This window comes from Eleutherodactylus coqui, chromosome 9, assembly GCF_035609145.1.
Source record: "Eleutherodactylus coqui strain aEleCoq1 chromosome 9, aEleCoq1.hap1, whole genome shotgun sequence".
Classification (NCBI taxonomy): domain Eukaryota; kingdom Metazoa; phylum Chordata; class Amphibia; order Anura; family Eleutherodactylidae; genus Eleutherodactylus; species Eleutherodactylus coqui.
In genome coordinates this window covers 36,183,478-36,255,566 of record NC_089845.1, presented here as the reverse complement: position 1 = coordinate 36,255,566, position 72,089 = coordinate 36,183,478, and the positions used below count along the sequence as shown (strand labels likewise).

Sequence of the window (72,089 nt, the reverse complement as noted above, 5' to 3'; positions counted from 1 at the left end):
CTGTATATGGTATTATATAGAACCCGCCCTGTATATGGTATTGTAGAGCACCTGCCCTGTATATAGTATAATAGAGCACCTGCCCTGTATATAGTATTATATAGCACCTGCCCTGTATATAGTTTTGTAGAGCACCTGCCCTGTATATGGTATTGTAGAGCACCTGCCCTGTATATAGTATTGTAGAGCACCTGCCCTGTATATAGTATTGTAGAGCACCTGCCCTGTATATGGTATTGTAGAGCACCTGCCCTGTATATGGTATTGTAGAGCACCTGCCCTGTATATAGTATTATATAGCACCTGCCCTGTATATAGTATTGTAGAGCACCTGCCCTGTATATAGTATTATATAGCACCTGCCCTGTATATGGTATTATATGGCACCCGCCCTGTATATGGTGTTGTAGAGCACTTGCCCTGTATATGGTATTGTAGAGCACCTGCTCTGTATATGGTATTATATAGCACCTGCTTTGTATACAGTATTATATAGCACCTGCCCTGTATATAGTATTGTAGAGCACCTGCCCTGTATATGGTATTGTAGAGCACCTGCCCTGTATATAGTATTGTATAGCACCCGCCCTGTATATGGTATTAAATAGCACCCGCCCTGTATATGGTGTTGTAGAGCACTTGCCCTGTATATAGTATTGTAGAGCACCTGCCCTGTATATGGTATTGTAGAGCACCTGCCCTGTATATAGTATTATATAGCACCTGCCCTGTATATAGTATTGTAGAGCACCTGCCCTGTATATAGTATTATATAGCACCTGCCCTGTATATGGTATTATATGGCACCCGCCCTGTATATGGTATTGTAGAGCACCTGCCCTGTATATAGTATTATATAGCACCTGCCCTGTATATAGTATTGTAGAGCACCTGCCCTGTATATAGTATTGTAGAGCACCTGCCCAGTATATGGTATTGTAGAGCACCTGCCCTGTCTATAGTATTGTAGAGCACCTGCCCTGTATATGGTATTGTAGAGCACCTGCCCTGTATATGGTATTGTAGAGCACCTGCCCTGTATATGGTATTGTAGAGCACCTGCCCTGTATATAGTATTATATAGCACCTGCCCTGTATATAGTATTGTAGAGCACCTGCCCTGTATATAGTATTGTAGAGCACCTGCCCAGTATATGGTATTGTAGAGCACCTGCCCTGTCTATAGTATTGTAGAGCACCTGCCCTGTATATGGTATTGTAGAGCACCTGCCCTGTATATGGTATTGTATAGCACCTGCCCTGTATATAGTATTGTAGAGCACCTGCCCTGTATATAGTATTGTAGAGCACCTGCCCTGTATATGGTATTGTAGAGCACTTGCCCTGTATATAGTATTGTATAGCACCTGCCCTGTATATAGTATTATATAGCACCTGCCCTGTATATAGTATTGTAGAGCACCTGCCCTGTATATAGCATTATATAGCACCTGCCCTGTATATGGTATTATATGGCACCCGCCCTGTATATGGTATTGTAGAGCACCTGCCCTGTATATAGTATTGTAGAGCACCTCCCCTGTATATGGTATTGTAGAGCACCTGCCATGTATATAGTTTTGTAGAGCACCTGCCCTGTATATGGTATTGTAGAGCACCTGCCCTGTATATAGTATTGTAGAGCACCTGCCCTGTATATAGTATTGTAGAGCACCTGCCCTGTATATAGTATTATATAGCACCCGCCCTGTATATGGTATTATATGGCACCCGCCCATTATATAGTATTGTAGAGCACCTGCCCTGTTTATAGTATTGTAGAGCACCTGCCCTGTATATGGTATTGTAGAGCACCTGCCCTGTATATAGTATTGTAGAGCACCTGCTCTGTATATAGTATTGTAGAGCACCTGCCCTGTATATGGTATTATATAGCACCTGCCCTGTATATAGTATTGTAGAGCACCTGCCCTGTATATAGTATTGTAGAGCACCTGCCATGTATATAGTATTATATAGCACCTGCCCTGTATATGGTATTATATGGCACCCGCCCTGTATATGGTATTGTAGAGCACCTGCCCTGTATATGGTATTGTAGAGCACCTGCCCTGTATATAGTATTGTAGAGCACCTGCCCTGTATATAGTATTGTAGAGCACCTGCCCTGTATATGGTATTGTAGAGCACCTGCCCTGTATATAGTATTGTAGAGCACCTGCCCTGTATATAGTATTGTAGAGCACCTGCCCTGTATATGGTATTGTAGAGCACCTGCCGGGTATATGGTATTGTAGAGCACCTGCCCTGTTTATGGTATTATATAGCTCCTGCCCTGTATACAGTATTGTAGAGCACCTGCCCTGTATATAGTATTATATAGTACCCGCCCTGCATATAGTATTGTAGAGTACCTGTCCTGTATATAGTATTGTAGAGCACCTGCCCTGTATATAGTATTGTAGAGCTCCTGCCCTGTATACAGTATTGTAGAGCACCTGCCCTGTATATGGTATTATATAGCACCCGCCCTGTATATGGTATTATATAGAACCCGCCCTGTATATGGTATTGTAGAGCACCTGCCCTGTATATAGTATAATAGAGCACCTGCCCTGTATATAGTATTATATAGCACCTGCCCTGTATATAGTTTTGTAGAGCACCTGCCCTGTATATGGTATTGTAGAGCACCTGCCCTGTATATAGTATTGTAGAGCACCTGCCCTGTATATAGTATTGTAGAGCACCTGCCCTGTATATGGTATTGTAGAGCACCTGCCCTGTATATGGTATTGTAGAGCACCTGCCCTGTATATAGTATTATATAGCACCTGCCCTGTATATAGTATTGTAGAGCACCTGCCCTGTATATAGTATTATATTGCACCTGCCCTGTATATGGTATTATATGGCACCCGCCCTGTATATGGTATTGTAGAGCACCTGCCCTGTCTATAGTATTGTAGAGCACCTGCCCTGTATATGGTATTGTAGAGCACCTGCCCTGTATATGGTATTGTAGAGCACCTGCCCTGTATATGGTATTGTATAGCACCTGCCCTGTATATAGTATTGTAGAGCACCTGCCCTGTATATAGTATTGTAGAGCACCTGCCCTGTATATGGTATTGTAGAGCACCTGCCCGGTATATGGTATTGTAGAGCACCTGCCCTGTTTATGGTATTATATAGCTCCTGCCCTGTATACAGTATTGTAGAGCACCTGCCCTGTATATAGTATTATATAGTACCCGCCCTGCATATAGTATTGTAGAGTACCTGTCCTGTATATAGTATTATATAGCACCTGCCCTGTATATAGTATTGTAGAGCACCTGCCCTGTATATAGCATTATATAGCACCTACCCTGCATATGGTATTATATGGCACCCGCCCTGTATATGGTATTGTAGAGCACCTGCCCTGTATATAGTATTGTAGAGCACCTCCCCTGTATATGGTATTATATAGCACCTGCCATGTATATAGTATTGTAGAGCAGGGGTCCCCAACTCCAGTCCTCAGGGACCACCAACAGGTCATGTTTTCAGGCTCTCCTATAGTAAGAACACCTGTGGCAATGTCTGAGGCACCGACAATAATTACATCACCTGTGCAATACTGAGGAAAACCTGAAAACATGACCTGTTGGCGGTCCCTGAGGACTGGAGTTGGGGAACACTGTTGTAGAGCACCTGCCCTGTATATGGTATTGTAGAGCACCTGCCCTGTATATAGTATTGTAGAGCACCTGCCCTGTATATAGTGTTGTAGAGCACCTGCCCTGTATATAGTATTATATAGCACCCGCCCTGTATATGGTATTATATGGCACCCGCCCATTATAAAGTATTGTAGAGCACCTGCCCTGTATATAGTATTGTAGAGCACCTGCCCTGTATAGGGTATTGTAGAGCACCTGCCCTGTATATAGTATTGTAGAGCACCTGCTCTGTATATAGTATTGTAGAGCACCTGCCCTGTATATGGTATTATATAGCACCTGCCCTGTATATAGTATTGTAGAGCACCTGCCCTGTATATAGTATTGTAGAGCACCTGCCCTGTATATAGTATTATATAGCACCTGCCCTGTATATGGTATTATATGGCACCCGCCCTGTATATGGTATTGTAGAGCACCTGCCCTGTATATGGTATTGTAGAGCACCTGCCCTGTATATAGTATTGTAGAGCACCTGCCCTGTATATAGTATTGTAGAGCACCTGCCCTGTATATAGTATTATATAGCACCTGCCCTGTATATGGTATTATATAGCACCCGCCCTGTATATGGTATTGTATAGCACCTGCCCTGTATATGGTATTGTAGAGCACCCGCCCTGTATATGGTATTGTAGAGCACCTGCCCGGTATATGGTATTGTAGAGCACCTGCCCTGTTTATGGTATTATATAGCTCCTGCCCTGTATACAGTATTGTAGAGCACCTGCCCTGTATATAGTATTATATAGTACCCGCCCTGCATATAGTATTGTAGAGTACCTGTCCTGTATATAGTATTGTAGAGCACCTGCCCTGTATATAGTATTGTAGAGCTCCTGCCCTGTATATAGTATTGTAGAGCACCTGCCCTGTATATAGTATTATATAGCACCTGCCCTGTATATAGTATTGTAGAGCACCTGCCCTGTATATGGTATTGTAGAGCACCTGCCTTGTATATAGTATTATATAGCACCTGCCCTGTATATAGTATTATATAGCACCTGCCCTGTATATAGTATTGTAGAGCACCTGCCCTGTATATGGTATTATATAGCACCTGCCCTGTTTATAGTATTGTAGAGCACCTGCCCAGTATATAGTATTATATAGCACCTGCCCTGTATATAGTATTATATAGCACCTGCCCTTTATATAGTATTGTAGAGCACCTGCCCTGAATATAGTATTGTAGAGCACCTGCCCTGTATATAGTATTGTAGAGCACCTGCCCTGTATATGGTATTGTAGAGCACCTGCCCTGTATATGGTATTGTAGAGCACCTGCCCTGTATATGGTATTATATAGCACCTGCCGTGTATATAGTATTATATAGTACCTGCCCTGTATATAGTATTATATAGTACCTGCCCTGTAAATAGTATTGTAGAGCACCTGCCCTGTATATAGTATTATATAGTACCCGCCCTGCATATAGTATTGTAGAGCACCTGCCCTGTATATAGTATTGTAGAGCACCTGCCCTGTATATAGTATTATATAGCACCTGCCCTGTATATAGTATTGTAGAGCACCTGCCCTGTATATAGTATTATATAGCACCTGCCCTGTATATGGTATTATATGGCACCCGCCCTGTATATAGTATTGTAGAGCACCTGCCCTGTATATAGTATTATATAGCACCTGCCCTGTATATGGTATTATATAGCACCTGCCCTGTATATAGTATTATATAGTACCTGCCCTGTGTATAGTATTGTAGAGCACCTGCCCTGTATATGGTATTGTAGAGCACCTGCCCTGTATATAGTATTGTAGAGCACCTGCCCTGTATATAGTATTGTAGAGCACCTGCCCTGTATATAGTATTGTAGAGCACCTGCCCTGTATATAGTATTATATAGCACCTGCCCTGTATATGGTATTGTAGAGCACCTGCCCTGTATATAGTATAATAGAGCACCTGCCCTGTATATAGTATTGTAGAGCACCTGCCCTGTATATAGTATTATATAGCACCTGCCCTGTATATGGTATTGTAGAGCACCTGCCCTGTATATAGTATTATATAGCACCTGCCCTGTATATAGTATTGTATAGCACCTGCCTTGTATATAGTATTATATAGCACCTGCCCAGTATATAGTATTGTATAGCACCTGCCCTGTATATAGTATTATATAGCACCTGCCCTGTATATAGTATTGTATAGCACCTGCCCTGTATATAGTATTATATAGCACCTGCCCTGTATATGGTATTGTAGAGCACCTGCCCTGTATATAGTATTGTAGAGCACCTGCCCTGTATATAGTATTATATAGCACCTGCCTTGTATATAGTTTTGTAGAGCACCTGCCCTGTATATAGTATTATATAGCACCTGCCCTGTATATAGTATTGTAGAGCACCTGCCCTGTATATGGTATTATATAGCACCTGCCCTGTATATGGTATTGTAGATCATCTGCCCTGTATATAGTATTGTAGAGCACCTGCCCTGTATATAGTATTGTATAGCACCTGCCCTGTATATGGTATTATATAGCACCTGCCCTGTATATAGTATTGTAGAGCACCTGCCCTGTATATGGTATTGTAGATCACCGGCCCTGTATATAGTATTGTAGAGCACCTGCCCTGTATATGGTATTGTATAGCACCTGCCTTGTATATAGTATTATATAGCACCTGCCCTGTATATAGTATTGTATAGCACCTGCCCTGTATATGGTATTATATAGCACCTGCCCTGTATATAGTATTGTAGAGCACCTGCCCTGTATATGGTATTATATAGCACCTGCCCTGTATATAGTATTGTAGAGCACCTGCCCTGTATATAGTGTTGTAGAGCACCTGCCCTGTATATAGTATTATATAGCACCTGCCCTGTATATGGTATTATATGGCACCCGCCCTGTATATGGTATTGTAGAGCACCTGCCCTGTATATGGTATTGTAGAGCACCTGCCCTGTATATAGTATTGTAGAGCACCTGCCCTGTATATAGTATTGTAGAGCACCTGCCCTGTATATAGTATTATATAGCACCTGCCCTGTATATGGTATTATATGGCACCCGCCCTGTATATGGTATTGTAGAGCACCTGCCCTGTATATGGTATTGTAGAGCACCTGCCCTGTATATAGTATTGTAGAGCACCTGCCCTGTATATAGTATTGTAGAGCACCTGCCCTGTATATGGTATTGTAGAGCACCTGCCCTGTATTTAGTATTGTAGAGCACCTGCCCTGTATATAGTATTGTAGAGCACCTGCCCTGTATATGGTATTGTAGAGCACCTGCCCTGTATATGGTATTGTAGAGCACCTGCCCTGTATATGGTATTATATAGCTCCTGCCCTGTATACAGTATTGTAGAGCACCTGCCCTGTATATAGTATTGTAGAGTACCTGTCCTGTATATAGTATTGTAGAGCACCTGCCCTGTATATAGTATTGTAGAGCTTCTGCCCTGTATATAGTATTGTAGAGCACCTGCCCTGTATATAGTATTATATAGCACCTGACCTGTATTTAGTATTGTAGAGCACCTGCCCTGTATATGGTATTGTAGAGCACCTGCCCTGTATATAGTATTATATAGCACCTGCCCTGTATATAGTATTATATAGCACCTGCCCTGTATATAGTATTGTAGAGCACCTGCCCTGTATATGGTATTATATAGCACCTGCCCTGTATATAGTATTGTAGAGCACCTGCCCTGTATATAGTATTATATAGCATCTGCCCTGTATATAGTATTATATAGCACCTGCCCTGTATATAGTATTGTAGAGCACCTGCCCTGTATATGGTATTATATAGCACCTGCCCTGTATATAGTATTGTAGAGCACCTGCCCTGTATATAGTATTATATAGCACCTGCCCTGTATATAGTATTATATAGCACCTGCCCTGTATATAGTATTGTAGAGCACCTGCCCTGTATATAGTATTATATAGTACCCGCCCTGCATATAGTATTGTAGAGCACCTGCCCTGTATATGGTATTATATAGCACCTGCCCTGTATATAGTATTATATAGTACCTGCCCTGTATATAGTATTATATAGTACCTGCCCTGTATATAGTATTATATAGTACCCGCCCTGCATATAGTATTGTAGAGCACCTGCCCTGTATATAGTATTATATAGCACCTGCCCTGTATATAGTACTGTAGAGCACCTGCCCTGTATATAGTATTATATAGCACCTGCCCTGTATATAGTATTCGATAGCACCTGCCCTGTATATGGTATTATATGGCACCCGCCCTGTATATAGTATTATATAGCACCTGCCCTGTATATGGTATTATATGGCACCCGCCCTGTATATAGTATTGTAGAGCACCTGCCCTGTATATAGTATTATATAGCACCTGCACTGTATATGGTATTATATAGCACCTGCCCTGTATATAGTATTATATAGTACCTGCCCTGTGTATAGTATTGTAGAGCACCTGCCCTGTATATAGTATTGTAGAGCACCTGCCCTGTATATGGTATTGTAGAGCACCTGCCCTGTATATAGTATTGTAGAGCACCTGCCCTGTATATAGTATTGTAGAGCACCTGCCCTATATATAGTATTATATAGCACCTGCCCTGTATATAGTATTGTAGAGCACCTGCCCTGTATATGGTATTATATAGCACCTGCCCTGTATATAGTATTGTAGAGCACCTGCCCTGTATATAGTATTATATAGCACCTGCCCTGTATATAGTATTATATAGCACCTGCCCTGTATATAGTATTGTAGAGCACCTGCCCTGTATATAGTATTATATAGGACCCGCCCTGCATATAGTATTGTAGAGCACCTGCCCTGTATATGGTATTATATAGCACCTGCCCTGTATATAGTATTATATAGTACCTGCCCTGTATATAGTATTATATAGTACCTGCCCTGTATATAGTATTATATAGTACCCGCCCTGCATATAGTATTGTAGAGCACCTGCCCTGTATATAGTATTGTAGAGCACCTGCCCTGTATATAGTATTATATAGCACCTGCCCTGTATATAGTACTGTAGAGCACCTGCCCTGTATATAGTATTATATAGCACCTGCCCTGTATATGGTATTATATAGCACCTGCCCTGTATATGGTATTATATGGCACCCGCCCTGTATATAGTATTATATAGCACCTGCCCTGTATATGGTATTATATGGCACCCGCCCTGTATATAGTATTGTAGAGCACCTGCCCTGTATATAGTATTATATAGCACCTGCCCTGTATATGGTATTATATAGCACCTGCCCTGTATATAGTATTATATAGTACCTGCCCTGTGTATAGTATTGTAGAGCACCTGCCATGTATATAGTATTGTAGAGCACCTGCCCTGTATATGGTATTGTAGAGCACCTGCCCTGTATATAGTATTGTAGAGCACCTGCCCTGTATATAGTATTGTAGAGCACCTGCCCTGTATATAGTATTGTAGAGCACCTGCCCTGTATATAGTATTATATAGCACCTGCCCTGTATATGGTATTGTAGTGCACCTGCCCTGTATATAGTATTATATAGCACCTGCCCTGTATATGGTATTGTAGAGCACCTGCCCTGTATATAGTAGAATAGAGCACCTGCCCTGTATATAGTATTGTAGAGCACCTGCCCTGTATATAGTATTATATAGCACCTGCCCTGTATATGGTATTGTAGAGCACCTGCCCTCTATATAGTATTATATAGCACCTGCCCTGTATATAGTATTGTATAGCACCTGCCTTGTATATAGTATTGTAGAGCACCTGCCCTGTATATAGTATTGTTGAGCACCTGCCCTGTATATAGTATTGTAGAGCACCTGCCCTGTATATAGTATTGTATAGCACCTGCACTGTATATAGTATTATATAGCACCTGCCCTGTATATAGTATTGTATAGCACCTGCCCTGTATATAGTATTATATAGCACCTGCCCTGTATATGGTATTGTAGAGCACCTGCCCTGTATATAGTATTGTAGAGCACCTGCCCTGTATATAGTATTGTAGAGCACCTGCCCTGTATATAGTATTATATAGCACCTGCCTTGTATATAGTTTTGTAGAGCACCTGCCCTGTATATAGTATTATATAGCACCTGCCCTGTATATAGTATTGTAGAGCACCTGCCCTGTATATGGTATTATATAGCACCTGCCCTGTATATGGTATTGTAGATCACCTGCCCTGTATATAGTATTGTAGAGCACCTGCCCTGTATATGGTATTGTATAGCACCTGCCTTGTATATAGTATTATATAGCACCTGCCCTGTATATAGTATTGTATAGTACCTGCCCTGTATATGGTATTATATAGCACCTGCCCTGTATATAGTATTGTAGAGCACCTGCCCTGTATATGGTATTGTAGATCACCTGCCCTGTATATAGTATTGTAGAGCACCTGCCTTGTATATAGTATTATATAGCACCTGCCCTGTATATAGTATTGTATAGCACCTACCCTGTATATGGTATTATATAGCACCTGCCCTGTATATAGTATTGTAGAGCACCTGCCCTGTATATGGTATTGTAGAGCACCTGCCCTGTATATGGTATTATATAGCACCTGCCCTGTATATAGTATTGTAGAGCACCTGCCCTGTATATGGTATTATATAGCACCTGCCCTGTATATAGTATTGTAGAGCACCTGCCCTGTATATGGTATTGTAGAGCACCTGCCCTGTATATAGTATTGTAGAGCACCTGCCCTGTATATAGTATTGTATAGCTCCTGCCATGTATATAGTATTGTAGAGCACCTGCCCTGTATATAGTATTGTAGAGCACCTGCCCTGTATATAGTATTGTAGAGCACCTGCCCTGTATATGGTATTGTATAGCACCTGCCTTGTATATAGTATTATATAGCACCTGCCCTGTATATAGTGTTGTATAGCACCTGCCCTGTATATGGTATTATATAGCACCTGCCCTGTATATAGTATTGTAGAGCACCTGCCTTGTATATGGTATTGTAGAGCACCTGCCCTGTATATAGTATTGTATAGCACCTGCCCTTTATATAGTATTGTAGAGCACCTGCCCTGTATATAGTATTGTAGAGCACCTGCCCTGTATATAGTATTATATAGCACCTGCCCTGTATATGGTATTATATGGCACCCGCCCTGTATATGGTATTGTAGAGCACCTATCCTGTATATGGTATTGTAGAGCACCTGCCCTGTATATAGTATTGTAGAGCACCTGCCCTGTATATAGTATTGTATCGCACCTGCCCTGTATATAGTATTATATAGCACCTGCCCTGTATATGGTATTATATGGCACCCGCCCTGTATATGGTATTGTAGAGCACCTGCCCTGTATATGGTATTGTAGAGCACCTGCCCTGTATATAGTATTGTAGAGCACCTGCCCTGTATATAGTATTGTAGAGCACCTGCCCTGTATATGGTATTGTAGAGCACCTGCCCTGTATATAGTATTGTAGAGCACCTGCCCTGTATATAGTATTGTAGAGCACCTGCCCTGTATATGGTATTGTAGAGCACCTGCCCTGTATATGGTGTTGTAGAGCACCTGCCCTGTATATGGTATTATATAGCTCCTGCCCTGTGTACAGTATTGTAGAGTACCTGTCCTGTATATAGTATTGTAGAGCACCTGCCCTGTATATAGTATTGTAGAGTACCTGTCCTGTATATAGTAATGTAGAGCACCTGCCCTGTATATAGTATTGTAGAGCTCCTGCCCTGTATATAGTATTGTAGAGCACCTGCCCTGTATATAGTATTATATAGCACCTGCCCTGTATATAGTATTGTAGAGCACCTGCCCTGTATATGGTATTGTAGAGCACCTGCCCTGTATATAGTATTATATAGCACCTGCCCTGTATATAGTATTATATAGCACCTGCCCTGTATATAGTATTGTAGAGCACCTGCCCTGTATATGGTATTATATAGCACCTGCCCTGTATATAGTATTGTAGAGCACCTGCCCTGTATATAGTATTATATAGCACCTGCCCTGTATATAGTATTATATAGCACCTGCCCTGTATATAGTATTGTAGAGCACGTGCCCTGTATATGGTATTATATAGCACCTGCCCTGTATATAGTATTGTAGAGCACCTGCCCTGTATATAGTATTATATAGCACCTGCCCTGTATATAGTATTATATAGCACCTGCCCTGTATATAGTATTGCAGAGCACCTGCCCTGTATATAGTATTATATAGTACCCGCCCTGCATATAGTATTGTAGAGCACCTGCCCTGTATATGGTATTATATAGCACCTGCCCTGTATATAGTATTATATAGTACCTGCCCTGTATATAGTATTATATAGTACCTGCCCTGTATATAGTATTGTAGAGCACCTGCCCTGTATATAGTATTATATAGTACCCGCCCTGCATATAGTATTGTAGAACACCTGCCCTGTATATAGTATTGTAGAGCACCTGCCCTGTATATAGTATTATATAGCACCTGCCCTGTATATAGTATTATATAGCACCTGCCCTGTATATGGTATTATATGGCACCCGCCCTGTATATAGTATTATATAGCACCTGCCCTGTATATGGTATTATATGGCACCCGCCCTGTATATAGTATTATATAGCACCTGCCCTGTATATGGTATTATATAGCACCTGCCCTGTATATGGTATTATATAGCACATGCCCTGTATATGGTATTATATAGTACCTGCCCTGTGTATAGTATTGTAGAGCACCTGCCCTGTATATGGTATTGTAGAGCACCTGCCCTGTATATAGTATTGTAGAGCACCTGCCCTGTATATAGTATTGTAGAGCACCTGCCCTGTATATAGTATTATATAGCACCTGCCCTGTATATGGTATTGTAGAGCACCTGCCCTGTATATAGTATTATTTAGCACCTGCCCTGTATATGGTATTGTAGAGCACCTGCCCTGTATATAGTAGAGTAGAGCACCTGCCCTGTATATAGTATTGTAGAGCACCTGCCCTGTATATAGTATTATATAGCATCTGCCCTGTATATGGTATTGTAGAGCACCTGCCCTGTATATAGTATTATATAGCACCTGCCCTGTATATAGTATTGTATAGCACCTGCCTTGTATATAGTATTGTAGAGCACCTGCCCTGTATATAGTATTGTAGAGCACCTGCCCTGTATATAGTATTGTATAGCACCTGCCCTGTATATAGTATTATATAGCACCTGCCCTGTATATGGTATTGTAGAGCACCTGCCCTGTATATGGTATTGTAGAGCACCTGCCCTGTATATGGTATTATATAGCACCTGCCCTGTATATAGTATTGTAGAGCACCTGCCCTGTATATGGTATTATATAGCACCTGCCCTGTATATAGTATTGTAGAGCACCTGCCCTGTATATAGTATTGTAGAGCACCTGCTCTGTATATGGTATTGTAGAGCACCTGCCCTGTATATAGTATTGTAGAGCACCTGCCCTGTATATAGTATTGTAGAGCACCTGCCCTGTATATGGTATTGTAGAGCACCTGCCCTGTATATAGTATTGTATAGCTCCTGCCATGTATATAGTATTGTATAGCACCTGCCCTGTATATAGTATTATATAGCACCTGCCCTGTATATAGTATTGTAGAGCACCTGCCCTGTATATAGTATTGTATAGCTCCTGCCATGTATATAGTATTGTAGAGCACCTGCCCTGTATATAGTATTGTAGAGCACCTGCCCTGTATATGGTATTGTAGAGCACCTGCCCTGTATATGGTATTATATAGCACCTGCCCTGTATATAGTATTATATAGCACCTGCCCTGTATATAGTATTGTATAGCACCTGCCCTGTATATGGTATTATATAGCACCTGCCCTGTATATAGTATTGTAGAGCACCTGCCCTGTATATAGTATTGTAGAGCACCTGCCCTGTATATAGTATTGTGGAGCACCTGCCCTGTATATGGTATTGTAGAGCACCTGCCCTGTATATGGTATTATATAGCACCTGCCCTGTATATAGTATTGTAGAGCACCTGCCCTGTATATGGTATTATATAGCACCTGCCCTGTATATAGTATTATATAGCACCTGCCCTGTATATAGTATTGTAGAGCACCTGCCCTGTATATGGTATTGTAGAGCACCTGCCCTGTATATGGTATTGTAGAGCACCTGCCCTGTATATGGTATTATATAGCACCTGCCCTGTATATAGTATTGTAGAGCACCTGCCCTGTATATGGTATTATATAGCACCTGCCCTGTATATAGTATTGTAGAGCACCTGCCCTGTATATAGTATTGTAGAGCACCTGCTCTGTATATGGTATTGTAGAGCACCTGCCCTGTATATAGTATTGTAGAGCACCTGCCCTGTATATAGTATTGTAGAGCACCTGCCCTGTATATGGTATTGTAGAGCACCTGCCCTGTATATAGTATTGTATAGCTCCTGCCATGTATATAGTATTGTATAGCACCTGCCCTGTATATAGTATTATATAGCACCTGCCCTGTATATAGTATTGTAGAGCACCTGCCCTGTATATAGTATTGTATAGCTCCTGCCATGTATATAGTATTGTAGAGCACCTGCCCTGTATATAGTATTGTAGAGCACCTGCCCTGTATATGGTATTGTAGAGCACCTGCCCTGTATATGGTATTATATAGCACCTGCCCTGTATATAGTATTATATAGCACCTGCCCTGTATATAGTATTGTATAGCACCTGCCCTGTATATGGTATTATATAGCACCTGCCCTGTATATAGTATTGTAGAGCACCTGCCCTGTATATAGCATTGTGGAGCACCTGCCCTGTATATGGTATTGTAGAGCACCTGCCCTGTATATGGTATTATATAGCACCTGCCCTGTATATAGTATTGTAGAGCACCTGCCCTGTATATGGTATTATATAGCACCTGCCCTGTATATAGTATTATATAGCACCTGCCCTGTATATAGTATTGTAGAGCACCTGCCCTGTATATAGTATTGTGGAGCACCTGCCCTGTATATAGTATTGTAGAGCACCTGCCCTGTATATAGTATTATATAGCCGTGATTTCCGCAGCGATCATCAGCATTGGGTCTCACGTAGACAGAAATTACGCGCGGATACGCTGAGTGACCGCACTGGTGTGAATGAGGCCTCAGCAGTCTCTCCTCTGCAGGGAGCCGAGAACATCAGAGCCGACAGCCGGGGAGCCGAGCAGTAACTCTACCATGGCCATACATTCAGCGCTCCTCATTGCGCATGCCCACCTCCTCTGTCAGCGCGCTTTACGGCCCTACAGTCCGGCATGAAGCGCTGCCTTGTCTAGCTGCTGTGAGCGGTGGGTCCGGCGGTCGGTCTGTGCTGACGGTAGGTGGGTCCTTGACAGACTGTCCGTGGGTCTGTGGAGGGTGTGACCCCCGTGCCGGCTGCTCTCCTGCCGAGTTGTGGGGCTTCCTGGAGGCCCCGGACATAAGAGGGTTAATGGGTGGCAACCCGGAGCACTTGCCACAAAGTCGTTGGATGATGCGAGTCTGAGCGATAACCGCTCAGTGTAACCATGGCAACAGTCGTCCGCCGGGCGAGAGCGTGCTCACCGCTCTCCATCTTACCCAGACGTAGGAATAATCGTTACTAGTGAACCGCGTTCGTTTAGTCGGGCGCACAGGAGCGAACACAACCGTAAACGGTTCATCTGCCTGTGAAGTGCGGGCGAACAAGTGACCCACCGCCGTCCGCTCGTGCGAATGATTTATCGCTCCATGCAGAGAATAATGTGCGATCTCTGCCTCCACCGCCGCCGTCCGCCAGTGATCTCCGCCTCCACCGCCGCCGTCCGCCAGTGATCTCCACCGCCGCCGTCCGCCAGTGATCTCCGCCTCCACCGCCGCCGCCGTGCGCCAGTGATCTCCGCCTCCTCCGCCGTCCGCCAGTGATCTCCGCCTCCACCGCCGCCGTCCGCCAGTGATCTCCGCCTCCACCGCCGCCGTCCGCCAGTGATCTCCACCGCCGCCGTCCGCCAGTGATCTCCACCGCCGCCGTCCGCCAGTGATCTCCACCGCCGCCGTCCGCCAGTGATCTCCACCGCCGCCGCCGTCCGCCAGTGATCTCCGCCTCCACCGCCGCCGCCGTCCGCCAGTGATCTCCACCGCCGCCGCCGTCCGCCAGTGATCTCCGCCTCCACCGCCGCCGTCCGCCAGTGATCTCCGCCTCCACCGCCGCCGCCGTCCGCCAGTGATCTCCGCCTCCACCGCCGCCGCCGTCCGCCAGTGATCTCCGCCTCCACCGCCGCCGCCGTCCGCCAGTGATCTCCGCCTCCACCGCCGCCGCCGTCCGCCAGTGATCTCCGCCGCCGCCGTCCGCCAGTGATCTCCGCCTCCGCCGCCGCCGTCCGCCAGTGATCTCCGCCGCCGCCGTCCGCCAGTGATCTCCGCCTCCACCGCCGCTGTCCGCCAGTGATCTCCGCCTCCACCGCCGCCGTCCGCCAGTGATCTCCGCCTCCACCATGACGCTGCGCCCCTGGGATTCTCCTCGGTGGTCCGCAGGAGGGTCGGCGCCCTCAGCAGCTGTTTTGCGCGGCTTAGCACTACGAATGAGGCAGTTTTGTGTGTGGGTTCGCCATATGGCGGGGCGTGCTCACTTCCATGCAGCAGACGAGCACGCCATAATTTAATGTCCATCTAGCCCAATGAGTTCCCGCAGCGATGCCGCCGCCGTAGAGTCCTGTTGGGGGCGTTGCTGCACAGTCATCTCTTAGGCCGCCTGCACACGGGATTTCCGCCACTGAAAGCCTGCATAGGAGTGCATTACAATACGCACTCCTATGCAGACGGTCGCGGTTTGGCCGCGCGGCAAACAAACCGCGGCATGTCCTATTTTTGTGTGTGGCTCACAGAGCCTCGCACAGAAACGTCACTCACCCGGCAGCCGGCTCCGGTCTGCGCATGCGTCGGCTGATCGGCAACCGACACATGAAAAAGCCAGGGCCGCCGGGCGCGGGTGAGTACGCGCTCGTCCCTGCAGGCACTGGGGCCGGGTCCCGCGGCGAGAATTCTTGCCGCCGGATCCTACCCGCCCGTCTGCAGGCGGCCTTACACGGGGCGAACTCGCCGGCACGGGCGGGTAACGTCACCACTGGTTGTTGGCGCTCGTGCGGAGCGTTTAGACCGGTGATCACCGCTGAGTATCGCTCACTTCCCGCTCAGCGCTTCGCATTCTACGTACGCGGGGAGCGTTTACACGCGTCCGGAAGTCGCCAAACGAGGATTATTAGGCTGGTTGAAAGTGAGCGACAAGATGGCGTTCGGGTGTAACGATTATTGCGCATTTTCATCTGCTTGAGCAAATTTGGAGTGGCAATCGTTACGTGTAACTGGGCCATAAGACGGCGCCATTTGTGCTCTCACTTAGGGCTCCTGGACACCGGCGAGGGTGAGCGATCACCCCGGGCGCGAGGCGTTGTCACATGGGAACAGCCTGGCATCCCTGCGGGGTCCCTTCATCCCCGCCATGGCTGCCGCAGCCGGGGATCACCATGTTCTACCACTGTTTACAATAGATCGGCGCTGCTGCCGCCGCCGACCCCTCTGAGAACAATGAGCGACAGCGCAAAAAGAAAGGAGATGCTGCCTGCCATCTTTTTTTTTCCTCGCAGACGTGGAAACATCACAAAGGAAACCATTGAAAATCATTGGTTTCGTAATTCCTGCGCTTCCTCTCCCTCTCGCAGTGCGCCGGTTTCTCGCCGGTGTGAAGGAGCCCTTCGAGAACAGACATGTGACCGCGTGCGCGGACTGTTGTCAGACCTTGTGGATCCATAACGCTCGTCCTCTTCTCTCCACAGGAAAGGATGAGCCACTCAGAAGAGCAGCCGTGCGACGCACAAGGGAAGAGCGGCCCCAAGGTATTCAGAGCCCCTGCAGCTACTGTGAAGCTCTGTTAGCCCTGCCGTCACACCGCTGCCATACGCATCCTCGCTAACTCACTGACCTCTAGCGGGGCGTCAGATCTGGCTGCTGTTGACAAGAATACTAGACGGATCGCCGGCGACCATTGTGTAGTAGCAAGAGTTTAGAGAAGAAACTGCAGGGTTTGGGTTGTGGAGGGAGACGGCCTCGGGGCTCATCCCCACCAGCGTGACGTCACTGCGTCATACAGTGAATGGAGGCCCTGAGAGCACACGGATTATCATTAGTGCAGCATAGAACAACCCAGCATGTTCTGTCTCAGCCCTATCCTACATGGGTTGTATATTCAGCACCGCACATACACAACGCCGCTATGAGACACAGCGGGGAATGAAAAAGAGAAAGTAGTCAGACTACGCATGGCAGCGTGCGTGATATACGCTGTCATGCGCCAATTACGGTCAAACACAGAAGAGGAGCATGCGTCCTGTGTGACTAACACCATAATATAGCATCCAATGGGAACAGCCTACCAGTCAAACAGGAAGTACCTCTTCATATCTGCATGTAAGATACAGTATAATAGGCCCCGTAGACCGGTCACTGGTGGTGACGCATCGTGGCAAAGGTTATACCGAGCCGTAGTGCAGCCACGGGCCGGGACCCCTTTTGAGTGAATCTGAGAGCTATTTTACTGTATACACTAAATCGCCGATGTCCATGGAGTTTGCTACAAGTGGGGGTGCAGGTACTTGAAAAAAAATAATAAGCCATATGCTTAAGGCCTCTTTCACACGGGCAAGAAAATCGCAGCTGTGTTCTGCGTGATATCGCAATCTTGTGTTGCTACAAAGTTCTGCATCTTTTGCCGGGATTTTCGGGGTGGGGGGGGGGGGAGGAGGCTTGAAGTATATAATAATAATCTTTATTTGTATATTGCCAACTTATTCCGCAGTGCAATATAAGCCCTATCCCGAAAATAAACCCTAGCTGCTTAAGAAAAAACACAATACGTCACCTAACAGGCGCTCTCTGCTCCACCGCACTTCTATTCCTGAAGCTCCGGCATTTGTCTGTAGTCTTCAGCCAGCGCTTCCTGTTTTGGAAGTTCAAAATCTCTGCCTCCAGGAAGCGCTGGCTCTGATTGGTTCTCAAGCACTGCTGCTCAGCCAATCACTGCAGCGCTCAATGAACCAATCACAGCCATCGCATTTAATGCAGACGGGTTATTTTAGGGAAAACAGTAGGATTTCCTACTGTAAAAGTTGCACTACACCGTACGAAAACCGCATTTTCAAGTCATGCAACACAAAGGAAGGCTCCATAGGGAAACGTGGGCTGCAAAAGCTGTATAGAGCACGCCGCAATGTTTTTCTCGCAATGCGGCATCCTACAAAACATCGCTCAGGTGAAGGAACCCATAGGAAAGCATGGGCTTCACATACATGCAATCTGTAGCGCTGTCGCATCGCAAGAAAATCCCACGATTTGTGCCCCCCGTGTGAAAGCAGCCTTATTGTTTGTGTCCTTTTCCTGCGGCGGTAGGTTTTCCACTCCGTATACCCGCATACACTTGCAAGTACATTTGTTATTTTGGATCTCATGCATACTGCAATTTAAAGGGGTGGTCTGAGTTAAGGAAAACCCCTGTTAACGGGTCCCCCATGCCTTAAAATAACAAATCAGCAGTTGCTCCTCACCTCCCTGTCTGCCGGCGGCTTTGGTCTCCCTTAGATGTCACTTGGCAGCCTGAGCCCACCTACAAACAAGCTGCAGCCGCCAATGACAGCGCTGAGTGATCATGGTTGAACGCTGTCATTGGCTGCTACCAGCTGCCTGTAAACAGACTGCAGCAGCGAGAAGTAACTGCTGCCCAAGGCTGCCTGTCCGCGGGCGTTTTCGCATTGCGTTCCCTGCGGCGGGGAACGCAGTGCAGGCTTTCCATTGCATTGGTATGGAAAGTGCAACCGCCCTGCTGCGATTTACCGTGATTCTCCGTGGTTAACCTATCTGTCGGATAGGCTCATTGCGGAGATCCGTCTGCCGGCTCCTGCTCCCCGTCGCGGGATATCACCATGCCCGTGGACAGGCAGCCTTATTTGAATGCACAAGGGCCCCCTAATGGGTTTTCCTAAACTCAAGCAGCCCCTTTAAGATTTACCTGTTTGTTATTTAGGTTTTTCTACTCCGCGCTGCCCCTTCTGCAGGCCTGACATGTAGCAGGTGCACCTTTATACACTGCCGGGCTGCCTGCGTTTCTTCCGTTATGTTCATATCTGTCTTTCTCTTTCGATCTGTTTTGTACTAATGAAGGTGATATTGTTGTTCAGTTTCACGTACGGATGGCGACTAACGGTTTTGCTTTTTTTTTTCTCTCTGCATGTTCGAATTTTTTTGGGGAATCGTGCAGAAAAGACCCAACAGTAAGTATATAATGCGTAGAATCGTGTGTTTTGTCATATTCATTACTGATCATCCCATTGTATTGAATAATATACAAGTAAATGTGTTACAATCAGATCCACGCTGCGCAAATCAGGAGAGAAGGTTTCTTCCAACAATAGCGGAGCTCGGGGCTCATTCACACGCCCGTGTGCGTAAACGCAGTGTTTTATCGGCCTGTGAGTCGGCGGTGAGCCAGCTATCGCCACTGCGCATGACAACAAATCTCACGCACGCGATCACATGCAGTATGACTTGTTTAGATTTTTTTTTAATTCCCCCCTCTCATAGCGGCGTTGCGTATGCATCATTGCCAAAACGCAATTTATAGCGTACGGCCAGTGCTGCATACGCTGCCCATACAAAATGATAGGGCCTGTCCCTGCGTGATGCGCGGTGAAATAGAGCATGTTGCGATCTTCTTCACGTGCGTATCGACTTACAGTGCTTACAAGATTCCGTGAAATCACTATTGTGTGAATGTTCCCTCAAACAACCGTAGTTCGTGGCGGACTCACTAGAGGCATGCGCATGGAACAGAAATGACTCCTGAGAATAAACACATTGAAAGCCTCCTTTTTTACGTGCGATATCTAACCATATCACAGTCGGTCATAACATATCACGCATGAAAGCCGCCCGTGCGAATGCATCCTTGACCTGAGATGTACAGGTGGGATTCCAGCCAATCGGCAAAGAGATCTCAGAGAAGACATCTAGGATTTCCACTTTTTAAGAGTTAGCATGCAGAAGAGTCTTGGCTGGTAGGAAGTGTGAATACCGTGAACCCCAGGCAAACACAACACGGGTAGTCGGAGGCTCAGCTACCGGCACGCAGAACTCTGAGGTATTGGTAGAAATCGCATCAGGACTCCGGTATTCATATTCGCCTAGAATCTAGGCCTACTTTCAAAGTTTATGAATTTATCCTGTAACTCTTTCTGATATTTCCCACAATGCAGTTCTGGTAGTACCAGTAGGCCTCATACACACAAGCATGTGCATTGTGGCCTGTAAGTTCAGATGTGGCAGAGTTTCCTGATGACATGGCCTGAGATTGTGAAATCGTAAGAGTAGGTCGCATGCACACGTCCGGATTTGCATTGTGGAATCCGGAGCGGGCATCCGCCTCCGAATTCCGCAGCAAATACCTGCCATAGCGTGCTATAGAAGAACAGCTTTTCCTGCCAACGAGCGCAAATCAACTGCCATATTTATTTTCTGCATGCAGTCGCCTTCCCTGGTAGAACGGGTTTCGGTTATCTTGTGGCCCTACTGAGAAGATCCCATGGGTGTGGTAGGATAAGGAAACTTCTTGAAAATGGCTCCTTTAAGAAAAGAGAATAAATACCACTCATCCCGCAAGAACAAAATGTAATACAGACGTGACCAGGACTTTAAAAAATGTTTTCAACCCCAGACATGTTCTACGGTTTGTTTTTTCAGAGACCCTTTCATTGGTTGACTACGTCTCTGATGCCACCCGGACGGAAGGGCTTGTTGGTATGTTCAGTTAAGATTTACTTTACTTCTTTCTGAATTCATCATAAATGTCTTAAAGGGGTCTTCCAGGCCTATAATATTGATGACCTAACTTCCATTGTGCAATGGCCTGGGATGGTTCTAAGGATAGTTAATATTATAGGACTGGAAACCCCTCATAAAGGGATTTTCCCACCAAAGACATTTATCACCTATAGGGAGTTAGTGTCTGATCACAATCCAGAGAGCGGTGCCGCTAAATGTCCTATGTGAATGCAGGGGTGGTGTGCATATGTGCCCAATACTCCCACTTCTGTAGGACAGGGAGAAATAGCAGAGTGCATCGATTTCCCCCCCAGTCTTATAGAAGTGAATGGAGTGGCCGTCGAGCATGTCAACCACTGCCCTAGTCATATGGGACATCTGGGGTGGGGGGGGGGGCTCTCTGGAACCTCCGTGGTTGGACCCCCACTGATCAGGCACTTATTCTGATGTTCTGGATAGGGGATAGGGAATAAATGTCTTTGGTAAAAGCCCTATAGTATCACTTTCTGGGTTGTGAGGGTATTTGTTTTATCTTTTTCCTCTTGAAATACATACATTGAAACCTTTAAATAAGTTGAAGAAGTTAATCTTTTCGTAGGCTTTTATAACTTTATTGCATTTTTAATATTCTGTAGTCTAAAGTAAAATTCTATTTTATTTAACATATTTATAATAGTTCTAAAAGTTTTTATTAAACACTTTGTGTAAAAAAAACATTCCCGCCGCTAAAAGGAGTTGTCGTTTTGCTGTAAAACCCAGCATGCAGTTCCATCTGGACGGTCTTGTCACCAGAGGCCCTAAAAGTGGTTCCCTTCTGGTCTATAAAAGGCTCTCGGAGGCTCCTTGTGTGTAGTGACCTCTTCTTCCACTTGTGTAGAGCTTGTTGGCCCCCAGACGCCTCTACGACGCAGAGAAGAGATTTCATCCCGTTACCAGAGTCTGAGAGGGGCGCATCATTGGGATGGGAGAAGCTGGATGGTCGTTTTGATGAATTGTCCCCCACCGGGCCATTCTGTCCAAACTGTTAATAGGTGTTGGGACCAGTGGATGTGTGAGGGCACACAAGGTGACCGGGCTCAGGATGCCCCCTACAGACCAACAGTAGAGAGGACCGTCTGTCTGACAAGCACCAGCATCTTCAACTGTTTCATTGTCCAAAGAGACAGGTGGCGCCATCCTTACACCCCTATGTCTGTGGGAACCATTTCCAGGCGCTTGGCTGAAGGATATTTGGTCCCATTGCACCCATTACATGCAGTGCCTTCGACACCTCCTTTTGCAGTAGTGTTTTGAATAACAAAACTGGATGCTACGGAGTGGAACTGGGTTGTCTTCAGCGATAAATTCAAGTTTAGTTTGTGCGCTGGTACTAGAGCCTTCAAGCCTGCACATATCACCTCTTGTATCCAAGCTAGGGGCGGCCCAACAGGGTACTAGAGCCTCTATGCCAACCCGTATCATAATTTGTATCCAAGCTAGAGGCAGTACCACAGGGTACTACAGCCTCATGCTCGCCCCTATCACATCTTGTATCCAAGTTAGAGGTGGTACAGCAGGGTACTAGAGCCTTCATGACTGCCCATATCATATCTTGTATCCACGTAAGAGGTGGTACAACAAGGTACTAGAGCCTCTATGCCCGCCCATATCATATCTTGTATCCAGGCTAGAGGTGCTACGACAGGGTACTAGAGCTTCCAAGCCCGCCTGTATCATAGCTTGTGTCCAAGGTAGACGCGGTACAACTAGGTACTAGAGCCTCCATGCCTTCCTGTATCACATCTTGTATCCAAGCTAGAGGCAGTACAACAGGGTACTAGAGCCTCCATGCCTGCCTTTATCACAACTTGTATCCAAGCTAGAGGTGGTACAACAGGTTACTAGAGCCTCCATGCCTGCCTTTATCACAACTTGTATCCAAGCTAGAGGTGGTACAACAGGGTACTAGAGCCTCCATGCCTGCCTTTATCACATCTTGTATCCAAGCTAGAGGCAGTACAACAGGGTACTAGAGCCTCCATGCCTGCCTTTATCACAACTTGTATCCAAGCTAGAGGCAGTTCAACAGGGTACTAGAACCTCGGTGCTCTATTTATCACATCTTGTATCCAAGATAGAAATGGTACAGCAGGGTACTCGAGCCTCCATGCCCGCCCATATCACATCTTGTAGCCAAGCTAGAAGCTCTACAATAGGGTACTAGAGGCTGTCAAGCAGGGTACTAGAACCTGCATTCCTGCCCGCATCACACCTTGTATCCAAGCTAGAGGCGGTACAGCAGGGTACTAGAGCCACCATGCCCACCTGTATCACATCTTGTATCCAAGCTAGAGGCAGTACAACAGGGTAATAAAGCCTCCATGTCCACCCCTATCACATCTTGCAGGCAAGCTGGAGGCGGTATAACAGGGTACAAGAGCCTCCATGCCCTCCGTATCACATCTTGTATCCAAGCTAGAGGCGGTACAACACTGTACCTGAGCCTCCATGCCCCCCGTATCACATCTTGTAGCCAAGCTAGAGGCGGTACAGCAGGATACTAGAGCCTCCATGCCTACCCGTATCACATCTTGTATCCAAGCTAGGGGCAGTACAACAGGGCACTAGAGCTTCCATGCCCCCCGTATCACATCTTGTATCCAAGCTACGGGATGGTATAACAGGGTACTAGAGCCTCCATACCCACCTGTATCGCATCTTGTATCCAAGCTAGAGGCGGTACAACAGGGTACTAGAGCCTCCATGCCCCCTGTATCACATCTTGTAGCCAAGCTAGAGGCGGTACAACAGGGTACTAGAGCCTCCATGCCCCCCGTATCACATCTTGTATCCAAGCTAGAGGATGTATAATAGGGTATTAGAGCCTCCATGCCCACCTGTATCACATCTTGTATCCAAGCTAGAGGCAGTACAACAGGGTACTAGAGCCTAGGTACAAGAGTGGTGCAGGAGTTGCTCTCAGTGCATCGTGAAAGAGAAAAGAAAATTGCCTTGATTTATTCAAAACAACAGGGAGCACATCCTGTAGTGGATCGTCGTGTGCTATGTCACTGTAAAATTAATAACTTTGGCAGGAATAACGGTACATGACATTTCAGCACAGATTTGGATTCCTTAACAAATTTTCTATCAGATACATAAGCACCCCTTCCCTTTCGAAAATATTGACTTGGTTCTAAGATGGTGGCTTTCAAAATGGCTGCCAAGTCTGTAGGGGGTGTCCTGAGCCCGGTCACCTTGTGTGCCCTCACACATCCACTGGTCCCAACAACTCCTAACAGTCTGGTCAGACGCTCCTCTCTACTGGTGGTCTGTAGGTGGCGTCCTGAGCCCGGTCACCTTGTGTGCCCTCACACATCCACTGGTCCCAACAACTCCTAACAGTCTGGTCAGACGCTCCTCTCTACTGGTGGTCTGTAGGTGGCGTCCTGAGCCTGGTCACCTTGTGTGCCCTCACACATCCACTGGTCCCAACAACTCCTAACAGTCTGGTCAGACGCTCCTCTCTACTGGTGGTCTGTAGGTGGCGTCCTGAGCCCGGTCACCTTGTGTGCCCTCATCCACTGGTCCCAACACCTTCTAACTGTCCGGTCAGAACGGCCGGTGGGGGACAATTCATCGATACGACCATCCAGCTTCTCACATCCCAATAATGCGCCCCTCTCAGACTCTGGTAACGGGGTGAAATCTCTTCTCTGCGTCGTAGAGGCGTCTAGTGGCCAACAAGCTCTAATAATTATCAGCAATTGTGTTAGGAGTTTCTGTCCGCCCGTCTAAAGCGAGTGTATGTGGTACAGTCCATACAGTGTCATCATGCAGGAATTCTGTTGACTTAAATAGTGACTTCTAGAGAGAACAAGGAGGCAAGTGATTCCAAAGCGGTTAAGTGAGTCATGTGATCTCCTTGGAAAGAACAGGTATCCAAGAATTTTCAGATATAAAGGAAGAACTAAACAATCTAGCACTAGTTGGATGTTCTCTCTAAATGTCCATTTACAAACACCGATTTTTGCTCAATATTCGTTAAAACAATGTCAAATGAGCAATAATCGTTGCGTGTTAATGCTACCATTGTGCACTTTTCGTCTGAATGATGGTTTTTTGGCGAGTTAAAAACCATAGTTCAAACTACACGCTGTGTTCTCCACGGGAGCTAGAGATAACATTGTATTCTCTTTGCACCCCATATGAGAAAACAGACCACACACTGTGTTCTGTAGGGAAGTGGCTGATTACATTGTATTCATGCTGTCAGCCAGTGACAGCCCATGGAAGAACAAAGCTGATTGCAGAGCTTAGACCACCTGCTGTGTTCTGTAAGCCACTCCAGGAGGCTCATTCATTTACATGAAAATAAAGCTGATAAAGTACTAATGGGCTTTAGCGCCTATTAGTACTTTATGCAAAATGATCGCTAAAACTGTCAATCTTTCAATCGTTTGAAAGATTGTCTTTGCATGTGAATGAGCCTTTAGGTCTTGAGAGTTCTGTGAGAGTTACTGATGAAGGTCCATTTAAACACTTGTCCTGTTTCTAAGGGGGTGGGTGTAAACCCTTCTAGTAGTGCTATCATGGAGGCTGCCACATAATTGATTATCAGGGAGTGTAATCATCCTCCATCTCAGAGCTCGGCTTCTCTTCCTCCAGCGTATCCTGCTTTAAGATAGCGCAGACTAAATTTCTTGACATGTTCAGCTTTTACATTTTTCTCTTCAATGCTCTTTGCCGCTATGTTATGTCACCGAAGGGGAAATATAAAAATCACAGAAAATGGCCATATAGTTGCTGACTAAGGAGGGCCGATAGCTGCATCCTCTCACCATGCCGGTAGCGGACTACCAAATGAGGGTAGTTTGCTACCCGCATGTTGAGGGAATGCAGCTATCTGCCCCCCTTAGTCAGTAAGTATATGGCCGTTTTCCGCGATTGTTTGCCTTTATGTTACGATTATGCGCACCTCTAAATAAGGAAGTATTTGTCGGTTTCTTCATTCTTTATTTCTCTCTTTTATTTCAGGCCTGAAGTATGTTGTGGAAATTAAAATGTTGGACTCTGATAAAAGTATTGTAAAATGTAACATGTGCAATGTGGAGGGGCAAATGGTGACCATGAAGGAACACCTTGCTGGAAGCAATCACATCAGAGTCTACATGGTGAGTGTGCTCACGCTTCTACAATACCTTGTTTCAGCGATTACAGGGGTTACATCATGCAACAGCTTCGTGGAACCAATTAGTTCAGGCTGGTTATGTTCCAGTAGTTTCTCTTTCATCCTCTGCTCTTCCGGGCACCAAGTTCATAAAGCAGGTTGTATCGGAGGTATTATTAGTTCTCACAAAGGCATCTCAATGCCTGGTGGGAGATCTGAAATATACTGGGAGGGCCGCACACTAAGAAAGGATGGGTTGCATTTTACTTTAAGGGGTTTTAGCATGACTATAAAAGCTTCTCCAGTAACTGGGCCCCTTATAATATAAAAAAAATCATACTCTCCTCTTCTTGGACCCACAAAGTGGAGCTGAGCGGGTCACACTGCCCCGGCTTCCGGGTAGATGGCTGGGTGTAAGCATGTGACCACTGCAGCCAATCAGAGGCCGCAGTATCAAGTCCTCAAACTGCTGACCTCATGGCATTCAGGATATGATGCCAATGCCCGGAGCGCCTATGACACTGCAGCCTCTGATTGGCCGCAGCGCTCACATGCTTCTGCCCGGCCTTCTGTCCCAGTGTCTACTTCCAGGTAATACGAGTTGCTCAGCTCCGCTTTGGGGTGCGAGAAGAGGCAATTATGATCTTTTTTATATTATAATGGGCCCAGATGCTGGAGACATTCTATAGTTGTGGCTACTTACACACAGGCATATATCGGACAGCTTTCCAAAGTATTTTTTTGTGCCGATGCGAGGAGTTTTTTTTGGCAAAAATACCTCCCATCATTTCAGTAAAGTAGCGATCCTCCGATGCGGCTTTCACGCCTACTGGAGGCTTGGCAAGTGCTAACAATGGGAAACGTTGCATTGTACTGGCGTGCACATTACACGCTGTGCGATGTGTTTTACTGTCCCACTGAAAACAATGGGGTGATGCGTTCCGAGGAACACGAAAAGATAGGACATGCTTTTCCGCATCGCAGGAAAAAGTCGCAGCATCACTTGTGTATGCGACTCCATTCAAAAGAATGGGGTTCATATTCACACGAGATTTGTGAGTGTCGTGACGCAGAAATCTCGCGGATGTTTCTCGGTGGTTTTCTGCTGCCGCTGTACATGGTTTTTCTTACAGGTTATGCTCAACTTTCGAACCAATGTTTTTTCACGCATGTCAAACCCATCTAAAACAAGCATGTTGGTAAATGGTCTTGATTGAAATACCTTAGGCCCAATGTGGTTGGGGAAATGGGGAGTAGGGAAAAAGATGGTAGGGAATGGGAGGTATGCCATAATGTCAGCATGAAAGATGGTGGATGACTAAGAGGTAACGGATGATGAAGAGGGACCCCTGTCACCATCTGGTTCTTAGTTAAACAGGTAAGTGGTGACACCGAGGAAAGTAGGAAAGTAAGAATTAAAAATAGGTTTATAAACCTGAAGTTTTATTTCTAACACTAAAAGTGGTTAAATACAAAAAGAAAACGCCTACAAGATGGCCATTAACGGGAATATCGCCTATGGTGAAACTTTTCTTTTTTGTCTGATTATTGATTTTCTTCTTTTGTCTGTACAGGACTGAGGGCGGCCATCTTGCCTTAGCTGTATTTAACAGCATTTAGGCCTTATTCACACGAGCGTATACATACGGCTGTTTTAGCTGCATTCAAAAATCGCAACCATCTGAAGCATTGGAATCCAGCGTATCCATTCAGATGAGCGATTTTTAGGCATGTAAAAACATTGCGCCGGGAATAATAGCACATCGATGACCGATTTTATACAGTGCATGAAAAGATAGGTCTTGCCCTATCTTTTGACGACGTATGCTGGAGGCTCCCATAGGCTTCTGTGGGAGTTGGGGAAAAAAAAGGGAAGGGGAGGGAGTTTTCCGGTGTCCAACGCTGGGAACAGACAGGTGGCTTTATTTAAGCATTAGAAGTAATTCTGAATATTTCTGCCGACTGAGGGATTTCTGCGCTGCAGCCGCGGTATTGATTAGCCAATTCATAAGCCGCGCTGGTTGTTAATTGATTCTACGCCGCTGCTCAGCCAGTCAATGCAGTGCTGGATGAACCACAGCCATTGCATTGATTCATTGAGCTCTGCATTGATTGATTCATCCAACTCTGCTCAGCCAATCACAGCCTTCGCTTCTTGGAGGCACGATTTATGAATCCAGCAACCAGGTAGTGATCTGTGGACGAATGAGGACCGCAGGACGCCCAGTGGAGCTCCGGACAGCAGTGGGAAGACCCGGACTGAGTCTTTTAGGTAAGTATTCTTTTTTTTTTTTGGAGTGCAGCTGCGGATTAGTTTTGGGGTAGGACTTATTTTCTAGTGTTAAAGTCGCATTGCACAAAAAGCACATAGGGAAACGAGGGCAATGCCTCGATTCTCTTTTTCTTTTTTTGCCCACAAGATAGCATTCTGAGAAAACAGCACCAATGTAAAGGAACCCATTGGAATGCATGGGCTTCACATACATGCATTTTCTTGGGCTTTTGCATCACGGCAAAATCGAGTGATTTTTATCACCTGTGTGAAAGCGGCCTTAGTCCCTTAGATGCTGTGGTCAGTAGCTACCACGGCATCTGATCGGTTAGAGAGAAGCATCTCTGTCTGTCACCCCTTCGGCCCTGTCATGATTGCGTTACCAATAAATAGCTACCAACCGCTGGAAGCTAAGCGGTAACCTCCAGGTCTGGTGTGTACTCATGCCTGTTGGGATTCTAATTGAATAATAATAAGTAAGCCCCTGTATTATGGAAGCATTCATAGTATTGCATGTTACTGCCCCCTAAGGTGAACAGTAAACGGTGCATTACCTAAAAGGGACGTGGTTTCATGGCGACTTGAGCAAGTACTTTTCTCTGAGCTCCTAAATCCTCTCCTTACTATTCTGTCAAACCCTGATGATCTTCTACCTGGCTTACCTCTGCTGGAACCTGGAGGCTTGCTTTGGGTTCTTAAGGTGCCACTGAGCGCAATTACTGGAATCGGGAGGATTTTGTGTATGTACGCGGGATCAACAGTGAAAAGGCCACGCTCTCCTCAGTCCTCATCAATGCTCGATTCATCCGCCTGCTTGGTTATTCCTTCCTCTGTTGCACGCTGGTCTGGAGGCATTGACGTGTGAGGCTGGCGTCCAAAGTGTCTGGTGTGTTCTGGTTGTCGGACTTGTTTTTTGCATCTTAGACACTGGTCCTCGGTTAGCTGTTGCCGTCATCCAATTCTCTTTCCTTATTGCTGGCGTTTGTAATACCATATGGATGGAGCAAGGGGAAGTGAGGCGCTCTGCCATGGAGTACTCTAAATTTACATCAATGACTACTTGCTAGAAGATGACCCCTCTGGTTCCATGGGGGCGGAGAGTGGTCAACCCCCTTCCTTCTAAGATGCTAATGTTGCAGGTGTGCAACAATGTGTCAATAATGAGCTGGAATGGTAGACTAGACCGCTGGGGGGGCTCTCTCTTCCACTAGTTCATGGGTCCCACTACACCCCTCAGTGCTGAGACTAGACTCATTCTTGGGGTCCTAGTATCATATGAGCTACATGTTCTTTTCTGTATGGAAGAAGATCAAATATGAACAGGTCATAACAAATCACAGAAAATCATGGTCATAAAATACACATTTTCATTACAGTAATGGCATCACCATTAAATATTCACATAAATTTTCCAGTTCAGTGTTTACAGTGTATATAGCTTTACCTTACTCGTGCTTATATCTTCCATTTTCCCCATTGTCCCCCCTCTCCTAATTCCCCAACAATCTTAATACAATGTTGCAAAGGCAGTAGCACAAAATATACCTATAACATTCAAACTCGTCCTCGGTAAATCCCCCGCCCCAGTCCTGTCATCTAATCTTAAGGCTTCCCAGTTGATTAATATCATCCTGAAGTGCCAGTAAATTGGGTCATACACTCTTTGATTTCTTGAGGGTCAAGAATTTTTTTCTATAAATTCTCTCCAGTTTTTAAAAAATGTTGGGGCTTGGGATTCTACTTGTCTCTCTATTTCTATTCTTTCCACTCTTAGTAGGTGTTTTAATTGATGTATAATATCTTTTAAGCGCTTAGCCGACAGCCAGTCATTCAAGAGGCACCACTTGCTAATCAGTAAAATAGTGTGGATCATTTTGGATTTTCTCGTCTGGTCAGGTAGTTGGTGAAGAATAAACATTTGTGGAGTCAGCTGTAAGGGCTGCCACCCCAATATCCTGAATTAGCTTTTGCGCATCCCACCCAATAATTTTGAATCTTAGGGCAGTGTCATACGCCGTGTAAAAAGTCGGACTTTGGGTGGGAGCATCTAGGGCAGGCTTGTAACCTAGCCGGACCATTGGGATTTTGTGGCTTGTCAAATCCATATATAGCTCCATGGATTATTTTCGGGTGACTCCGGATCCTGAAGCTCTCGTGCCCATTTTTTTGAATAAGTGAGTTAGAATTGTTTTTCATCCCCCCTCCCTCTCTAAATTTGGCATATAATTTTGAGATTGAATGTTTGAGTATTCTTTTACCAAGATATCTATTGGGTTAAGTATTGCTTCCTTGGCTATGTCAGCTAGTCTTTCCCGGAGGAAGCTACGTTCTTGTGCGACTGGTAGAAAGTGAGACGAAGGTAAATTGTATTCTTCGCATAACTCTTTAAAGGTCTTCTATCTGGGACAATCTGGGTGGGTGAGATGGTGAACTTTCGTAATCCCCTTGTGTCGCCAAATTTCGAACATTCTATTTTCCCTCCCCTCCTTAAATTCTGGGTGTTGCCACAAGTCCATATGTTTAGAGATCTTAAACAGCAGACCGTAGGCCTTGCGAACTATTTTCCAAGCTGCTATGGTGTCTTTTGCCATGATAGTCTTTATATTCTATTGGAGGACTGGTGTAGCTTGTATGCAATAGGGTATTTAGACTCCATGGGGTAAACCGTTCCATTTCTATGTCAATGTTTGAGTAGTCATTGGAACTCCACAGCCAGTCCAAAGAGTGTCTCATGAGGCTAGCCACGTTATATAATTGAATGTCTGGAAAATTAACCCCTTAGTGACGGCCCCATCGGGATTCTCCGTCCTGGCCTGCTGGGCTTAATTCCTAGAGGACGTAGAACTATGCATCCTCTAGGAATGAAAGCCCTGCAGGCTCAGGACTTGATAGCTCCATGCTGCCGGTTACCGGAGGTAGCCGACAGCATGGAGCTGTCATCTCGGGCCGCGGGACCCCACCCCCGTCCTCCGCTCCGTCCGGCATTTTCTTGCTTCTCCCCGGCCCTGCCACCGGCGTCTGCGCATGCGTGCCAGACGCATTACGTCATGCGCAGAGAGCCGGGAGGCCCGGGAAATTCAAAAACTCCCTGTTCCCGGCTAGTATGAGTAGTCGAGAGCAGGGAGCTGTCCCCGGGAGCCGCTGTATGCGGTTCCCGATCACATGATCGCTGCTATCCAATGGATAGCAGCAATCATGTTAAAGTTAAAAAAAAGTTTAAAAAGTGAAAAAAATAAATAAAAGTTTGTTTCATCTCCCCTCATGGATCATATCCATGAGGGGAGATGAAATTAGGTACCTAAAGCCCCCAGATTTATCTGCGGACCTTGCCCGGCTTCTGCGCACGCGTCTGCCACCAAAATGGCGGATGCAGGCGCAAAAGCCGCAGATTGGCAGGGTAATTTAAGATCTCCCCGCACCTGGCTTCTAAATGTAGCCAAGAGCCTGCAAATTTAATGGGGTACCATGGTACGCTTTTCCCAGTAACGGCAATCACGTAAAAGTAAAAAAAAAAGCTCAATTTTCACCTCCCGTCACAGATCCGATCCATGAGGGGAGGTGAAATTATTTAAATAAGGCCACCGGCGAGGTCCCCTGACGGGATCCTTATCCAAGGACCTTTCCCCAGTTTTGGGGCATACGCCCTTCGCCAAAATGGCGTAAGCAAGCGCAGAAGCTGGGGAGGGCAAGAGGAAATTTAAAATCTCCTTGCTCCTGGCTAATAAAGGTGCCACGGGGGGCCGCGGTGAGCGACTTCGGTCACGTGATCGCCATTATCCAATGCATAATGGCGATCACGTAAAAGTTAAAAGACAGTTAAAGTTTGACGCTCTGTTCAGTTTGAGCCCCGTTGTGCATCCAGACAGAAGATTAGGGCCACAATGGGTATGTTTCTGAACACGGGACAAATGGGGGTATGCATTTTGGGGTGAACGTCTTTATTCCTATGTATGCTGTACAAAAAAAACTATTTTTAAAATGACAATTGCCAAAAAAACAAAAATCTTAATTTTTTTTCTTCTGCTTTGCGTCGATTCATTTAAAAGAGTGGAGTCAAAATACGCAGTACACCGCTAGATGAATGCGTTAAGGGGTCTAGTTTTTATTATGGGGTCATTTGTGGGGGTTCTCTATCGTTTTTGCCGCTCAAGGGGTCTACAATTGGGCAATGGGGCCTAAAACACCTTCAACCAAAATGTCTGTTCTGAAAACTACCCGCTGCTCCTTTCGGTTAGGGCACCTTTGTGTATACGGACAGACGATTAGGGCCACAGTGGGTATGTTTCTGAACACGGGACAAACAGGGGTATCTATTTTTGGGTGTAAGCCTTCATTCATATGTCTGCTGTACAAAAAAACTTGTTTTTAAAATTACATAATTGATAAAAAAAAATCGTAATTTTTTACTTCTGCTTTGCTTTGATTCATTCAAAAACTGTTGGGTCAAAATACCAGTACACCCCTAGATGAATGCGCTAAGAGGTCTAGTTTCCAAAATGAGGTCATTTGTGGGAGTCCTACGTGTTTTGGCCGCTCAAGGGGTCTACAAGTGAGCAATGGGGCCTAAAACGCCTTCAAGCAAAATGTCTGATCTGAAAGCCACCCGCTGCTCCTTTCGGTTTGGGCCCCATTGTACATACGGACAGAAGATTAGGGCCACAGTGGGTATGTTTCTGAACACAGGACAAACGGGGGTATGCATTTTGAGGTGTAAATCCTCATTTTCATGCGCGCTATAGAAACAAATCCTCCTTTTTTCTCCTCTAAATTGCATTAATTCCTGAAAAGAAACTGTGGGGTCAAAATACTCCTGACCCCCCTCAGTGAATACACTAAGGGGTGTAGTTTTTAAAATGGGGTCATTTGTGGGGGTATCTATTATTCTGACACCTATGAGCCTTTGCAATTTTGGCTTGGTGCCGGAAAATAAAGCGTTCCTCAAAATGTTGACAATCAATGTTAAATTTGTACGTCTCCTAAATGGTTAAAAAAAAACAAAAAAAAAACTTGAAAGGTTTTCAAACATGCGTTCATAATAAAGTGAACAGATAGAAATATATATCTGAGCAAAAATTTGTACAGTATGCTTGGACATATTTGAGATATTGCAGTTGAAAATGTGAAAAAATGACAATTTTTTCAACATTTTCCCAATATTGGCGCTTTTAATAAATATACACAAATTATATCGGTCTCTTTTTACAACCTAAATGAAGTACAACAAGTGGTGAAAAAACAATGTCAGAATCACTGGGATATGTAAAGCCTTTACGGAGTTATGCTATGTTGAACGACACGTCAGATTTCCAAAATTTGGCTCCGTCACTAAGGCGCAAACAGGCTTCGTCACTAAGGGCTCATGTCCACGGGGAAAATATGATTTAAGATCCACAGCGGATCTCCCGCACGTGGATCCGCATCCCATAGGGATGCATTGACCACCCGCGGGTAGATAAATACCCGCGGATGGTCAATAAAAGGGATTTTAAAAAAAATGAGCATGAAAAAATCTGGACCATGCTCCATTTTCGTGCGGGTCTCCCGCGGGCTTCTATTGAAGCCTATGGAAGCCGTCCGGATCCGCGGGAGACCTAAAATAGGAATTTAAAAGAATTTACCCATCCGGAGCGGACCGGGAAGGTCTTCTCTTCCTCACGGCCGGATCTTTCTTGCTTCGGCTCGGCGGTTGTGCCCGGCGCATGCGCACGGCAAGTCGGAGATGTGCCGGCGGCGTGCCGCTGGCGTGACGAATTCATCCGCCGGCCGAAGAAAGAAGATCCGGCCGCGACGCAGAGAAGAAACGGAGCGGATGGGAGGTGAGTTTATTCTCATTTATTCTTATTTTCAGCGCTCATGTCCGCGGGGCAGGAGGGACCCGCTGCAGATTCTACATGTAGAATCCGTAGCGGGCCTGATTTTCCCCGTGGACATGAGGCCTAAGGGGTTAAGTCCTCCTCCACTTTTAGGGAGCATCCATTTTTTCAAAGCTATACGCAGTCTTTTTCGTGACCACACAAAGGCCACGAAAGCTGTATGTAGTTTTTCCATATCCCAGTGCAGTGGGTAGAGGAGTCTTGGGAAGCTAATCATTTTGATCAGGTGGCACCTGCCCATGAAGGAGAGCGGAAGATTACTCCACCCATTTAGCTCTTATTATTTTAAGTATTGTTGGGGGATAATTCAATGTGTAAAGTGTCTCTGGCCTCTTGTCCAATTTATACCCAGATACTTGATATGGGTCTTTTCCACACTGACAGTTCTAGTATCTGTATTGGTAAACTGGCCCCGAGAGGAAATATCCAATAACTCACATTTCGTGGTGTTTATTTTAAAACCCATCAGTTTCCTGAAGGCTTCCAATATGGCAAAAACCCGTGGCAAATCAGATTTTGGTTGGGAAAGCACTATCAATATATCATTCGCAAATAGCATGGTTTGTATAGTTCTCCCCTGGACCTTTATGCCCTCAATCTCAGTATTGCCCTCTAACTTTCGTGCTAGTGGTTCGATTGCCAGATTAGAGTGGTGATAAAGGGCAGCCTTGCCCAGTTCCTTTCTGTAGAGGGAAACTTAGGGATAGAAAACCTGGAGTGTAAATTTGTGCTTGTGGAGAAGTGTAGTTTCCACAGATAGGAGACAAACCGGCCCTTGAAGCCCATCCTTTTTATCACCTCCCTCAACCAAGACCATGAGACATTGTCAAAGACCTTTTCCGCGTCTATTGTGAGAAGGGCCGGAGAAGGATGAGCCTTCGGGTGTATCTTGATATCATCTAGGACTGTCAAGATCTGTATGTTTATAATAGCTGAGCGTCCTTTTGTAAAACCCGACTGCATTGGAGAAACTGATAGTGGCATAATAGTAGCCAGGCGATCTGCCATAATTTTGGCCATTAGTTTTAAATCCGTGTTAATTAAGGAGATTGGTCAATATGATTTAGCGTCTGTAGGGTCCTTACTGGGTTTGAGTAGCAGTTTAATATGTGCCACATTCATGTCAGAGGGGATTGGGTTATCTCTCACATATCCGTTAAATAACGTCTCGAGTAATGGCGTCGTCTGGTGTTTTAATATTTTGACAAATTACCTGTATACCCATCTGACCTCGGAGCTTTAGTATTTCCCATATTTTTAAGACCCTCTTTAATTTCCCATTGGGACACAGGTGAATTTAGTACATTACTTTGCTCCTCAGTCAATGTGGGCCAAGATATATTTGAAAATGAGTGTTCCCCAACAGCTGGATGCACTTGTGATTGAGAGTAGAGTGTTGAATAAAATTCAAAGAATATGTTATTAATTTTTTGGGGATGAGATTGTGATTTTCCTGCAGGGTCCTTCAAGCATGTGATATTAGATCTCTGAAAAGGCCCTCTTCCCAAATTAGCCATAATTTTTCCTCCCTTGTTCCCATATTTAAAAAGTTTTTCTTCCTTTCGCGAGTATGATAATAACTCTCTTTTTTTGTAACCAGGTCTCATAAGATTCCTTTGCTGGTATCCATTTCTGTTTTGTTTTGACCATTTTTTTCCCCTGAAACTGGGTATATGCATCGCGTAATTGCTCACTGACTGTACCAATTTTGTCTTTAACCCTTTCCAATCCAGTTTGTATCCTGGTTTTCCTAAGGGGCTTTCTCTTTTTCTGCCATTATACAATGGCGCTATCTTCTGGCTAAAGCCAGTACTGCATGAGGTGACACATTGGATAGGCTCCGACAGCAGAGAGGCTGGCAATATACAGTAAGAGAACCCCGACGGGCGTCTTTCAACATCAAAGCTGTACAGCCTCAACTCATAATGTCTTCAGACGTCAGACAGTGGATTGGAAAGGGTTAATGTTTCTGTTAAAGAGATCGCATATGCAATTCTCTTTCCCCGGATGACTGCCTTAGCCACGTCCCAGAGCAACTGAGGGTTACCAGAATGAGCTTCGTTATCCGATATGTACTCCAACCACCACCCCTTCAATAGTGCTAAATATGATGGAAATCTCCAGATATAATCTGTGACCCTCAGGAGCTCTTTGTCACCGTGACAGAAAGGAAAACCCTGTGTGTCAACAAGCCTATCACCGAGGGAATCACTAAAATATAACTTTTATTAGGTAAAGATAAAAATGTATAAAAGGCGTGGACTCTTATTCCAGTTACACTCCTACTGGACAAGTAGATATTCTAACAGTAGTAAGTCCATATAAGTATATACCAGATGATGCGCTAGGTTCTAACTCCACAACCACAATGACCCAATCTATATTGTTGGTGCATGGGTCGAGATATATATTATGGTTGTGTACAGCTCCACGTGTATAAATGGCCACAAGGGCTAACAAAGCACAATGTAGGTTATATTTTTTGTATTTATACATTGGAGCCGATAAATGGGTAAAGGCCAGAATAATAAATGTAACCCCCGTCTGGCAGAGTATTGAGGCATATATTAATGCCCAGGAAATATAGCATCAATCAGGTATATACTATGTGGTATATCCCCTATTATGGTGGATAATACCCTGATGCGATAACCAGCTATAGTAAAAGCTGGCAAATATACTAATATAAAAGCTGGCAAATAGACTGCAGCGCTGAGTGGTCTGTAACTAGGAGTTAAATGGTGCAAGGACATATTACAGCACCAAACGTTCCTTTTATTTTACCACATTCCCATTAGGGACAGACACAGCGGAGAGTCTTAGACCAGGGTCATTAACTCATAAGACCCTGTCACATGGACTGAACACTGCTGAGTGCAGCTAATAAAAACAGCTGATCACTGCTTCACTAGAGATGAATGCTGCTGTTTGTGAGATTTTATAATCACCAGCAGCTACGAGCAGCTGAACTGAAGAGGGTTCAATAAGATGTATAATGAACCCTCTTTGTCAGTAACTGCTGCATTCACTATCACCATTTAAGCATAGATAGCCCGATATACAATGATGTGGACATCTGTGGCATGTCAAGCACAACAATAAGGCCATCTTAGGCTGGCTAACACCATCTACGCGTTTCCGCGGTCCTTAATGCAGTGACCGCATCATCAGGATGGTGAGTCTAGGTTATAGAACCGAACAGCCTGAACGGCTGCGTGAAAATGAGCAGCTCAAGGACCGCGGAAACGCGTAGATGGTGTTAGCCAGCCTAAGATAGCCTTATTGTTGTGCTTGACATGCCACAGATGTCCACATCATTGTATATCGGGCTATCTATGCTTAAATGGTGATAGTGAATGCAGCAGTTACTGACAAAGAGGGTTCATTATACATCTTATTGAACCCTCTTCAGTTCAGCTGCTCGTAGCTGCTGGTGATTATAAAATCTCACAAACAGCAGCATTCATCTCTAGTGAAGCAGTGATCAGCTGTTTTTATTAGCTGCACTCAGCAGTGTTTAGTCCATGTGACAGGGTCTTATGAGTTAATGACCCTGGTCTAAGACTCTCCGCTGTGTCTGTCCCTAATGGGAATGTGGTAAAATAAAAGGAACGTTTGGTGCTGTAATATGTCCTTGCACCATTTAACTCCTAGTTACAGACCACTCAGCGCTGCAGTCTATTTGCCAGCTTTTATATAAACTAGATAAACACGCTAAATGACGTCAGTCAAGCGAGTCACTATATAGATAAAATTAGTGACCGTGTTTACTATAGCTGGTTATCGCATCAGGGTATAATCCACCATAATAGGGGATATACCACATAGTATATACCTGATTGATGCTATATTTCCTGGGCATTAATATATGCCTCAATACTCTGCCAGACGGGGGTTACATTTATTATTCTGGCCTTTACCCATTTATCGGCTCCAACGTATAAATACAAAAATATAACCTACATTGTGCTTTGATAGCCCTTGTGGCCATTTATACACGTGGAGCTGTACACAACCATAATATATATCTCGACCCATGCACCAACAATATAGATGGGGTCATTGTGGTTGTGGAGTTAGAACTTAGCGCATCATCTGGTATATACTTATATGGACTTACTACTGTTAGAATATCTACTTGTCCAGTAGGAGTGTAACTGGAATAAGAGTCCACGCCTTTTATACATTTTTATTTTTATCTTTACCTAATAAAAGTTATATTTTAGTGATTCCCTCGGTGATAGACCCTCGGGAGCTCCTCACACAGAGACAGTATCACTGGAACATGATCCAAAATCACCGTGTCTTCTATAGAAATATTTCCGAGTCTTGGTATCAAAAAAAGATGACCTAAGTATGAAGTCTATTGTAGACCATGAATTATGCACACGTCATAAATGGATGAATTCTCGTCCCTCTGGGTTGAGCTCCCGCCATGCGTCCCTGAGATCAGATTTATTTACGAAATTTTGAAAATTGGAGTCATGATATCTAATGTTATCACTCCGAGTCGCCTGGCTACGTCCATCTTCTCCCACCGTAATAACCGCATTAAAGTCTCCTCCTACCACTTTACGTTTTTCCGTGTCCGCTAGTAATTTGTCCGATAGGTCAGCCGAGAACAGTTTATTATAAATGCTGCAGCTCTTCTCTGCTATTTTGATATGTAGAAGTAAAATCCTCCCCTCCGAATCATGTCACTGGCCTTCCACTTCAATATTTAAGCCCTCCTTAATTAGAATCAGTACCCCTGCTTTTGACTGCACTGCTGATGAACCATATACTTCCCCGCATACGGAAATAGTCCTCCTCCCTTAGATGTGTTTCCCGGAGCAATGCCATGTCCGCTTCCAGACGTTTTAGATGACGTAGTATTACCGATCGTTTTTGTGATTTAAGTCCCTTAACCCTTTCCAATCCACTGTCTGACGTCTAAAGACATTCTGATTGAAGGCTGTACAGCGCCGATGTAGGAAGACGTCCGGCAGGGTATTCTTACTGTACGTTACTGGCCGCTCTGTTGTCAGGGGCCTCTCCAGCATGTCGCATACCGCAGTACTGGCACTAGCCAGCAGATGGCGCCATTGTGTAATGGCAGAAAGAGAAAGCCCCCTAGGAAACCCTGAATCCAAAATTGGATTGCAAAGGGTTAACATTCCATGGAATGATTTGCATATTAATATTCTCCTTCTGATTAACTTTTAGGTGAAAACTGGATGTCAGAGAGATCTCCCGCGGATGAGCAAAATTTTAAACAACCTCAAACTTTTAACTAAAATCTAGTAATCACTTATTCCTCCTCCTTCTTCCAATCCCCAATGGTCTACTGATCCCCAAATTGGTAGGGACAATAGGGATATTGATGCAACCTCCTTTAGGGTAAAAATGCTCAAGATAAACCCCAAAGAAGGACGCATGAAACGACTTCCTTTCATTCCGTTTCGTAAGCAGCATTAAGGAGCCAATTCTAACTGCAGTCGCACACTAGCGGCTGTAAATGCCTTCAAAACAACAATGCCACCCTGCTCCCTTGTGAATTACGGCATGGAATCAAATAGAGCATAGCTCCATTTTCATTCTGTAAAGGCTATCTCTTCACTCCAGATAGTTGCAGCATCCTTGGGCTTTTAAATGACGTGTGTGCCGCTAGTTCATTTTATATTCTTCTCCATATAGTTTTGTTTTATGCTGGGGCAGACATAATCCAGGCAGCTGCTACCTTGTAGGCAGGTTTAGTATAATCTAGCGGAACAGACCCCATCACTATATAATGAAAGATATGCACTGAAGAAACAAAAGGCTTGGTACTTAAGGAGTTTAACCCCTTCTCGCTCCAGGGCGTAAGTTTACGTCCTGGCAGGCTGGTACTTCCCGCAATAGGGCGTAAACTTACGTCCTGGGGATAGCGCGAGATCACATATGATCCCGCGCTATCCCGCAGCGGGAGCCGGCTGTCAGTCACAGCCGGTGTCCCACTGCAACAGCGCGGGGGCATCGGAGATGCGCTCCCCGCTGTTAACCCCTTCCCTAGTGCGATCTAAGTAGATCGCGGCAGAAAGAGTTCACAGAGGGAGCGGACTCCCTCTGTGTCTCCGGCCGGCTCTCGCGATAGCATCGCGAGAGCCCGGCCTGTCACCATGGTAACAGGACGCCAGACACTGGCGTCCTGTATTGCCTATGCCTATGATCGCTGTATAAGCGATAAGGCATGGCAGAGCTACTTCTGCCATGCCTTATGACAGCGATCATCAGGGCAGTGGTTAAAGTCCCTCAGAGGGACACAAACAGTGTAAAAAAAACCAAAGATTAAAAAAATGAATTAAAAAAAAAATGTAAAAACCGAGTTAAAAAAACATTTTTTTATGCTTTTTCTCAGATTAGCATAAAAAAAGGTAAAAAAAAAATAAAACCCCACATATTTGGTATTGTCGCGTCCGTAACGACGCGTACAATAAGTTGCACATGCTTTTGACTGTGCACGGAAAAAAACGCTAAAAAACTGAGGCAAAATGCTAATTTTTAGCATTTTGCCTCACTAAAAACGCAATAAAAGTGATCAAAAAAGCCGTATGTACCCCAAAATGGTACCAGTAAAAACTACAGCTCGTCTCGCAAAAAATAAGCCCTCATAGAGCTCCGTCCATGGAAAAATAAAAAAGTTACGTGACTTTGAATGCAACGATTTAGAATAGAAAAAAAGATTTCCAAAAAAAAGGGTTTTTATTGCAGAAAAGTGGGAAAACCTAAAAAAAATGCAAGAATTTTGGTATCGTTGTAACCGTACCGACCCGCAGAAAAAATGGAATGTCTCGTTTATGCTGCATGATTAACGCTGTAAAAAAATAAAAAAATAAATCTATGGCAGAATTGATGCGTTTTCTCTCCCTACGATCATAAAAAAAAAATCAAAGTTTTACAATATAGTCTATGTACCCAAAAATGACGCCGATAAAAACTACAGTTCGCCACGCAAAAAACAAGCCCTTATACGGCCGCGTCGACGGAAAAATAAAAAAGTTATGGCTTTTGATAAACGGAGAAGAAAATCCGCCAAAAATTGTTGCGTCCTTAAGCCCAAAATAGGCCATGTCATGAAGGGGTTAAGGCCTCATGTCCACTAGCTAAATGGAATTGCGGATTCCGCAGCGTATTTCCGCCGCGGAATCCACAGCGGATTTTGCCCATAGGGAATCATTGGCCATCCGCGGTCCATTAAATTGATTTTTGCACCTGCGGATGGCATTTTTGAAAGAATTGCGTTTTTTACGTGCGGGAAAAAAAAACGCGGCATGCTCTATTCTGCGCGGATCGACAATATTGCTATCACATTAATAGCAATGTGTGCGGATATCTGCATGCAAAAAAATACCATTTAAAGTAAATCCGCGGCAGATTCTGCGCGGATTATATTTTTCAAGTGGACATGAGGCCTAAGGCATCATGTCCTTTTGTTAGGAGAATGATTTAGACACTTCCAAGTTGGGTGGTTGATCTAGGATAGTGGTCACCTAGTGCCCGCCGTGTGCCAGTCCTGCAGCCCCTACTTCCTTCCACCTACCTAATACCTAACAAGGCAAGTTCTCCGTACTCATGTCCTGGTTTATATATTTTGCTTTTGGTATGGGATCTTCTGAGGCAGATTTAAGAAAATTGTCTGATTTTTAGAAATGTTTTCTTTGTTGCCCATAGCAACGAATCGCAGCACTCCTTTTCATTTTTCAAAAGCAACATTTAATATAAAATTGGGTATATAACTATAATTTTTGGTGTGTTTTAGTGTTACGGCTCATATCATTGTTTGTTTTCTGAATACCATGTTTGCTATAAATGGCTTACATATAATTTTGTGACTTTATTTGCAGGAAAAATATCACTATTTAGTACTTACGAAATTAGAAAGATCAAGTAAAAACAAAACGCAGTTCATCAAGCTACTTAAGGATTATGCAAAACGGATAGAACGTGCGGAAGGAACGCAAAGCGTTAATGTAAGATTTTATATGAATTCTAATTTTGCAGCATTGAATTATGTTCGGCGCCCCTCACAGACATCCCCCAACACATCAGACCAAGACGAAATTAATGGACACAACGGATTAAGTGCCTTTCTAAATGTTGTTGAACTTGATTTACCAGTTTCCGTTTTTCCAGATAATCCCAGAATTCTTCTATAAAGCTTGACTGATAACTAGAGATGAGCCAGCACACTCGGTTAAGGCAGATACCCGAGCGAGCATCGCTCTTCTCGAGTATCTGCATACTCATCCAACCAATTGCGGGGGGGAAGAGTGAAAGATCTGTCTCTCCACCACCGCCGCCCCCCCACCCCGCAATTGCTCGGACGAGTATGCAGATACTCGAGAAGAGCGATGCTCGCTCGAGTATCTGCCTTAACCGAGCGTGCCTGCTCATCTCTACTGATAACGCTTTCAGTCCAAGTATTTCTAGTTTGTCCTAACAGTCCCACATTTATTTATCCCTGTTTATCCCAACTTTGTCATTCTGGAAGCTAACAGTGTGATATGAAATACAAAAGTTCCCATGTATTTTGCCCACAGAAGACTTTGTAACTTAATCCGCCTGATATTTAAAGGGGTTGTCTCACGGCAGCAAGTGGGGTTATGCACTTCTGTATGGCCATATTAATGCACTTTGTAATATACATCGTGCATTAAATATTGGCCATACAGAAGTTATATACTTACCCCCTCCGGTATTGGCGTCCCCGTCTCCATGGCGCCGACCGAAGCCTTCTTCTGCCTGGATTAGACGCGCTTGCGCTGTCTGCCCTCTTCTGTCCCACTCCGGCGTGCTCGCGCCGCAGAGGCCTTCTGTGCATGCGTGGAAGACCTGTGCGGAGCGAGCACGCCGGGGCGGTCCCTTCGGCGGGACAGAAGAAGCAGACTGCGCAAGCGCGTCTGATCCAGGCAGAAGAAGGCTTCGGTCGGCGCCATGGAGACGGGGACGCCAGCACCGGAGGGGGTAAGTGTATAACTTCTGTATGGCCAATATTTAATGCACGATGTATATTACAAAGTGCATTAATATGGCCATACAGAAGTGTATAGACCCACTTGCTGCCGCGGGACAACCCCTTTAATGATGGAGTGGATGCCTGGTAATCAGAATCATTGTAACGTGCGGCTTTTTAATGCTTTCAGATTGAATATGTTTCAGCAGCAGACATGAATAAAGAACAAGGTTGGTCCCAATAATCAGTGTTTGTTGCACTTACTGTCCACGTGACATTCTAAGTACATTTATTAGACCTCGTAGTCTGACAACCGTCTTACTGAATATATGTGACCCTTTTTTTAATATCGCTCTTTATAGAGAACTGGCTGGCTGCGCAAGAAGAAAGCGGGTAAGTGTTATAATAAATTACTTAGTAAATCAACATTTTAGGGAAATTAATAAACTTTTTATTTTGTTTAGTTTTTTTTTTTGCTAAAAGAATATCTAAAATGTTAAGGGCTCATGCCCATGGCCGTGACGGGCTCCACAAGCAGAATACCGCAGCGGAGTCCGTCACGGCGCCCCCTCCCACCTCCCCAAAGACCACATACTCACGTACGGATCTACTGTGCAACTCCCACATGACGCGCCGGCACGCGTGTGCAGTACAGCGGATGACATGCTGGCAGTGTCATATGACGCATGGGCGGGGCGCATAGTCACGCTATACTTCCGCATGTGTTACAGCAGAAGTAAAGTGGACAGCCGGCTTCCATTGGCCTCATTCGCGTTAAAGACCAATCATTCAGTTGTTGTCAGTCACTTATACAGCGAATGTGAACAACTGAACGATTTCTCGTTTGAACAATCCAACGATGTATCTGTATAATCGGGCTGCTCGAGTGACCGAGCGAACTGACATTGTTCGCTCGTTTAGACGGGAAATGAATACCGTATATACTCGAGTATTAGCCGACCCAAGTATAAGCCAAGTCAATAAATTTTACCAAAAAAAATGGTAAAACTTATTGACTCGAGTATAAGCCGATCTATACTCGAGTATATATTAGGTAAAGAAAAAAATGCAATGCAATACTCCCCTCCCAGCCGGCGTCTGTGTCCCCGGTGCGATGGTCTCCCCGCTGTGTAAGTAAACACTGTGATTGGATGGAGCGCCAGCCAATCACAGCCATTCAGTGATGTCATCCACTGAATGGCTGTGAGTGATCGAGCGCCGGTTGTGATTGGCTAGCACTCGATCCAATCACAGCGCTTACCTACACAGCGCTGAGGGCGGGGGAATTCAAAGCTGAGCAGGGAGATGACAGTGGGGAGAATTCTCAAGCAGCTTGCCACACCGCCGAGGAGACCATCACGCTGGGGCACAGACGCCGGCTGGGAGGTGAGTATTGCGGGGGTTTTTTTTGTTTTTTTTTAACCTCACTCTAGTATAAGCCGAGGGGGGCTTTTTTAGCATTAAAAAATGTGCTGAAAAACTAGGCTTATACTTGAGTAGTTATGGTAGGTCTAAACGGACCTTTAATTTTTGGGCGTTTTAAGGGTGTGTTGACTTGTAAGAGATTTGCTGCAGATTTTCCATAGCTGAAAAACCAGCAACAAATCCACTCTGGATTTCTACCTACTGATCCACACCGAAATCCACATCGAATCCGCATCGAACACTGCAAACTTGCTCGGGTTTTTTTTTTATTCATCCGCAGCAAATCCACTGTGTTCTGCATGCACCCTAAATGTTACAACTTTGACTGTATTCTATTCATGGTGGGTTTTCTCTCTCTTTTCACCCTAGGTCTCATGGTGACCAGAAAAAAGTAAGCGCATTTTGCTGATGTGAATTTGTGATGTGTGGTGGCCATCCTCTAACGTATACGTTAAATGGAGATCATACAGTGGGATCCATCATCCATAATGTCCCACTGTAGAAAAACGTATACGTTTAATGTCCACTATTTTCACCTGACCCTGATGTATAAAATAGCGTAGTCTGCTATGCTATTGCGTACCCTTTTATTATTTTGTAAATTGACGCGCAACAGCCAAAGGACGCTCTTGTGGCTTCTGTCGAGTTAAAGTAACCTTGCGGGTTTATTTATGATGATGGGAAGTTTGTTTTTGGCTATGCAGGAAAAAAAACGGCTTGTGAAACATCGGGGTTCTGCAAAAAAAAAAAAGTCATTTCCACTGGTAATATGGATTTGGGTACTGACTTTACCCAAACACGAGCGTTTTACCAAGTGACACATGACTTTCTGCAAATGGAATCCTTGTTTCTAAGCTGTTCCTGACGCCTTCTATTCATTTCCATCATCAACCTGCAATAGTACATGAATGATTACACGACAACCCTTGGCTCTTAGAAGGTGTGTGCTGTATATTAAGGCATCTGTGCGGAGAGTCTGTTTCACTTGTGACTGATGTTCAATGGCCCACAATCATAATCTATACCAATTGCTGATTTTTTATTTTTTTTTATATGAAACTTCATGTTACATCAAAACAAAGTATCAAATTAAAAAAGAGACATGCTGGACTGAGCATCTGCAAGCTATTAACGCTTACAGGGACCCTGCAGTGCTATCGGCGGGCAGCATGGTAAGGATCAGGAGTTGTTGAGCAGACTAATACGGTTTATGGGAGAAAACAGCATAACCTGTGTTTTCCTTCATTTAAGTCCCTGCTTATTCTGAGCTTGGGAGTCCAGCGGGCGGCTCTATTAGTAATTGACAGCTATTTCTGAATGAGCAGTAGCACTGGGGGGGCTATCAATCGCTAAGAAGACCCACAACTGAACTCCTAAGTACAAAGCAGGGAGACTTGCTGAATAAAATACAAGTTATTAAACTTTTTCCCACAAAACTATACATCAATCTGGCCGCTACTTCTGTTCTAACACTCGCTGCCTGCAGGTCAGACTGTTCAACGCGATGGGATCCCTTTAAGTTTTCTTGCAAAGACTACTTTCGTTAAGTTTTCATTAACTTTGGAATTATTTCTTTACATTTTTCATTTGCGTCATTTTGGCAGAAGAAGACCGAGAACCGTTTCTGCTGACATCGCCATCGTTCCTAATAGGATTGGTGCACCACCAGCCGGCTTTACCCAGGTTTGGTTTGGTTTCCGGTGATTTCTAATGAGCAGAATAGCGTAGTCTACTACACTATTCTAGCCAGGAAAATACCAGAAACCTGACGGATACCTTTTCTGGTAAATCCCATTGGTTAGGATCCTTTTACACGGAATGATTATTCAGTTCATCGCTGGATCATGCGAAACTGAAGGAAATTGTTCCGTGTAAAAACTGCCAGCGAATCAACGATAATTTGTTCGCTTATCGTTCGTCAGTTTATACAGACATGGGTATCCTGACGCAGATTGACGCGTTTTACTCTGGGTGGAGGAGGGAGCCCAGAAGAACATTCCGGCACACTCCGCCTCCATTTAGGAAGTAATTACTGCTTCTGTGTAAAGGCACAGGAGGGATTATTGTTGGGACCCTCAGGCCTCTGGTCAGATCCCCCAAAAAACGGAAGCTGTGACCAGAGCGTCTAGAGCCGTCCGTGCTCTAGATAGAGGCTACACAATTGCTATTCTGCATTCATCAATCTGCCTCTGTCCAGCGGCTGCGCGGCTCCTGTGTCTTTGCCCACTCCACTCTCCGCAGCGGCTGGTTCCCCCGTGCAAAACCGGTGCAGCCCGAAGTGGGGTACAGATTTCACACAGAAACAGCCCGAAGCCGGCAAGTACGCTTTACGTTATGAAGCAAATGAGGCAGAACTCTACTATTCCCTTCAGCACACTGTTTTCTGGAAATAATTTGGGATTCTACACTGACGCACAGGGCAGAAGGATTGCCTATTTCCTGCGCCATAACTTGGAGAAAAAATAAATTAAGACAAATCCATACAAATCTTAAAAAAATTAATAATTAGTTTGCTTAAATATGTTTTTGCATTGACCTGTAAAAGAAATTTGAAACCAACCAAAGTCTACATGATCTTTTTCTGTTTATTTCTGTCTGCTGAGTCCAGTTCGTATCAGTATGGCTGCTGTGTTATAGGTACATCAAAGCTTGTAACAATCATTACCAATGATGATCCATTGCCCTAAAATAACTCGCCAGTTGCTGATGACAGCGGTGTAAGGGCCCATTTACACAGAAAGATGATCGTTCAAACGACAGTTGAGCGATCACTTTGCATTAGCTCTGAAGTAGCTAATACGCTACTTAAGAGTTTATCAACGTGTAACTAAAGGCGGCCACTGTGCGCAGAAGACTGCGGGAGCGCCGTTATCTGCATACAGCTGCTTTGTTCTCGGAGCTCTAATTGAGAGCTCCCAGTGGGATACCAGCTGAAAGAATACTATCAGCTGGTATCCCGCTGAGAACTCGGCACGCGGCGCTGATAAGAGTCATCGCTGAGTTTTAGCTTGCTAAAAGTTATAGATGAACGAATACTGCATGAAAAGTCCGCGACGGCCACGTGTTTAGACACAGCGATTATCGCTCAAAGGATGGCTTTACAGCAATAATCGTTGTCTAAATGGAGCTTTATTCTTGAGCATGAATGGACATATTTTAAGAAATGTGATTTAAAAAATCTCTATATCATTGAAACGGAGCTAAGAACTCTTTTTAAGGTCCATTTAGACTGGCCGAAGTCTCAGACCAATCTAATGAGCGCTCAGTGATTGGTGCTCATTTAATTGTTCTTTTGCTCAGACTAAGATTCTGCTTCTGGGGATGACTGATTGCTAGTACGATGCTTGGTCGCCACGAGCCATCTATAGATTTCACACTGGCAGGTGTACAGCCAATCAACAGCCGCTAAACCAGAATGATTGGATGACCAATGAATCTTCACCTGTTCATTGTCCGATCATTGGTCTTATTTCATGGCCTGACTGTCGGGTGACTGAATCTGCCCATGTTAAAGGACCTTAAAGGGGTTGTCCCGAGGCAGCAAGTGGGTCTATACACTTCTGTATGGCCATAATAATGCACTTTGTAATATACATTGTGCATTAATTATGAGCCATACAGAAGTTATAAAAAGTTTTTTACTTACCTGCTCCGTTGTTAGCGTCCTCGTCTCCATGGAGCCGACTAATTTTTGGCCTCCGATGGCCAAATTAGCCGCGCTTGCGCAGTCCGGGTCTTCTGTGTTCTTCTATGGAGCCGCTCGTGACAGAGAGCGGCTCCGTGTAGCTCCGCCCCGTCACGTGCCGATTCCAGCCAATCAGGAGGCTGGAATCGGCAGTGGACCGCACAGAAGAGCTGCGGTCCACGAAGCAAGAGGTTCCCGGCGGCCATCTTCACAGGTAAGTATAGAAGTCACCGGAGCGCGGGGATCAAGGTAAGCGCTCCGGTAAGCTGTCTGTACGTCCCTGCATCGGGGTTGTCTCGCGCCGAACGGGGGGGGGGGTTGAAAAAAAAAAAAAACCCGTTTCGGCGCGGGACAACCCCTTTAAAGCAAATTCATACTTATCGGATTTGCATTTTCTGCCAGCAAAATTTAAATAATCTGCAGTGGAATACAGTAGCAGCAAAGTGATGTGATTTTACCAATCTCATCCACACCCGGAGTACATTTTCTTTGCATAAATTGGCCTGTGTTGCAGATTTTTAAATGTCAGTTTGCTTTTTTGCAGATTTTTCCCATTGAGTTCAATGGAGAAGTCAAATCCACAACGAAACCCAGTGATTTTTGCTGCAGAAAATGTCTGTTGTGAAATTTCTCTACTTGCGACCTATACATTATAATCCAATATATACCGTATTTTTCAGACTAAATGACGCAATTTTTATCAAAAAAAATTTTGCTAAAAGGTGTGCACATCATTTGGTCTGATAATCAGAGAGGTCTGGCATCACCAGACTCCCCTGACTGCTTGCATGATAATCACTTGCAGTGCAAAAGCGCTGTAACTGATCATTAAGCCCAGCAACCCCACCAGGAAAACGGTTACCTTCCGCCAGTGAGTATTTCTGCACACGTGTGCGTGTATTTTTTTGCACGAATATGTGTATTTGCGTACACATAAAAACACGCAATCACGCTCCCATTGATTTTAATGGGCGATTGCGTTTAATATTTGCTATTTTCTTGCACAATTGGCACCAGAATATAACATGTTGCAGTTTTTGTTTTGTTTTTGCGCGCAACCGAAATGCATGCACAAAAAATGCACATGTGGCCGAACCCATTGAAATCAATGTGCGGGTAATATGTAGTTCAAATGCGTTTGCGTGAATAAGCCCTTAAAGCGGTATTTCAACAATGGTTAAGAACAGTTTTTAATAAACAGCATTTTAGGAATTTATTACTTTTTGCAACATAATTTAGCACAAAAAAAATGCAAAACTTCTTGCCGCAAATACCTCAAGTCCCAGCAGGTTTGCCATTGGTTGCATCCTGGTACAGTTTATTTTAGCAGGACAGCGGGAGCTTCCCCACAGCATGCCCGTACGGTACCCAAGTCCAGCACAATAGAGCCCTCAGCGCCGCTGTCTTCGCCTTCTGCAATATGACGCTGATGAGAATGCACAGCGCTTCTGTCATTGTCCGCTTCACCTTCCATATAGGGTGCCTGCAGTAGCTCTATCCTGTAAGTACATGCGCAGGGGGTGCGCGGTTGGCATGAGCCGTGGAGCCAACAGCGCAGCTTCATCAGGAACTCTTCACCCCTGTTCCCTGTAAGCTGAGCGCCCCCCTAGCTTCTACAGTGTCCCCCTTACATTCCTCCTCTTACTGTACTGCATAGTGAGTATTACTGCCTTGTGCGCCTGGCAGAGCTCCTGGTCTCATACATCCCGCTGCCTGGCATGGTGCACATCTCCCATCGCTGGCACCTAACCGTAGGAGCCAGGAGATGGGGCGGAGGACAGATGGAACGATTTATCGGTTCATGTAAAAGGGCCTTAACCATAAACAACCCTTTAATCAACTGTTCAGGAAAGCTAGGTGCCCTGTAGAATGGGTCAAGTGCCTGACCGAGGGGGAGCGTGCGGCCACTACACCAACTTCTGGAGGGATGAAGTGGAACACTTATTATTTAGAGCTTGTTATTGTTTAAAGCCTTGGAGGCTCATGGGTTTAAAATATATTCCAAAAAGATGTGGTGGTAAATATGACACATGGTCTGTATTCGGGGACGCACAGCATCAGTTGGGGACACACCTTGGCCACCTGAATTAAATGAAAGTTCATCTAATTTTATGTAAATTTAAGTTCAAAAGCATGAGATGCCTCTTGCATATTTTGCCGAAAGGTCAATTCATACTGTTTTCGACTTTGCAGGAAGAGTTTAATCACATAACCAATTTCAGAAATATCTAGAGCTTAGATATACATTTAATGCAGAGGGACCTATATTAGTAACTAATCGCCCAATTATTATGATGGGGAAGGCAGGAGAGACTTCAGGTCTTACTTCAAGATTATATCCATTTTTGATATTGTTTCATGGTCCAGCACATTGGTTGATTGAAGGATGGACAGTATCGAGGGACACCCGCAGATCAAGCCGCCCATTGGGATACATGTGTGTCCGCAAATGAAATAAAGTATGCGGATTTGATTTGCGGACCCATTTGATCCGGGGGGAAAAAATGCAGCACACTCTATTTCAGTGCAGATCTGGCACGGATGGCTTCCATTGAAGTCAATGCAATCCGTCTGATCCACGGCCCGTCTTCAATTCAATTGCAAGGCATGCAGGAGTTTTAAAAAACTCCACTGCGCAGTGAAGAAAAGCAAAGACCGGATGGGTAAGCAGAAGTCCTGCAGTGTCTTTGGCTGAGAGAGACTGGCGGGGGCATGGCAAAAATGCTCGAGTCTCCCGTTGACTTCAATGGGGTTCGTTACACAGGATGACCGTGAGCAGCGCAAGCTGTGTAACTACGAAGCTGAGATATGCTCTAAAGGTACCTTTTACACGGGTTGACCGTCGGGTGCCCACCGGCCGTCCCAACGACTATTGTTCCTATGCTATTACAACGGAGCAATAGTCTCAGATAGTGGAGGTAGAACGGTCGGACTAATCTTCTGACCGTTCGTAGTAAACGGGAGTCATTCCAAGATTGAGTGAAAATCTGCTCCGTAGTATTCTGTTTCAGTAAGCGAAAATGGAACGACTAGCATCAATAGAGGGACTTCTCGTACAATGCCGTGTAGACACCGTCTGAGAGTCGCTCTAGTGAAAGGCTGCGCGTGGACACCGGCTGACGGTCGCTCTGGTCGGAGGCCGCGCGCGGTCACCGGCTGACGGCCGCTCTGGTCGGAGGCCGCGCGCGGTCACCGGCTGACGGCCGCTCTGGTCGGAGGCCGCGCGCGGTCACCGGCTGACGGCCGCTCTGGTCGGAGGCCGCGCGCGGTCACCGGCTGACGGTCGCTCTGGGGTTTTTTTTTTTAGAATTATGCAGGCGACTATCAGCCCATGTAAAGGTATCTTTAAGCAGCAAGTGAACAATAAGTTAATTAAGTTAGGTTGAAGCAGAAAAAATAGGCAAGCATAAGGATCTGAGAGAATTTGATATGGGCCAAATTGTGACAACTAGAGGATTGGGCAAGAGCTTCTCCAAAACGGCAGGTCTTGGCTGCTTCCACTGAGCAGTGATTAGAACTGATTAAAGGTGGTCCAGAGGAAGACAGACAGTGACTTACGTCAGGACGATGGGCGCCCACTGCTAACCGATGCACGTGGGAGCGAAAAGTAGCCGTCCTGGTCTGATCGCGCACAAGTAACACAATGAAGCACAATGGGAAGGCAGCGAGCGAACAGACATTCGCATGCATTGGGCATTGTAATTGCATATGTACAGCACTGATTACGCACCCATAGAGAACAAAGGGCTCTATTGCACATAATGGACGGTAAAATAGAACACGCTGCATTCTTTTTTCACGCACATATTACACAATGAATATTCGCAAGTGTGAATGGATGAATGAAAATCAATGGGCCTTCATTGATTCCATTCACCATATGTAATACGCAGTGACATTACACTGATGTGAGCCCGGCCTTATGGAGAAACTGTAGCGGACTCTACCGACCTTCTGCCAAGGCCATGACACCTCTAGGACTTGTTTATACACTGTGTTCCATCTCTATGTATTTTGTCAGCAGGGGTTGGCAAGGTCATTGTATGGGAAAAAAATTACTGATTTCAAATATGACCACGTAAAAAAAGTATGTGTCCATATCCTTAACCCGCTGCCCAAGCCTTGTCTGAATAGGATGCCTGGGTTCTGCATTCTGATGGAGTTAAAGGGATTTTTCACGTAAACACTATTGATGACCGACGCTCAGGATATCAATCAATCGGTAATCGTCAGGGACCCAGACAATCGGGTGATCGCTGTCAGCGCCACAATACACCGGGGTCGGAGCAGAAGAAGGCGGCACAAACCCCGGTGTGGTGGCCGGCACGTGAATGTTCTAAACTGTAACAAAAGTGTAACTAATAATTATTGATCATCTTGTTTTTACAGTTTCAAGTTTTAGATAAAAGACAGATGGCTTTAAGTTATTCGGTAAGTTCACACTCGCGTTTATCTGACCAGTCGTATTACATTGTAGAGGGGATTATTAACTTTTTTTTTTTTTTTTAAATTTGAATATAAAATTGTAATGCAAAACAACAAATTTTACATTTTCTAGGAAAAGTTCAAGATCACATCCCGAGATGAAGCGACCGTAGTGCTGAACTTAACGCAGCAGCTGAGTAACCAGCTGGAACAATACATTCTGAAATGCAAAGGACTAGATGTAAGTGTTCTGCTCGCAGACACAAAGTAATATCCTTACTGCTATAAATGCACTTTTGCAGTCTTTTCAATGCAGTGCAGCCTCCAGTCTGATGCTAATCGGACACCATCATGATGAGGTTTCAGCTTTTTTTTTTTTTATTATTCAAATCTTTCTTATTAAATAAAGTTTTTGCGTCTTAAGACATTTAGCATACAATACAGGCACATAAACAAAAACAGGAGATTTCAATGATGCATCGGCACAACTTCGCATGAACAGCTAGAGACTGTACCATTTAATGCAGTACATTCTGTCTTCACCTCAATAAGCTACAGATCATATGTATACAGTCAGGAGGCTGAGCTGTGATCTCCTCTGTTATAGCTGTGTCAAAAGCTGTGCGGTCATCAGTAACTGTGACAGGAGTGTTTGCTTATCCCTAAGCAGTTTTTGTGGTAGGGTCCATGTAATAGTATCACACAGGTGCTATGCTAACTGAGAAACTGACTAGAAACTGAACACACAGACCCAAGTAGATCTCAGCTGGTCCGGATTAAGATCACATGACTACCTTAGGTGAAGGGACTCCCAAGAGTTTCAGATATAAAAGGAATAACTAAACACTGTAACACTAGCCAACTTATATATACTTGGGGGATATTTATTTATTTTACACATTTATGTAGCGCATACTTATTCTGCCACCCTGTACAGAACTTGATGTCCCCATTGGTGACCCTTTGTCTGAGATCTGTGGGTTCCCCCTCATTTTGGAAATGTTTAAATAAGTTTTCTAAGTTCTACAAACTGTGGACTGTGTGATTAACTTCTAATAATGACATTCTCCATCTTTTAAACATTAAGGATAATTTTCTAAATGAATCGTTTTAAAATATTTTTGTTACCCCTTAAGTTTTGTTTTTCTTTCCAACAATCCCTTTCATAGAGTTTCTAAGTATGAATTGAGTGCAATTTTCTTGTACCATTAATACTTTGAAAAAAAGAATGTACTTAAGTACAGACAAATAAAGTTACAAAGGGGTCTTTATACTTTGAATCTGTTCTCAAGAATTTTATGGAAATTTAATGTTAAAAACCAAACCATAACTTGGACAATCCCTCTAAAGGGGGAGGTCCACCTCTGCAGTGAAGGAGATTTATGAAACCGTTTTACTTGTAGACAGTCTGTAATACCCATACCAGCCAATCACAGCCTAGCTTTCATTTATAGCCCTTCAAAACGGAAAGCTGTGCTGGGATTGATTGCTATGGGCAAGTTTTTCTACTTTTTGACAGTTTCATAAATCTGCCCGTATGTTTACTGCTTCATTGCATCTCACATGAAAGCTGAAGCAGCTTTCCAAATTAGTTTCAGTGAAGTTTCTAACAGATTACTCTTAAACTTACAGGTTCTGAACGCTTCAACCCCTGACAGCTCCTCCACAATATCCAGATCAGCACCAATAGTAGGTATTTAAAGAAAAGCTCCGCATGATATGTTGATTACTTTTTTTTTCTTGTACGGACTTGGAACTGCATTGTGTCTTCTAGTCCAGCGTTTCTCACCTCCAGTCCTTAAGAGATCCCAACAGGTCATGTTTTCAAGATTTCCTCAGTATTGCACAGGTCAAGTAGCTATGGTGGTCAGGGCCTCAGACGTTGCTACCGGTGTTCTCTCTCAAGGATATCCTTAAACCATAACCTGTTCTGCCTACTTGACTTGGAGTATCACACGTTAGTGCAATGTGGGAGCTCAAATGACACTATTACAAACCTGTAGGTGTTAGCTGGAGGAAGAAATACTGTAACTCAATCCGTACTGAATATGCATTTTATACAGTGTTAACTTTACTGTGAAAGTTATCATCTAGTACAGAATTCTATATCGTGAGGCCTGTATTTCTCACACGTTGCGGCTCCTACAGCTTACACGCCTGTTCTGTATGGAAGTGACCGCTGACCAAGTGTAAAGTCACTCCCAGCAGATTGGTTGCCTTCAACTAAATGTTTTGCCAACAAGAGCGTTCATTTATTAGCTAAACAAACAGTTGCAGACGTTCCTGCAGAATAAACCTTCGTTCCCTAGCTCGAAGGTCTGCAACGTTTGCGCCAATTTTGCCATCATTTAGATAAGCTGTGAAACTCTCTGGGGGCTCCAGAAATGGGTTTGGGGCAACAACTCTCAAGTCATGAAGACACAAGCTGCAGAGTTAGGGCTCCCACACACTTGCGATTGTGTTTTTTGTTAACGCGATTGTCAATTGGACTTTCTATTGTATAAAAACGCACCGCACGCGACTGCATTTTTGGCGCATTGCGTTGCGTTTTTAACATTAGAAAGTCCCATTGACAATCACGTTAACAAAAAACGCAATCGCAAGTGTGTGGGAGCTCTTAAGCCTCATGTCCAAGGCACGTGCGGACTCCACAGCGGAAGGCCTGCGAGTCAGTGGGGAAATTATTTTTAAATGCTTGCAGGCGATCACGGATGTGTTTTTTCCTCCCGCCCACGCGGATGCACAGCGGATCGTCTGTGTGGAAAAAAATTGCAAGCCCCCAAAAAATTGTGACTCCCTTCCCCCTCCTCCCAGTTTGGACTCCAATTCAATTGCGGATGTATTGCGAATCGCTCGCTGCCATAGAGATCAGTGGAGCCCATCCGCACGGAATCTGCAGTAAAGTGAAGCATATTATGATTTCTTTTCCGCACAAAAAAAATCTGCATGTGCGCGTCTTGGTGCGGGCACTCCATGCTTTCCAATGGGAGGCTTGAACTGCGGATCTTTCGCGCAGGTGCCAATCATGGATTCCGCATATCATGAGGCCTTAGTCAGCAACCTGGTGATGCACAATGCAGACATATATTCATTAGGCTGGGTTCACATGGGACGGAATGTCCGCACAGCAATTCCACCCGCAGCTCCTAATTCCAGGATTAGCCAGCAACGGGGACGAGATTTTGCAAAAATCTCGTCCACACGTGGCGGCTAAACCTCACTGAAACTGACGTGCCACGTGGAAAAGAAAGACACGACATGTCAATTCTTTTTTCATTTCCGCAGCGGCCTCTCTCCTCTCTATTGGGAGGCAGTGGAGATGCAGGCGGCGAAGCTGCGGCCAGGGGTTTTGAAGCTGTACTTATCCCGCGGATATCTTGCCGTTTTTCAGTGCGGCCAAGCCGCGGGTCTTCCGTCCTGTGAGAACCCAGCCTTACGTGGCAGACCACATGACATGTCTGTTTTTTTTTTCTCTAGAATTCTCCTTATGACAACCCACATCCTACAGGTGCTGCCAACCAAGGTGAGGTTTCAGTGTCAGTCTATCTTTGTAATCTGTTTCTTTTTGCTACTTTATATATATGTCGGGTATAATTTTAGTTAAAACCAACGAGGGGGATGATTTAGCTTCACTCTTCGGTAATTATTAATTTATTTGTATTTTAAAGGCTTGAATGATTTGCAGTGGCGCACAGAAGGTCCGTCGTCTTCAATGTCTTCTGCTTGTACGTCTACAAGCGTTCATTCCCTTGATCGTGCGCCACTGGAAGATACGAGGGCAGAGAAGCGCAGAGCCTGCGCTTCGCCTTCAGAATGCAGTAGCGCCTCCGGTATGTAGGATTTACATTTATGAATTTTATATTATTTAGCAACTTTCCTGTCTGTGATGCATCTTGTGCCTCAATAACCTGAGAGTCATAAACATGAACACATTCAGATCATTTCCACAGAATTTGCTTTCTCGTTAAATCTCGTCAACCAATTTAATGCTTAAAAAAAAGAATAACGGCCTCATGACAGCGACATCTGAGACTAATGACAATAAACTGATGGGAACAAGAAGAGCTGCTTCCACTAAATCTGCCTTCAGTGTTTCTGCACTTGTTCAGGTCTGCAACTTGGAAGGGTTTTTTCTGCATCTAATAAAGGGAAGCGTGGATCCCCAGGAGGAGAGCCACCAAGGATCGCTATGTTGGAGATGCCAGACAGGAGTGGAGTGTTGCAGCGACATCCGTCTCCTCTCCAATCTCTGCTGGGTTCCTGCATTTCAGGTTTCAGCTGATCTACCACCTCTGTGTATTTGTGGCGCTGTCAGCTGTCCTACAATCAGCTGATCGGTTAGGGTCCCGAGCGTTGGACCCCGGTCGCTCAACTATTAATGACTTATCCTGAGGATAGGTCATCAGTAGTATTTGCCCCAGAAAACCCCTTTAACCCCTTGAGTGGCACGCCCGGAAAATTTCCGGGGACAAGCTCCACTGCTCATAGCAACATAGCCCGGAAGATTTCCGGGCTATGTATCACTATGGGAGCTGCAGAGCACAATGCCACAAGCGGTGACAGTGTGCTCTGCCTGCACAGACCCACAGAGAACAAAGCAAGGGCTTTGAAAAACCAGCAGAAGATATTGCCGACATGTCGGCAATGTCCTGCTTTGTTTACAGGTTGCCATAGAGACCATCGGCTTGTCAGAAGCAAGCCGATGGTCTCTGTGACAGGGAGAGCTGGTTGTTAGCTGTCAGAGGACAGCTAGGTACTAGCTCTTACAGCAGAGATCAGAGAAAACCTCTGATCTCTGCTGTGTTAACCCTTTACATGCTGCAGTCTATGTGACTGCAGCATGTAAAGGGCTGTCACTGCAGCATGTGAAGGGCTGTCACCATCGGACCCCCGGAATGTGATCAGGGGTCCTGATGGGTCCCTGTGGAAGTCCCCAAAAGAGACAAAAAAAAAAAGTAAAAAAATTATTAAAAAAATAAAAAAACCACTTGTCTCCCTTTACTTTGTAAAAAATCAAAAATACAATCACACATGTGGTATCCGTGTGCGTCGTAATGACCCAGAGAAGGAAGTCAATACATTATTTAACCCCTTAATGACATGGCCCCTTTTTTTCTTTTTTCCCCATTTCTTTTTTTCCTCCCCCCTGTTTAAAAAATCACAACTTGTCCCGCAAAAAACAAGCCCTTATATGGCCATGTCAATGGAAAAATGAAAAAGTTATGGCTCTTGAGACGCAACTGCAAAACTAGTTGAAATTCAATGATTAGACCATTTAAAAAACCTGCCCTGGTGGGCACGACAGGGTGGTAGGAAACCCGCCACTCAAGGGGTTAAGCTGCAGCAGTCTGATCCCTGCATGGATTCCCATGGGTTTCTGCAGTGGTTCGGTGAGCCTCCTATGACTCGGTGCCCACTGGAGTCCCACCTAGTTATTTCTTGCTTCTCCGGCTTCACATGCAGTATCTGCTTTGGCTTTGGTCCTTTCTATGTCCATTTCTACTGGACATGGGAATGTTGCAATCACTTCTACGGGCCGAACTATGGAGTGCAATTCTCCCCAGCCAGATCTCCTGTAGGCTCAATATGCTGGACAGGAGAAGAAAAGCCTTGATAATGGTGCAGTCCAAATAATTAGAGATAATCGGCACTACGGCAGCATAAACGGGTGAAACCGGATGTGTGTAATCCAGATGGTTCCCAGCAAAGGCATGAGTTCTCTAAAGTAAATGGGTCATTTAATCCAGAAATGAAGAATGCGGCGTGCATCGGATGAAAAAGAAGCCCTTTAATCCGAAAAATAAAGGGATTACATGGCAGCAGAGGAGAGAAAATGTAACAAGTGGGCAGCAGCCGCTTCACTTATCAACAGAGACCAAAGGAAATGTGTTAATGCCCAAAACATCTGTTGCCTGTTTGTTGCACTTTCTCACCTCCACTGCCGCGTTCTTCATTTCTGAGCTTGACTCCTACCTTTGTACAGGAAGTGATGGCTGTGATTGGTTCTCTATTTCCACGCTCATCCAATCAATGCCCGTAGCAGAATCCGCCCCTTCCCGGCCGGTGTCCACGCATGCCTTTATTTTCTTCTTTTCTGTACCGTGGATGGTCCGCACGGCTCGCCGTTGGACATGCGCAGTACAGATTTCCATGCGAAAATGGAGTATGCTGCGATTTTTCAACCATAAGCAGAAAACGCAGTTGGTTTCTGCTCTTGTGCATGAAAAAATAACTTTTGTATAGCATACTATGGGCGGTATTTGCTACGGAATGCGTAGGCGCACGCACGCCCGCTCCAGATTTCGTAATTCAAATCCGCTCGTGTCCCTTCACCCTTTAGGAGATTACCAGTAAATCCAGATTTCCTTTTTATTGTACAAAGTTTAGTAAATGAGGAATGTTTGCAAACCTAAATTTATTGTTTCAAACAACGTTAATTCATTTTAGAATTTCGGAGCGGAAAAAAGAGACCTCACAAGGAGTGTGACGATCCTCCCACCGTGCGTTCGTCGTCTTCTTCCTACATGAATATCATGGGATCCCACCAGCAGAGCTCATCTGGAGGGTCTTCACGTTCCTCTTCTATTGCAGCCACTTACACAAATGTTAACAATCCCAAAGAAAGATCCTATGTTCCCGAGATGTTTGAGCGAGAGATGCGTACGGTAACAGATACGCCTCATATCTCACAGAATAGTTTAAAGGACAAGACTTCAAAAATTCAGGAAAAGGACTCGCTAAAAGGCACTTGTACAGGAGAAACTTCTGAAGTAGGTGCTGCGGAAAATCCTGCCAATCCTGGACCATCGTCCTCGGATGGCAACTGCTTCTCTGAAGCTCGTTCTGAGAGGCCTTCATCCAGCCATACACAAGGAAATACCTCTAAAACCCTAAGTCCGGACATACTTCATCTCCTCAAAGGGAAAGATGCAAATACTGTGACAAATATCCTGCGGACACTTTCTCCCTTTTATCCTGCTCTTCAAGGTAAGTGTAAGAAACACAACCCACACTGCACGGCATCAGATGAAACCCAGGGAACCAACCAGATGGCAGTAGATATATATATAGCTGTGCCAACCAGATGGCAGTAGATATGTATATAGCGCCCACCTCGTGGCCGTGTAATATGTAGGCACATCTCTAGAGTGTATAAAAGTGGTTGGCTGCATTTCTCGTCACCACTGGTATATGCAAAGAGAATGTTCTACAAAATGGCGCAGTCCTTGGCACAGGATACTTCTACACTAGGCGATAGTTGGCCAAGTAATGGCACAAAAGGCAGTACTATTGGTGATTGACATCCCTGTATATACAGTCCTTCACAGATAGCTGTCAATCACTGATAGGACTGGCCATCGGACTATGCTGGGACCAGTGGATGTGTGAGGCCACACAAGGGGTCCGGGCTCAGGACGTCACCGACAGACCATCACTAGAGAAGAGCATCTGATTGTCCGACAAGCACAAGCAGCTCCAAATATTTCATTGTCCAAAGAGACAAGCTAACGGCGGCACAGCTGAGTACTAGAGTCTCCATGTCCCCCATATCCAATCTTGTATCCAAGCTAGAGGCAGTACAACAGGGTACTAGAGCCTCCATGTCATCCAGTATCACATCTCGTATCCAAGGTACAGATGGTACAGCAGGGTACTAGAGCCTCAATGCCCGCCTATATTACATCTTGTATCCAAGCTAGAGGCGGGACAACAGGGTACTAGAGCCTCCATGCCCCTCGTATTCCATCTTCCTATCCAAGCTAGAGGTTGTACAACAGGGTACTGCAGCCTCAATGCCCGCCTATATTGCATCTTGTATCCATGCTAGAGGCGGGACAACAGGGTACTAGAGCCTCCATGCCCATCTGTATCACATCTTGTATCCAAGCTAGAGGCGATACAATAGGGTACTAGAGCCTCCATGCCCCCATATCCCATCTTCTATCTAAGCTACAGGCGGTACAGCAGGGTACTAGAGCCTCCATACCCTCCGTATCCCATCTTGTATACAAGCTGGAGGTAGTACAACAGGGTACTAGAGCCTCCATGCCCCCTGTATCACATCTTGTATCCAGGCTAGAGGTGGTACAACAGGGTACTAGAGCCTCCATGTCATCCAGTATCACATCTCGTATCCAAGGTACAGCTGGTACAGCAGGGTACTAGAGCCTCCATGTCATCCAGTATCACATCTCGTATCCAAGGTACAGCTGGTACAGCAGGGTGCTAGAGCCTCCATGCCCCTCGTATTCCATCTTATATCCAAGCTAAAGGTTGTACAACAGGGTACTACAGCCTCAATGCCCGCCTATATTACATCTTGTATCCAAGCTAGAGGTGATACAACAGGGTACTAGAGCCTCCGTGCCCATCTGTATCACATCTTGTATCCAAGCTAGAAGTGGTACAACAGGGTACTAGAGCCTCCCTACAAGGGGTCAGTTCTCCACAATAAATGATCCTTTTGGTCAGATATTGTAATCACATCAGCGTTAAAATCCCAAAGAGAAAATTTCATTAGATTCCGACAACTTCTCCCGGGTGCCTGAGTGTATATTATTAATACAGTATACTTGTGGTGTTTTTTGTTTCTTTTTTTGTCAGTTTTTTTTCTCTTATTACAGATGTAAACCTTGAGATTCTTGCCCAGGTCCTTGTTAACACTGGAGCGCTCGACTAAGGTTCCACAATATCAACTAATGAAATGTTGCATAAAAGATCTAGTTCTAGTTCCAATTTCTTCATCTTGAGTTACCAAGTGTAGCTGGCAATGTTCGGTCTGTTTGGTTTCCTAGATTCAGTGGATTGCTTTCATTATAATGAAGTTTTCCAAATTCAGTTTCCTAATAAACTCTCTTGAAAACCCAACTTGGAGAATTGTGTTTTGTTTGCAGTTATTCACAATATATGTTCAGTTGCTGCTATAGTGTTATATCTAGTCTGTACAATCTGAAGCAATTAGTGTATAGACTATTGTCAGGATATTTGATTGCTGGTCGGATTGTATCCTAAACTAACACCTAGTGCAGATTAAAGGTGGAACAACCTCTTCTGATGCTTCAAGGTGGGTGTTTTAGAATGTGCCCTACCACCCTCGGTCCCTAAAATTACCTGCAAAAGTTGTAAGTAAAGGCCCGTTTACACGCAAAGACAATCTTTGAAAGATTGATCGTTTTAGTGATCATTTTGCATAAAGTGCTAATGGACACTTTGTGTAAAAGGGCCTATAGGAGCTGTTTGCAGATTCCAGCTTGTGCTTGGTTCTCGCATGGGCTGTCAGCAGAATACAATGTAATCTCCGACTCATGCAGAATGCAGTGTGCTGTCCCTGTTATCTCTCTCCGGCTGAACTATGGATTTTAAGCTCACCTTAAAATCATCGCTTAGCCGAAGAGTGAACGATGGCAGCATTTACACTCAACGATTAACACCCATATGCCATAGTTTGAAGGACTTTTGAGTGATAATTGTTGCGTGTAAATGGGCTTAACATGTATTGTAGGATTAAAAAGGACATCAGTCCATTCAAATCAGCCTTTGTCAAACCCTCAACAAGAAATTTACCAGGTGGTATTAGCTGCATAAAGTGGAATATTGGCTAAACAAAGCTCATTCTAGGCGAGTTCCACAGATTCGGTCTAGGACTAGAAACTTTTCAGGTGGTATTTAGCCAAAATGAAATAGAATTCCTGCTAAACCAACCAGATTCTGGATGAAGGTTCAAGAGTTGTTAGATTCTGTCTATGAGTAAACGCGTTTCACCAAGCCGGTACTTGGGTCCTCAGGAGCCCAATAAGCTTTGAAAGTGAGGTAGATTGTCACTCCGTAAATGTCTCATTCATTCACAATAGTTACTGTGGGTATGCACACCATTAGGGCACCTTCACCCTGGTGATCACGATACCACCACAAGAAAAATCGCAGTTTTACTCATGAGATGTCTGAGCGGCAGTGATGCTTTTTCTTGCAATAAACAACAGGAGTGTCTAATGTTAAAAACACAACCTGCACTGAACAAGATCAATGAGAAAAGAAAAAGCAAGATATGCATTATAGCCAATAGGTAAAGAGGCGAGCCGTGACACCAAGCAGTGAAGTAGAAGGTGTCTGTTGTGTCCATGTGGCACTAGAACACCACGGGCACAGAGCGGCATTCACACAGAACCACAAAAGGACACCGTATAATGCTGATTAAAACTACACTACACCAGCCATGAGAAGATGGGAGTAACTTGCCCCTTACTAGTACCCCCTGCCTAAATGTGGAGTTAGCGTCCTGAAAAGGACGGCCCAATGGTCTTCTCCTAGGACCTGGCTATGCTTATTAAAATACCTGGAGGGAAACCCTTAAGTGCTGCTTTACGTTCCTCTCGCTGTGTTTACCTGTAAGAAGACGACTTTCATCAATAATAGAGGCTCCAACCACCAACTGAACTGAATAAACAGCAATGGACAAGGGGAGGGGTAGGAATATAAAGCCCTCGCCTGCTGAAAGGTAGCACAGAGAAGGCACCAACCCTCTCTCAAAGGAGAACTCTCAGAATACCAGCATGCAGATGACATGCTGCTTAATAGCAGCCCCCACACAACGTATGTCACTCAATGACCTGCAGAGTGACATGCCACGACACTATCATGACCGACAAGCTGTGACCGTGTCTAAACATGGCGACGAGTGCCGATCAATGAGACTGGAGCTTATTTTACCTGGTCTTCTCACAGATCAATTCACACAGTATGGAGGCCGAAGGATTGTTCATGCGATCGTTAGTCCCACATGCTGTTTCATCACGACCAGCAGCACATCTCCTGTTTACATGGGAATGTGCTGCCGACCATGATTTTTATGCCACATGAAAGGTGATCACCTGACAAACATTCACTTACCTATCATGTTATTGGTGGCACCTACACATCGCCTGATGAGCGGGCAACAAACACTAATGAATGTTTTTGTCTGAACATCTGACCGTGTAAAAAGCCCTTTACGATGCTCGTTTCTCTCCCCTTCCCCTAATGGGCATTGTGATTCCCTGCAGCGAACTCATATTGTACTGCATCGACTGCGCTCATGAAGTGGGTCCAGGGTGACATTACCGCATTATCCCCGCCCCATGGAAGCGCAGAGCTGGTGCAAACATCTTTTCATTTCTATGCTGGGTGCCAACATGAAAACATCTCCCCATTGTATATATGGGCTGATTGGTCAGCTAGGTGAGCCCCCTCCCTGTCCACCAATCAGCCAGTGTGAAGGTATATGTATGTCCTCTCAGAGGGCGCCGGGTATTCATCTTCATTGTAGAGTTCTGGTCTCGGCATCCGCACGCTTTCAGATAAGTCCCTGGCATCTTTAGTAACATCCTTTCCTAGTGCTGCTCTGCCAATTGTTATCGTATTGGGTGAAAACGTGTGTATTTGGGTAAAGAATTGGCTCAATGATAGAAAGCAGAGGGTGGTAATAAATGGTTCATACTCTGATTGGACCACTGTCACTAGCGAGGTGCCGCAGGGTTCAGTATTAGGCCCCATTCTGTTCAATATATTTATCAATGACCTGATAGAGGGGCTGCACAGCAAAATATCAATATTTGTAGATGATACAAAATTATACAATATAATCAATGCAACGGAGGACAATGTGCGGCTACAAACGGACCGAGATAAGCCGGGGGCTTGGGCAGAAAAATGGCAAATGAGGCTCAGTGTTGATAAATGTAAGGTTATGCACATGGGCAGGAGAAACGGATGTCACCAATATACACTATATACTGCTAGGGAAAAGTGATGTGGAAAAAGACCTGGGGGTACTAGTGCACTGTAGACTATTAAACTGGAGTAACCAATGCCAGTCAGCTGCTGTAAAAGCTAATAAAGTCTTGGGGTGCATTAAGAGAAGTATAGGGGCGAAGGTCGAGAACATTATCCTCCCACTATATAAGACACTTGTCAGGCCCCACATGGAATACTGCGCACAGTTCTGGTCACCGGTGCTCAGGAAAGATGTTACAGTACTGGAGGGGGTTCAAAGAAGAACAACTAATACATGGAATGAGGGGACTGGAATACCCAGAGAGGCATCAAAATTGGGATTATTTACTCTAGAAAAAAGATGGTTAAGAGGCGATCAAATAACCATGTATAAGTACATGAGGGGAGGATACAAGGATCTCTCCCAGGATCTGTTTATACCCAGGACTGCAACGGTAACAAGAGGGCATCTCCTACGGTTAGAAAAAAGCGGGTTTCATCACCAACACAGAAAAGGGGTTCTTTACTGTAAAAGCAGTTAGACTGTGGAACTCTCTGCCTGAGGATGTGGTGATGGCAAAATCCATAGAGGAGTTTAAAAGGGGACTTGATGTCTTTCTAGAGGGGAAGGATATTACAGGATATAAATCTTAGGTTAATTGTTAATCCGGGTATACAGGCAGGTAGGAACTTTTAGGGGTTGATCCAGGGGACAGTCTGATTGCCATTAGGGAGTCGGGAAGGAATTTGTTCCCCAAAAGGGCTAATTGGCTTCTGCTCTTGGTTTTTTTTTGCCTTCCTCTGGATCAACAACACAGGAGGATAGACAGGCTGGACTAGATGGACATTGTCTTCTTTCGGCCTTACATACTATGTTACTATGTTACCTCCCCTATCACCACCTATGGACAGTATAGATGCGCCCAGGTTCCGGGCGGAGGCTACCCTCATCAGGGTGATTGCCCCAATTTAGACAGGTTCCGTCACACCAGTTTGGTTCGTGTTAGCGTTGCTATTCCCATTTTTGTTATCCTTATTAACCCATTTTGTGTTCTTGTTAAAATATAATTTAAAGCCAAACACAAGGGACTGTAGTAAATATCTGAGTAGGACATACAAGTGGCGCCTGTGAGGGGCGCCATATTTGTGCCCTGCATGCACATAACCTATCTGCACACCCAGCATTCTGCTGGACACTGGAAGCTGTGTATGGACCTCCCTTTACAATGAGCTATATGGCTGCCTGTTTCCACGGCACGGATCCTGTATAGGAAAGGGATATGGACAGACTTATAAATACATCTACATTAGAAACCTGCACTGATTTGTATTCTAGAAATTAATTAAGACATGAAAAGAGTGCAGCTTTAATCATTGTATAATAATCAAAAGTTATGGAACTTTCTACTTGGTGCTTCAGTCGACAACATTTTCAAGAGCTTTGGGGAGTTGGCTGTCAGCTAATTATATTATTCCTGTCTACATCCACATCCAAAGTATTCTCCTCTGAGGTATTTGTGGCACTTCTACAGCATATGCCATAAAGACCTGACAGGTGCAGATTACAACTCTGGGACCCCAACCGATCAGCAGAATGGGGGTCCAATTACTCTCATTTGTCTTTTTCCAGCTACTTGTGTGCAGACCCTTCCATTAAAGACTATTGGTGTTACAGACTGAACTTGCTGCACTCCGGAAATGCCCAGGATGAGATTGCCCATGTATAGACCTAATTCTTCTCCCAGCTGAGAATTGGGGGAAAGGAAATCTGACCACAACCTACTAATGCAATGAGACCCTACCTAAAAGGAGAGCACTTGGCCTGATGTGGGCGACCCTAAGTAAGGAACCTGGGCGACCCTGACTCTCTGTAGTTGGAAACAGGTATGTTTGCTATTATAAATTACAAAACGTGCGGTAGAGATGTTACACAAGCACATAATGAGCCAGATAGAATACCAATGCAGAAATAGCAATAAGTCAGGAGATAGAAGTCAACTCCCCAAATATCCTTAACACCAAACAGACTTGTCTGACAACGTACAAGACAGGAGCCGCCAACTAGATCAGAAACACCGTCAGACTAGATGTATAACCAGCATGAGGAGGAGGCGGGATAAGTGTGTATAGACACGTGCTGATTGGTCAGCTGGGAGACACACCTTCCAGCCAACCAATCCATCCACATACCAGCATGTTGGCGTCTAATGCCAAAATAAGCATGTATCGTTGTGTGGATCACGCAGGCCAGAGAAAAGGATGTGCTGCATTTCAGCCTCGGTATACAGTATTCACATGTGTTAGGTTCATTGTAGAAATTTCTAGATCTGCCCATCTCACCCGGATAAGGTTTGCAGCAATCCAGCATAGGCTGCAGAAACAACCCTGTTCGTATATGCGGAACTGATCTTCACTTGCTGAACTTTCTGCAAACAACCTGCCCCATGTGAATATACGCTAGTACTTCCCACGTCTTTCCTGACTGCAGCCCTTTGATTACTATTTACTAGATTGACGTGATGTTTGCTCTGCGAACATACAATGGGTTCGTTCACATTTGCGATGTTTCCTGCGTGCTACTGTGCCGGGAAAACAATCGCAGCATATCCTTTCCTTTTTGCGATATTGCCCAGTGTAATCAATGGGGAAGCCCCATTGAAAACAATGGGAGAACATTATGATGCCCTGTTGCGTCTGTCACAGCTGCGCCACAAGACTACTTCAGCCCCGCAGGGATGTGAGGCTGTTTCCTTATGAAAACCCCTCATATCCAGGGGTTTCCACAGGGACTGGGGGGCCGATATCTCCCTCGCCAGTGTGAAGGAGTTCTGACTCTCCCTAGCGGCGCTGTTGGCTAAAGCACAACAGTGCCACTAAACATAACATAGGAACTTTAACCTTGCCTGATAGGTCACACAATGTATCACACTAACATTTTAGAATTTTATGGTGGTGGTGGGGATGTCACAAATCTAATGACACCAAAATCATCCACCAAAGGTCATGAAAGGGGGTCAAAGTGCACGAAAAATCCTGGAGCCGTTTTTATAGTAGATAGAAACTTCCCAAAAATAAGACCTAGCGCCTCTTTTGCGGCAAAAATTAATATAAGAGGGTCTTATTTTTAGTAAAAAATGGTATGTACCCTAGACTTACTGTGAATTAATATATATATATATACACACACACACACACACTTACTTTTCCCCGCATCTTCATTATTTTCAGTAGCTTAGCAATGACTACCACTGCCCAGAATATCAAGGAGGATGCCTCCCCTAATGAACCCCGCCATTACTGTGTTCTTCATGCCTGTAGAGGTTGAACACTCAGATTTCACCACCTGCCTTCCCTGTAATATTCAATAGAATAGGATGGAGAAAATTGGATCATACGACACAGAATAAAATCACAAACATGGAAGTCATAACATTTTATTTTATGTGGCATTACTGAGTTTTATAATATCATCTCGTTGGTATTTAGAGAAAATGTCTGATGTTTCTGCAAAAAATTTTAGTATCTATATTTCTCAAAAACCTAAATATATGACAGAAGAGACATGAAAAAGATATTTTTTCCATCTAGTTATTTGACCTGAGGTTAGTAACATAAGCGAGGTATAATCTAACGAGATTCCAACTTTAGGGCTTATTCAGACGGCCGTATATCGGCTGGGTTTTCACGCCGAACCGATATACGGTGTCTTTGTCTGCAGGGGGAGAGCATGGAAGAGCCAGGAGCAGGAACTGAGCTCCCACTCCCTTCTCCGCCCCTCACCATTTGCAATTGGAGGGTGGGACATGGGCGGGACTTAGCTCGGTCCCCGTCCCACCTCCTACCATTGCAAATAGTGACAGGGGGCGGGAGCTCAGTTCCTGCTCCTGGCTCTTCCATCCTCCTCCCTCTGCATAGAAGGACACTGTATATCGGCTCAGCGTGAAAACACAGCCGATATACGGTCATCTAAATAAGCCCTTAAAGGGGTATTCTGGACAGAAAGAAACTCTTTGCTATAAGATATATATGTTACAGCTCAACTTACTAATATAGTCGCTGTACTGGGGATTTTTTCTGAGATCTTTATCTCACGCCCCTCCGGTTAAAAGTCCTGCAGCCCTGCATCGGCCTCCCCTCTTTTCCTCCTTCTATTCCCTCCTTCGCTGTGTCGGCTTCCTCTCCTCGCACAATCACACTGCTGGTCACACCAATCACACAGCCTGCAGTGCGGCCGACCTGTCAGCAATGCACTCAATGTGCATTTTGTATATGGCGGGGCGAGGACCTCAGGGGCCCCCTCAATGCAGGGGCCCGGTCACAATTGCAACCTTGAAAGAGGAAAGGAATTCTCCATTAGACAATTATTAAACTACAATTCATCTGATTTAATAGAATGCCCCTGTGGCTTAGAATAAATAGGGCGAACCACCAATGCCCTACGCATTCAAGCAAATCAGCATCGCTCTAACATCAGGAGCGGCCATCGATTGCAGAGTGTTTCCAAGCATTTTCTACACTTTCATAATAAGGACGCTTCACTAATGTGCAGATCACCAGTAGAAAAGATCACACCAGGCCATTTTTATGGTTGAAGTGCAACACCCCAGAGGGGTGACCCTGGGCACCTGGCTAACGTAAAGATCTGGGAGGGATAAGTACTGTCTCATCACGGTGGCACTTACCAGGCTCTGGTCCCAGAGGGATGACACGTAGCCAAGACCAGAGCAGGATCGCAGGCCAACTTCGACACTCCTTTGGCAGGGAGTGCCAATAGACAGGATGGGGGGAATAGTAGTACAAATCATTTGTGACCCCAGCATTCCCACACATTGATATTCTATGCGGTGGAGTAATGAACACGGAGAATTGTATGTAGTACCTTGGGTCCCAAGGAGCGGTTAGGGCCCGGTATAACTTTACTTAAGAATAATAACTTGTTTAACAGATCATGAAGGTACAATTCACTTTAAGCAGTAACAGGCTAGAGCTCAGGATGAATATGGCCCTACAGTCCACGTTATCTGTATGTCACGGGTCCTGGATTGGGAGCACTCCAGAGGAGGAAGGGAGGTAGGGGTCACTCCAGAGACTCTGGCAGAAAATTATTCAGGAAGGCTTAGCCAATACACATCCTGCACGGCAGATGCGGGGTAGTCTCAATAAAGTACCTCTATGCGGGGATCCTAATTACGGACGGCCGCACAGGAAAAGCCTGTGATGTAAACGGGTACCTGTTTTAAAACTTGGGTAGTGCGCTCTCTCTCTCTGTTGCAGGGACTCACTCCTCTCACATCCACACTCCTAAACGCCACGAGATGTCACTCTTCCTCCACTCTTCCTCCTCCATCTTCACTTACGTGGAAGCTGAAAGTGCTTCCATGCGGCTCTGTGGTAGCACTCTCTCGGAATTCCGGAAGATGGACTCAACTTCTCTTCCCGCTCTCAATCTCTCACATTTATATCCTCACTTGTACCGTATGACAACACAAACTGATACATTTACAGGCATGCAATGACTTTATTAGCGTTAACCCTATAGACGCCGCAGCTGTGCAACACACACACTGGATATGACACGACAGCTTTGCACAGTGCATCCACATAGGACAAAACATGTATGACATTTATGGAGGGGATCAGGATGGTGTTCTGGGCCACTAGAAAACACCAAAGAAATGTACTGGATTTTCCTCCTCAATACTCTCAAGGCCGGAGGCCACATGAAATCCTTGAAAATATTAGAGAATTGATATGAACACTTTGGGCACAGTTAAAGATATATATATATCTAAATGACCCACCACACAGTTAAAGGGGTTGTGCAGCTGCAAACTATTGATGGGCCTTTCCGAAGGATTAAACCATTAGTAGTAAATTGGGGGCCGCTGCCCAGGACCTCAGGTGATTAGCTGTTTTCTAGGCTGGTGTACTTGTACAATGAGCTGATTTTTGCAGGAGGTAGACAGCTCCATTCTCAATGCAGTGGCCAGACTTGGTATTACAGGCAAGTCACCCCTCGATTTAGACATAAAGAGGTCGTCTGACAACTTTGTTATTATGGTTGTGATAGTGACCCCACAGTGGCCTCGGTAGTAATAGTGACCCCACAGTGGCTCCAGTAGTAATAGTGACCTCACAGTGGCCTTAGTAGTAATAGTGACCCCACAGTGGCCCCAGTAGTAATAGTGACCTCAAAGTGCCCTCAGTAGTAATAGTGCTCCCAGCAGTGGCCTCAGTAGTAATAGTGACCCCACAGTGGCCCCAGTAGTAATAGTGACCACCACAGTTGCCCCAGTAGTAATAGTGACCCCACAGTGGCCTCAGTAGTAATAGTAACACTCCCAGTGGCCTCAGTAGTAATAGTTATCCTCACAGTAGCCTCAGTAGTAATATTTACACCTATATCAGCCTCAGTAGTAACAGTGTTCCCCACAGTGGCCTCAGTTGTATTAGTGACCCACACAGTGGCATCAGTAGTAATAGTGACCCTCACAGTTGCTCCAGTAGTAATAGTGACCCTTACAGTCGCTTCGGTAGTAATAGTGACCCCACAGTGGCTCCAATAGTAATGGTGACCACCACAATGGCCCCAGTAGTAATAGGGACCCAACAGTCACCCCAGTAGTAATAGTGACCACCATAGTGGCCCCAGTAGTAATAGTTACCCCACAGTGGCCTCAGTAGTAATAGTTACACCCACAGTAGCCTCAGTAATAATAGTTACCCTCACACTGGCCTTAGTAGTACTAGTGACCCCCCCACAGTGGCCCCAGTAGTAATAGTGATACCTATATCAGCCCCAATAGTAATAGTGACACCCACAGGTGCTTTAGTAGAAATAGTGATCCTCACAGTGGCCTCAGTAGTAACAGTGTCCCCCAAAGTTGCCTCAGTAGTAATACTGTAGTCACCCCCACAGTGACCTCAGTAGTAACAGTGACCCCCACAGTGGCCTCAGTAGTAATAGTGACCCCCACAGTGGCC

At 45.0% G+C, this 72,089-nt stretch overlaps 1 protein-coding gene across 2 annotated transcripts; it reads left to right on the top strand.

The window, feature by feature from the left end:
* Positions 1-14,928: 14,928 nt before the first annotated feature.
* Positions 14,929-62,225, top strand: LOC136578998 (uncharacterized). Of its 2 annotated transcripts, none has more exons than XM_066579240.1 (16): positions 14,929-15,051; positions 17,525-17,584; positions 19,999-20,011; positions 21,477-21,533; positions 26,574-26,710; positions 42,714-42,839; positions 44,013-44,052; positions 44,185-44,215; positions 45,617-45,638; positions 53,322-53,363; positions 53,491-53,598; positions 54,990-55,046; positions 56,835-56,880; positions 57,026-57,187; positions 59,805-60,344; positions 61,982-62,225. In XM_066579240.1, the coding sequence occupies exons 1-16, from the start codon at positions 14,944-14,946 to the stop codon at positions 62,035-62,037; spliced, it is 1,605 nt and encodes a 534-aa protein (XP_066435337.1). In that variant the 5' UTR covers positions 14,929-14,943; the 3' UTR covers positions 62,038-62,225. The 2 variants fall into 2 exon arrangements, with proteins under 2 accessions (XP_066435337.1, XP_066435338.1); XM_066579241.1 differs by having other exon boundaries at positions 14,997-15,055.
* The last annotated feature ends 9,864 nt before the right edge of the window (positions 62,226-72,089 follow it).

Coding starts and splice junctions, on each gene's coding strand:
- LOC136578998 (XM_066579240.1), top strand. CDS start 14,944: ATGCCCACCTCCTCTGTCAGCGCGCTTTACGGCCCTACAGTCCGGCAT. Junction 15,052..17,524: donor GCGGTCGGTCTGTGCTGACG/GTAGGTGGGTCC, acceptor TTCTCTCCACAG/GAAAGGATGAGCCACTCAGA. Junction 53,599..54,989: donor TGAAATGCAAAGGACTAGAT/GTAAGTGTTCTG, acceptor TTAAACTTACAG/GTTCTGAACGCTTCAACCCC.